At 33.5% G+C, this 72,089-nt stretch overlaps 1 protein-coding gene and 1 long non-coding RNA gene across 2 annotated transcripts; one reads left to right on the plus strand and one right to left on the minus strand.

Moving 5' to 3' along the window:
• Window positions 1-29,550: 29,550 nt before the first annotated feature.
• On the minus strand, window positions 29,551-35,913 carry LOC126881447 (uncharacterized). Its single transcript, XR_007696852.1, has 2 exons — window positions 35,318-35,913; window positions 29,551-29,783 (listed from the first exon to the last, which is right to left on the minus strand). It is a non-coding gene; the product is annotated as an uncharacterized LOC126881447 (long non-coding RNA).
• A 19,579-nt stretch (window positions 35,914-55,492) lies between these two features.
• LOC126882651 (protein PIF-like) lies at window positions 55,493-56,104 on the plus strand. Its single transcript, XM_050647625.1, has one exon. It carries the CDS (start codon window positions 55,493-55,495, stop codon window positions 56,102-56,104), a length of 612 nt encoding a protein of 203 aa, XP_050503582.1.
• Window positions 56,105-72,089: the final 15,985 nt, after the last annotated feature.

Raw genomic sequence — 72,089 nt, forward strand, 5'->3', positions numbered from 1 at the left:
AGCTGACGTTTAGTGCGTGGTAGAAAATAACCGGATTGTGACGTCACATTTTAGATTTTGAGGTCGATTATCTCGAAGACGGTTAGAGATATCGAAATGCCGTTTTCAGATTTGGATTCAGAAAACAAAACTACATAAGAATCCATCAATACATCTGCTCTAAGTATTGCAGGAGCGGCAACACACAGACTTTTGAAAATTTATAAACGAAAAGTTTTCGTTGAAAATAGTCTAGTGTATTTCTTTTGCCATTAGTATGGCAGCAAGTTCATCCATTTGTTTTTTCTTCAAGTGAAAACTATTCTTGAGTTACCAACACTCATTTTTTTTTGTAATTCAGTTTATAAAAATGATTTTGTAAGAACCTCCACCATTTTTTAATATCATGCACGTGTTCAGAATTATTTTCTTGAAAAAATAAAGTTTATTTTATTTGAAAACACAGGAGAATAGGCAACGGTATGACATACCGCATGTCAGAGTTTACGTCCTGAAACATCCACGTCAATACTTAAGGGATAATAAACAAAAAACACGTAATTTTTTGCTCGGATAGCTTTGATAAAAATAATTGTGGATCGCTCGTTATTATGAACTTCTTCTTCTTAACGTGCCCTATCAAGTCCCCTTAACGTTGGCGATTAAAATGCAAAACTGTCTCTGTCTCGAGCTATTCTAAATAGTTGTTCTCCTTTCTTTATTCCTGTCCACTCTCGGATATTCTTCAACCAAGAGGCCTGCTTTCTACCAATTCCTCTGCATCGTTCAATTTTACCCATCGTAATAAGTTGAAGAATATTATACCAGTCTCCCCTTACTACGTGTCCAAAATAGACCATCGTTCTATATTTGATGTTATCAAGCAGCTCGCGAACAGCATTTGCTCTCTTAAGGACTGCCACACTTGTCAGAGTAGCCGTCCATGGTATTTTCAGTGTACGTCTGTGCAGCCACATTTCAAAGGCCTCCAAACGATTAATGGTAAATATTTTTAATGTCCATGCTTCGACACCATACAGGAGGACTGACTAAATGTAACATTTAATCATGCGCTTTCGAAGTTGAAGTTGCAAGTTATCGTTACAGAAGATTTACCTCATTTTTAAAAATGTCGTGCGGGCTATCTCGATCTCGATTATACATTTTATCTCTTTATCTGGATCTAGTTGTTCAATAATATGGCAACCAAGATATTTAAAACTGGGTACTCTTTTAATTATATGACCATCAACATATAACCGTGAATCTTGATGGGCTAAACGGCCAAATACCATGTATTTTGTTTTTGAACAGGTTATGTTTAGGCCAAACTTTCTTCCCACTGTGTCAATGGCATTTAAACGGTGTTGTAATCCATTCATATCGTCACTTAGAATAACTGTATCGTCTGCATATCTGATTGTATTTATCAGAATTCCATTAACTTTCACACCCCATTCCAAATTATGCAGCGCTTCCTTAAATATTCTATCTGAATATAAATTGAATAACAGTGGGGACAGTATACAACACTGTCTGACACTTCTTTGTATTTTGCATATTTCTGTTGATTTTAAACTCCTTTATCCTTTAATATTTTAATTAATTTGTGATGTTGTACTCGATCAAAGGCCTTCTCATAGTCAATAAATACAGCAAAGTCGTCTTTCCTTTGATCTCGGCATTTCTGCAATAATACATTTAGTACAAAGAGTGCGTCCCGGGTTCGCAGTCCATTTCTGAAGCCAAATTGTGTTTCATCCTGGTCTTCTTCACATTTATCTCTGATTCTACTGTGGATGATACCTAGAAAGATTTTCAAAGTGTGGCTCATAAGGCTTATCATTCTATAATCGCTACAGTTTTTCGGATGTTGTTTTTTTGGTAGAGTTATGAATTCGGACTTTAACCAATCTTCAGGGATAACACCAGTCGAATAAACATCGTTGAAAAGTTTGACTAGTATTCCAATGTTTTCCTCATTTATGAGCTTTAGCATTTCTGTAGGTATGTTGTCAGGGCCAACACATGATATGTTATTATGAACACCTTTATTATTTCTGATAAAGTCAATAGGTATGTACCTATACTCCTATAAACAATCTATGGGAATCCAAACACCCTGTATTACACTATTTTAGCTATTTTAAAAATATATGTTTATAATAGATATATCCTTCGGTCCTGTTATTTATTTATATCGTTCTGATATTGTAATTGCAGCGTACTTGTAAGTAAGGTGCATCCTATTTGTACTCATTTGCATACGATACAATTACAACAAATTCATATCATTCTAACGATAAACAAATGTATAATCACAGTCTAAGTGGTCTCAGCTTTAGAGAATAATCATATAATAACACTTTACTGTAAATATATTGAACGCCATTCACCATGAATGAAAATAAAACAACGAAGTGAAAGGACGGAGATAACACTTGGATACACAGATTACTAAATGTTTAAAATTAATGGTAATACTTACCTGGTGAAGAGTGGGATTGGTGGGAACCACAGGTCTCTTAATTAGTTGCCTATACCATTGTAATTTAAAATATCTTCAACAATTCTGTATGGTCGCGCTTCGGCAAGCTGTCGGGACCGTGCAAGTTCGGAAAAGCGACACCAGGTTTCTTCGCTCTGCACTTATATTCGCACTTTTAATTATATTGGCCAATCATATGGTCCTGGTTGCTGGATAATTGCCAAGGCCATAGTCCAAAAAAATAATAAGAAGAAAAAATAAGATTCAGGTTATGTTATCAAAACGTCAACAATTGTATGTAGTAAATAAAATTAGTTATTAAAATGCAGTAATGCAAGCAAAATACAATTAATTACATTTACCTTTATATAATAATTGCATATCATATCAATATTGTGGAGCAATATATAATTTTTCTTCTTCATTGACAGTAGATATGAAATATACGTTAATTTGACAATTTCAATTGACAATTAATTATTTAAGAAAGTTACAATATTTCTCCGTTATTCTCGCACGATCGTTTCTCGTATCGCCTCCAAATACTTGCACACCGCGAATTGAAAATTTTGTAGCGGAAGTTCTTGTCAAGATAATATATTTCTATATGTATATTTTATTCATAAAATTATACTTTTGGAAACTACTTTTGATCTTAAAATTCAAAACCTTTAAATTATAAAGTTTCTGGAGACTAAGAGACTAAGTTTTCAATTTAATAGGACATAAAACAACACTAAAAAACTTTACTCTACATCCAACCAGATTGAAAATATGATGGTCCAGGATTACTAGGGCTATCTTCTCCCGGTAAGGGTGGTTAACCCTTATCCGAGGGGTGGAATGATTACTAGTCGTGTCACTGTTCAAGTTGTATTATTATACTCGCATGAGTACCAGCTGGTAGCAACTTACGTAACGTCGTCCCCGCGGAGTGTAGATGACACTCTCTTTTAATGTGAATAATCTTACATCTAATAATAGAATGACGAATGTGGAATGTGTAATGAGGAATCCCTTATATGTTTTGGTTGTATAAATATTGAAAAGTGCAAAGTCAGCGTCGACCCTGAAAAGTGTTTATAGTGGCTGTATGTATACTTACACCTCACGATCTAGGTCAATAATGTTTATGTAACGAAAGAAGGTTGGAATTGTTTATGATGACATTTAAATAACCGAAAGAAATTAGCGTAGATAATTAAAGGGTGTTTTTAAAAGATATCTAATGAGTACAGATGAATTCTTGTACACCTTTCCCTCCTAAGAATTTTCTGACTACGGGCAGAAAATTTTGCAAGTGTTGCTACCAGCCCATACTGTGTTGTAATCAATACAAAATTTTTTATTTTATATACAAACTTCCTAAAACTACGTAAATACATAAGTAAAAATAAAAATGTTCGTTTAACAACATTGTTTCATCACACTTGTCACTCACTGTGTTTTCGGATTGTAAGCATATAATCTATTATGTATTTCCTTGATTTTATTGTTTTCTATTCTGATTTTACAATTAACGTTATTTACTTCTGTTATTGTGAAAGGACCTACATAAAGACTATCAAACTTACCATTCTCTTCCCTTTTTACCAGGACTAGGTCTCCTATTTTAAAGTGTTGTGATGTTGCTTTGGGCTTATTTTCTTCTTGCCGCTCTTTTTTGTCTTCCTTGCTTTCATTGCTTCTAGTGAATTGACCTATCGTATCTATGTATTCTGTGTCCTCTGGTTTCGAAGAAGTGTCCGATATCACGTCTTCTTTGACATGTGTTCTTTTCGGTTTGTTAATTTGACATTTGTGGCATTGTTTAACGTATTTTCTTACGTCTTTTTCCAAATTTTTCCATCGGAATCTTGCCTTTAGCTTCTTTATTAGTCTATTATTCCCTACGTGTCCTCCGAACATCGGGTGATTATGGTATTCTTCTATTAATCTGTGTTTTTCTTTGTCATCTTTTATTGTTTCTGGTACTTCACATATGTATATTTCTATATTCTTCAATTTTTTATTTCCTTCTTTAATAAATTCATCAATTGTGCACAATTTAAAAATAATATCATTTACGTATATCTTTACTTTACGTACTGCATTCTCTACCGCCAGCTTATCAAGCTGTGCCAACGCTTGGTTTAAATCGAAACGATCAAATCCTGTGGCTATGCTTTTGCTGCATTTTATTTTGTTTTTGGCCCTAATGCTCAGTCTTGGTGAGATTAGTTCTGCTCCAAAGGACAAAATTGGTAGTCTATGCGCCTCTAAATTATTTAGTACCTTCCTTACTGTCTGTTTGGTGGCTTCTGGCTGTAGTGCGAGTTCACTTTCAGCCGTTGTTTGTCTTGCTTCCTTCTCCTTTTCTCTTGCTTGAGCTCTTGTTATAGCTAGTATATGGGTGTTGTCTATGTATAGGTTCTTTAGTTGATGCAATGTTATTCTTGAAAGGCTGTCTGCGTAGTTATTTTTCCCTGTTATATACTCTATTTCGAAGTCATATTCTTCTAGGTCTAATCTGATCCTCGTGAGTTTTGAGGTTGGTTCTTTCATTGCAAATAGGTGTGTCAAAGGTTTATGGTCTGTTTTTACTTTGAATGTTGGTGCTCTATATAGATAACATTTAAAATAATTAATTCCCCAATGAATCGCTAGTAATTCCTTAACGATTATAGGTTTATTACATTCTCCTTTACTAAAACTTCTTGATGCATATGCTATAGGTAGATCTATTCCGTTGTAATCTTGACTTAGGATTGCTGAACAACTCTCATTGGATGCGTCTGTTGTTAGGATAAACTGTTTGTTGAAATCAGGATATTTTAAAATTGGTGGTTTCGTCAGAGATGCTTTAAGCTTTTTGAATGCTTTTTCACACTCCTCAGACCAAAAAAATTCTACTCCTTTCCTCGATAATCTGTTGAGTGGTCTGCATATTTCCGCAAAATTTTTAATAAAACGTCTGTAATAGTTGCAAAATGCTACAAATCTCTTTGTTTCTTCCGCTGTCTTAGGTGTCGGATATTGTTCAATTGCTGCATACTTCGCTTTGTCGGGCGATACTCCCTCTCGAGAAAGATCATGTCCTAAATATGTTACTTCCCTTCTAAAAAATTGACATTTTCCTGGGTTAAGTTTCAAATTGAATTTTCGACATGTCTCAAATGTCTTTTTCAGGTTGTCTAGGTGATGTTTTTCGGATATTCCTATCACTACTATATATCGTCCATGTAAAGAAATGCTTTATCTGGTGTTAATCCCGAAAATGCTATTGACATCATTCTTGAAAAGCTATTCGGGCTTACATTTAATCCAAAAGGTAATCTGGTAAATTGAAATGCTCCGTTTTCCGTGCTAAACGATGTGTATTTTCTCGATGACTTTTCTAATGGTATTTGATGAAAACCTGACATTAAGTCTATAACTGAAAACCATTTTGCTCTTCCTAGTTGATCTAATATCGAATCTATTCTTGGTAATGGAAATTTGTCTGTAACTATCTTCTTGTTCAATTGTCTAAAATCTATGCATAATCTCCATGCTTTATTTCCATCCATAGCTTTTTTCGGTACCAGTACAACTGGGCTGTTGTACTCGGATGTAGATGGTTCTATGATTCCTTGGTCTCTTAGTTTTTGTACTTGTCGATTTAATTCCTCTGTTTGCGCATGAGGTGTCCTATAATTCTTGATATATACCGGAGTTTGGTCTTTAACTCTTAGTTTCTGTTCGTAGAAATTGTTACAGGTTAACATATCATGCCTTAGGGCGAATATGTCTGCATATTCTTCGCATAACGATACTAAGTTATCTCGTATATATTCTGGTATGTCTAATTTCAGTGATTCTCGTAATTCTTTTTTCCTATCCTTGCTGTCGTTGACTAGTCTATATATATTGAATAGTTTAATGTCCAACGTCCTGATTGTGCTTGCCTCTACGTTTATTGTTTCGTATGTTGTGTTCAAAATTTTGATGTATGGATTATTACTTGAAATAATTGCTCTTGCTATGAATATTCCTGGTTGTATTTCATGTTGCTCCACTATCCTGTCGTTCCTTAGCGTTTGAAAAATTTTGACTATTCTGTAAATTTCACATCGGGGTGGTATTATTATGGTGTCATTATCTATATTATCCAGAATTTTCGTACTAATGTAACAATCGTTGTCCTCTTTAATGTGCATTTTAAGGTTTGCGTAGTCCAGTATACATTGAAAGTTAGAAATAAAGTCTCTCCCAATGATTCCGTCTGTTGGAATTGGAAAGTTAGGTTCTACCAATTGAAAGCTGTGTTCGAATCGAGTTCCTTTTACTTCTAGTGTTGTCTCAACTTCTCCCATTGTTTGCAACTCTCCTTTAGTGACTCCTTTTATTTTCGCCTTTGTGTTTGGTTTCACCTGTTCCTTCATAAAATCTTGTGAACATTTTAGTATTGAAATATCAGCTCGTGTGTCTATGATAAAGGTGCTTGTGTTTTCAAGGATTCCTGTTTTCATTCGTACAAAGTTCGTTAGGTTCAGGTCGAAGTTGTAAATGTTATATTTTATTTCTGCCTGTGTGCTTCCAACTTCTTGTTCATTCAAAACCCCAACTGCTGGTTTTCTTGTTCTTCTTGACTGTCCTCTATCTCTAGTAACCTTACGCTCCTGTTACGTCCTCCTCTCTGGTTTCCTCTGTATGTTTGATTGTTAAATTGTCTGTATCTTCTGTTCGAATAATTTCGTTGATTGTCCGTTGCTTCTCCTTCGTTCCGTTGTCCGAAGTTATTTCTTCTTCCTCTGTCATACTTGTTATGGTATCCTCTTCTGTATTGCTGCTGTCCTCTCCTATTCTCGTAGTTTGTCCTATAATTTAAGACTCTTCCTTGTGCATTTTCTTCAGTCGTATCGATCGATAAAAATTTAGATACTACTTCCTGCGGTGATGTAAAGTTACCTGCTTCCAGTATTAGCTTAGCTTTCTCTGCATTAACGTTTCGTTTCATTGTTGTTACTACTGTTTCCGTCGTATATTTCTTCGCTAACTCCAGTGGCATTCCTTCCGCTATGTATGCTACTTTTAATTGTTCTGCTAACTCTTCCACTTCAGATGCGTACACTGCTGCATCTCTATGCCCTTGCCTTTTCTTGGCTAATTTGGCTATTAAATTCTTCGGATTATCACCTCTTAGTTCTTTCTTCAGTGCTTCAGCTATCCGTGGAATCGTATCTTCCGAGGTTATTAAGTTCCTAGCCTTATTGGTAAGTCGTGTTTTTATTAGCGTTACAGCTGTGTCTTCATGACCTTCTGCCAATTTTGCAAGTAGTTCTAATGCGTCCAAAAATGGTTGTAATTTCCCTGCGCTTCCATCGAACTCGTTGGGCAATATCTTGCTTGCGATATTCAAAAATTCATTGATTGTCAGAGCCATGTTTAATATTGTTATATCTTGTTTTATGTGACCTTTTTCCTCTTTTATTTCGTCGTTAATTATTTCTTCTTCTACTTCCTCGTCGCTTTTTCCTTCTTCTGCTTCCTCGTCGCTTTGTTCCTCTTCAACTTCCTCGTCGATTGGTTGATGTATTGAATTTGGAACCACTGTTCTTACATTTACTGCTTGAAATGAGCGTATAACTTTGTCTCTGATTTTTCCAAAATATTTGTTGCACGCTTCCCTCTGTTTGTCCGAAAGTGCTTCCCAGTTTTTCTTAGTTAAGTGCGTGAACTTGTTATAGGATTTAATTAGCTGTGTCGTTACTTCTTCCTGTATGTCCTTAGATTTCGGTACTTTTTTCTTTAAGACCCTTCTGCTCTGTCTTCCTACTTCTTGTGCAAGTTCCTCAACTATTTTGACAAAATCTTCCCAAGTAACTTTGTTGCTACTCATTTATACATAATATTCTATCCTCAGTTCCTGCACTTCTTAGCGAAAATATAAATTCGATAGTCTTACGGTGTATATAGATATTTGGTATATAGATATATAGTAAAAAAATAACGAGATAAAATAATACGTCGATATATGGTAAAAATATGTAAAAAAAAAATTGCAATAATAATAAATAATAGTTCAAAAATAAATAACGTTATATTACCCTTGTAAATAAGTAGTTAGAATAATAATGTAAACGTATTATGCATATAGCGTATATTTGTTATATATTTATATTGATAGTGTATATTTACGATAGCAAATATTAAAATCATAAAAAAAAATTGCAAAAATGTACCCTCGTAATAAATAATATAAATAATATATACCTCAAATAATAATGGTAATATGCCATGTGAATAACTTTAATATGTGTTAAAAAAAATTCCAATAATACCCATAAAGATAATTAAAAATAAATAGATAAAAATACTAATTACATTACTGCTATTTCATTCATTTGTTAAGAAATATCGTGGAAATACTATAAGAACAAAATATAGACTCACTACTTTAAACGTTTGTCTTCGTATCACCAAAAGTTCTCGATCCACGTTCCCTGGCATTGTCCATTGTCCCACGATGTTCCATCTCCATACCATTGTCCACTTAGTTCCATGTCAGGCCTGCTGTCTCCATCCTTTCTACATACCACACTGTATTCTAGGGTGGTCGAGGTACCAGATCCTCAGCCATAGACGTTTTTCTTTCCATTTCTCGTTCCAGTTTACTTCAGTTTCTTCCCTGGTCTTGGGTCGCCATATGATGGTCCAGGATTATTAGGGCTATCTTCTCCCGGTAAGGGTGGTTAACCCTTATCCGAGGGGTGGAATGATTACTAGTCGTGTCACTGTTCAAGTTGTTTTATTATACTCGCATGAGTACCAGCTGGTAGCAACTTACGTAACGTCGTCCCCGCGGAGTGTAGATGACACTCTCTTTTAATGTGAATAATCTTACATCTAATAATAGAATGACGAATGTGGAATGTGTAATGAGGAATCCCTTATATGTTTTGGTTGTATAAATATTGAAAAGTGCGAAGTCAGCGTCGACCCTGAAAAGTGTTTATAGTGGCTGTATGTATACTTACACCTCACGATCTAGGTCAATAATGTTTATGTAACGAAAGAAGGTTGGAATTGTTTATGATGACATTTAAATAACCGAAAGAAATTAGCGTAGATAATTAAAGGGTGTTTTTAAAAGATATCTAATGAGTACAGATGAATTCTTGTACAAAAACAATGGGAACCTTCTCCGGTAACACCTCCGAGGCTTCTACAATTTGCAAGTCATAACGGATGCTGAGACTAAGGAAGATGAGTAGGGGTCGACAAGACAAGAATTCTTGTCTTGATAAAAACTTCTTGTCTTGTCTTGAAAAAAAAAATCAAGAAAATTTAAAAAATCTTGTCTTGACGTTTTCTTGATATCTTATATCTTGTCTTGACTCAAGAAATTTCAAGATCTTGAAATTTCTTGATTACCCGGTCTGGTGATTCCCCAGCGACCTTTTTTTTGCTTTGCTTGCCAATACGACCTCCACTGCCACTGACAAACGCAAAATTTATGTGCAGTTGCTTTGTTTTAATTCATGACTTATCAGTTCCGATTTAAAAATGTGCTAACTTTGTTATTTAAAATAAAATATAGTCTACAATTTTATTTTGAACAGGATTAGGTAAAGCGTCGATGATACGGGGCTAGTTTAGAAGCTACTAGTCGGTGAGTTTAAAAGCTAGAAAATGAGAGAGTCAACGAGTGTCGATGACCAACAAAACTTTACACTAGGGTGGTGCGAAAAAAGTCAAGTTGATAATTCCGTGTCGCTATAGTGCGGAAAAGTTGCGATTGGTAATTACAAGAAAAACAAAATAATAATTATTCAAATCGGACTTTATCTTCTGATCCCGCAACAGGCCTAAAGGTTATGAAAAAAATTAAATTTTACCTTTTTTCTAAAAAAAATTTATTTATCCTACGTGTACGTTTTATTTATCGCTATAGTAAAATTTATTTACAGATTGCATGGTAGAGTAATAAAAAAAAATAGATTTCCGCATTTAACGAATATCTTCCGATCCAGCAAGGTCAATAAAAATCTATAAAAATTTGAAATTTTTGATGATTTTGATAAATTAAAAAACATTTAGTTATCTCATTTTTCTGTTACATTGTGAAGCTCTTCGCTTGTTTAGATATTGTATGACAATATTTAAACAACCCAGAACTCAAAACGAGGGGGTGGTTACAGTTCTAGCTCCACACGCACACCTATCTCGAACGAACCAATGAGTGTGTGTTTTTTACATTATTTACATATGTACATTTCTTTTCCATCTGTTTGTCCAGCTCTTAAACATCAACTTTGTATCGTGATTTCTTGGTAAAATCTGGCAGCATGGACCTTGATTTAAATGTTTTCCTGATGAATCCATCTGTTGATTGGGGCCCACATACATTAGTATTAGACAGTGCTACCGTGGGCAACTTTAGACACCGCTCGTCAGCTTGCATGTGGCAGGGATAGTTTTGTACATTCCAGTCTGGCATGTCTCCCGATGTAATGCAAGAAGTTATATCTTCATTTGAAACTCTTCCGAGAACTGGTGGATAAGATAGTTTTGTAACATTCCAGTCTATTATTTCAGTGTAGTCCTGTGATTGAAAATTTAAAGTAGGAGGGATGAAATTTCTAATACTTTTGCCCTTAGCTTTAGTATGTCCGGCTTTTAACACTCTCCTTGGCCCTAGCTCTCTAATATGTTTCCTTTCTCCCTACTACTTGAAATTTTGAAGCACATGACTAAACTAAAATAATAGATTGGAATGTTGCAAAACTATCTTCTCCACCACTTCCTCGAAGAGTTTGAAATGAAGATATAACTCCATGTATTACATCGGACGACAAGTCATACTGGAATATACAAAACTATTCTTGCCACAAGCCAGCTGATGAACAGTGTGCCTAAAGTTGGCCACGGAAGCATCGTCTAATGCTAATATATGTGGGCGTCAATCAAGAGATGGATGTATCAGGACAACACTCAAATCAAGGTCCATGCTGCCAGATTTTACCAACAAATCAAAATGCAAAGTTGGTATTTGAGAGTTGGACACAAACAGATGAAAAAGAAATGTACATATTATGTAAATAATGTAAAAAACACACACTCATTGATTGGTTGGAGAGAAGGGTGGGTGTGGAGCTAGAAGTGCAACCACCCCCTCGTTTTGAGTTCTGGGTTGTTTAAATATTGTCATACAATATCTAAACAAGCGAAGAACTTTACAATGTAACAAAAAAAAAATGAAATAACTAAATGTTTTTAAATTTTTCAAAATCATCAAACATTTTAAATTTTTATAGATTTTGATTGGCCTTGCGGGTTTGGAAAATATCCCTTAAATGCGTAAAACAATTTTTTTTTAGTACGAAACCATGCAAAGTGTAAATAAATTTTACTATAGCGATAAATAAAACGTACTCGAACGATTAATAAAATTTTTTGAAAAAAGGTAAAATTTTATTTTTTTTCATAATCTTTAGGTCCGTTGCAGGATCGGAAGATAAAGTCCGATTTGAATAATTCTTTTTTGTTTTTCTTGTAATTACCAATCGCAACTTTTCCGCACTATAGCGATACGGAACTATCAACTTGACTTTTTTCGCACCACCCTACTTTACACCCGCTCAGTAGTCAAACACTAGCTAGTTGCAATCAAATCATGAAATGTTGAACTATTCGTTCTCAACATTATTTCTATAAGCAAAGGGATCTTCGACCTTCAGTTCTCTCAATAAACCTTAGGAAGCACCATAATCGCTTTTTCTTATCCATGATTTTACCCATTTTCTTTTCTGCTTTAAGCTTTTCTTTAGTTTTCGTTCTAAAACATTCTTGACTGCATGAGCCAAATAACTACGCCCGCGCGAACTAATTCCGTTGACATTTTTGATAAAGCTACAAACACGCAGACACTCTATTTGCAACCAGTAATAGCAGCAATGATGACACAGGGCTAGTTAACTAGCTTACAGCTTGCAAACTCGCCCTGTGTCATCGACGCTCTAGTATCTTTTATTATTTTTTTTTATATTTTTTTAAATTGTTTTGGCAAAAAAGTGTCCAATACATTAAAATATGAATATACAGGGTGAGGCAGATAAAGGGCCTATTAGAAATATCTCGAGAACTCAAGATAAGAAAATTATAAAAATCGGGATACAGGGGTTTTGAGGTGTGAACTATTTAATGAAGATATTTTGGTCTCTTTGCTACTTCCGGTTATACCGGAAGTTGGTTGTAACTTCGTTTTTTTAAATGAGACACCCTGTATATTTTTACATTTTTGGATTCTCCTTGATTTCTTCTTTCTTAAAATATAAGTTTTTGTAATATTATACAGGGTAGGTTAAAAGATAATTACGTTTTTTTATTAATTTCGTAGCAAAATTCACACCCTGTAGAATTGTAGTAGTTTGACATAATAAACTCTGTTTATGTTCAAATTATTTTTAATATAGTCTACTATGTTAAGAATTATTGGTCTAGTTAAATTTTTCCTTTTTTGTATACAGGGTTGGTCGAAACTCAGAATGAGTATTTTCTGAGTTTTCTCAAATGGAACACCCTGTATTTTAGTATTGTAATGAAATGTTAGTTTAGGATACTTTTTAATTTCTTAAGCAATCCCTATACCTAACTGCTTCAATTTGTGAGTTATTGGTGATTCAAGCCAAACATTAATTGCAACACCAAATACCTGAAATTTTATTAGGTTGGCCGTAAAAATATTCAATCACAAATAATTTTTCTGAAATAAATACATACTAATCGAGACTGATACTTAAAATTGCCAATAATGGTTGAGCTATCAAAATATCTACGTAGTTAAGATTGTTGGTGCGATTAACAATTAAGCACAAATTAAAGCAGTTGGGTATAGGGAATGCTTAAGAAATTAAAAAGTACCACAAAAAACCATTTCATTACAATACTAAAATATAGTGTGTCCCATTTAAGAAAAGTCAGATAATACACATTCCGAGTTTCGACCCACCCTGTATACTAAAATTCAAAATTTAGCTATACTAATAATTGGTAACAATAGTAGACCATATTAAAAATCATTTGAACATATAAAGGTATTTTGATGTAAAACTACTACAATTCTACAGGGTGTGAATTTTGCTACGAAATTAATAAAAAAACGTAATTATCTTTTAATCTACCCTGTACAATATTACAAAACCTGATATTTTAAGAAATAAGAAATCGAGGAGAATCCAAAAACGTAAAAATATATAGGGTGTCCCATTAAAAAAAACGAAGTTAAAATCAACTTCCGGTATAACCGGAAGTAGCAAAGAGACCAAAATATTTTCATTAAATAGTTCACACCTCAAAACCCCTATATTCCAATTTTCATCATTTTCTTTACTTTAGTTCTCGAGATATTTCTAATAGGCCCTTTATCTGCCTCACCCTATATATGTCATGTTATGTTAAAATATGTTACCTTTTTCACAAATAAACACGTTTTAGAGTTTTCAATATTAGTCCAGATATTTCAAGATTTCTTGTTTTCTTGACAAGAAATCTTGGTATTGACATACAATTTCTTGTCTTGTCTTGAATTCTAAAATTACTTCTTGTCTTGATCTTGTCTTGAAATCAAGACAACATCTTGAAATTTTCAAGAACTTGGCGACCCCTAAAGATGAGGGAATTTTACAATTTATAATTCACGTCCCATCTGCTCAGCGCGGTAAAGTTCCAACGAGAACGAGTTCCCTTCGTACTACAATCAGAATAAACATGTAAATCAAAATACTAGTTGGAACTTTACCGCGCTGAGCAGATGGGACGTGAATTATAAATTGTAAAATTCCCTCAGCTTCCTTAGTCTCAGCATCCGTTAGGGCTTACAAATTGTAGAAGCCTCGGAGGTGTTACCAGAGAAGGTTCCCGTTATTTTCAATCTGGTAGGATGTAGAGTAACATTTTTTAGTGTTGTTTTATGTACTATTAGATTGAAAATTTAGTCTTTTGCTAGCAGTTGCCGCTAGGGCATCCCTGCCATTTCGTTCGTTGCAATCCGTGACTGCACGGCGGTGTTTGTCCTAGTTCGGTCAGAGAGAGCAGCATAATATGTGCCTCCTGATATGAGACTATAAAGTTTCGAAACCGGTAGAGGTGCTTGCTGCACTTGATAGCTTTTATTAAATTATCGTTTTTGGTTTCGACATCCATATCTATATTTTTATTATCACCAGGCATCTCAGAATATCCTCTCTATAATACATGATCGATATTTGGCGTGTTTTTTATTATTTAGTAGGTATCTTTGTTTTTCGAGATTTAGTATGAATTTCGAAGTAACCATTCTATGGTCATTTTCTACTGAACAAATATTAAGTACTGAACTGTTAGGTACATCATGGACTATGTTTTTGATGTTGGTAAGGACAAACTCGAATTTCATTTTTGGTAAGTCGATCTATACTGGCTATATTCATTTTATTTTGGAGACCTTAAAATATTTGAAAAAAAAAACTGTTCATCGCAGAGACCATTTTGAATTAAGAAATCCAAAAACATTTCAACCCATTCATTTCGTTGGCCAAATCAGTAGTGACACTGCTATGTCGGTTTCATCCGGTGTATTACCTAACCTATCATAATACGAGGCGCTCAGAGCAAGAGTGGCCTAAGCCACAAATTGAGCATTTTTTGATTAATATATCAATAAAAGCAGCAACATTAAATCTTCAGATTAACAAGGGTCTACAGTGTCTACACAACCTACCTCTATATTTGGCTAAATGGCACTACATAATTTGTAGCGCCATCCCATAAGCATAATGGAAATACGAATGCAAATATTTCATTTATCTCAAAACTTCGTTTTTGGGGTTAGGCCACTGTTGCTCTGAGAGCCTCATATAGAGTCGCCCATTATTAGGTTGTGTGTAGTAGGTGCTAGTCTTATTGAATATTCTAGGTCTTCATAAAATATTTCATTTCCTCATCCGAATTTGTGGATGAAGGAATCATAGGCTTGAATTATTTTAACACTGGTTTTACGCTTAAGTGTACTAATCAGACAATCAATTATTCATTATCAATTATTCTTGGTTTAACCCTTTTAAGTTTTTAGATATTCGTAGTGTCTGTTATGTAACATAAATCCAACACCTATTTTTTCTTTATTTTCCATATTGAAAATTAATGATGTCATGATTTCAGAGTTATTTATTATTTCTCTTTAGAATGAACTATTTTAAATGGGAAATAAGCCACAATTTTACCAAAAAAAAATGAATTTATTAACGTTTCGACGCCCATTATAAATTAGTTTCAGATCAACTTTCTCTTTAGGTCTGACTTTTTACAAACCCACACTGTTTCATTTAATGTGTTTTAACTCTTCCAGTTCCAGTAACTTTTCTCTGATGACAGCCAACATCGACCAGTAATAATAGAAGTAGGGACGCAAATCGCTTTAATTAGTTCTATCCCACGTCCAAGATGGAATTTTAAAAAGGCCAACTGGATTGACTTCTCTGCGGATCTGGATAAATGCCTAGGATGGATTACACCTAATATCAAAAACTACCACAGATTTGTTGGTGCCGTGCTAAGTGCAGCCAAAAAACACATACCAAGAGGATATCGCAAAGAATATATCCTATATATATATATATATATATATATATATATATATATATATATATATATATATATATATATATATATATATATAGCATTGCAAGGTATGCGACCGTTAATTTAAATTTAAAGGTATTCAGCTAGTGAATTCAGAGGTTGAATCGGTCAATTTAGTTGGCAATTAAATAAAGAAGTCAACTACTTCATTGATATATTGAAAACGTTTCGCTTTACAATTTCGAAAGCTTCATCAGTTCACTACAAATAAAGGATGAAGTCTATGAGTATAAATAACCTTAACAAAAGTGATATAATACTTACAAAGCAATTTGTAGTATGTTTAAGATGTTAAAACAAAAATTCTACAGATACTACTCATTCTATAACAACAACTTAACGATACCTACACTGCGGAAAAATACACCATGTATTAATGTTCATTGGCTGGTTATTTAATTCGGTGATTTGAATCTCACTGAAGCCTTCATTTGTAGTTGATCACCGTTAGACGAATTAGCGGCAAATGAGATGTTATTTTTCCCTATGCCAAATCCACCCACTAGCCGACGACACGCATGTTTGTAAGATTTATGGCTCAAGCCCTTGAGTAAGAGGTAGAATATTGACTTAACTTATACAGGGGTGTTAGAGAAATTTTTTGTTCGAAGGGTAGAATAATGTGGCAGAATTATTTGAAGCTTTAAATCTCGGAATATGGGTTGTGTTGATTTGTTTGTTATGTAAGATGGGATTTATTATGGCAGAATTATTTGAAGCTAAGTAGTCCGTTTTTTCCTTTTTTTTCCGTTTTTTCCGTTTATAACTTAGCTAAGTAGTCCGTTTTTTCATATCTATTTCCAGGCCCGCCGGTATTTTTTTTATAACCCACATAACCCATATTCTGAGATGCAAAGATTCAAATAATTCTGCCATAATAAATCCCATCTTACATAACAAACAAATCAACACAACCCATATTCCGAGATTTAAAGCTTCAAATAATTCTGCCACATTATTCTACCCTTCGAACAAAAAATTTCTCTAACACCCCTGTATAAGTTAAGTCAATATTCTACCTCTTACTCAAGGGCTTGAGCCATAAATCTTACAAACATGCGTGTCGTCGGCTAGTGGGTGGATTTGGCATAGGGAAAAATAACATCTCATTTGCCGCTAATTCGTCTAACGGTGATCAACTACAAATGAAGGCTTCAGTGAGATTCAAATCACCGAATTAAATAACCAGCCAATGAACATTAATACATGGTGTATTTTTCCGCAGTGTAGGTATCGTTAAGTTGTTGTTATAGAATGAGTAGTATCTGTAGAATTTTTGTTTTAACATCTTAAACATACTACAAATTGCTTTGTAAGTATTATATCACTTTTGTTAAGGTTATTTATACTCATAGACTTCATCCTTTATTTGTAGTGAACTGATGAAGCTTTCGAAATTGTAAAGCGAAACGTTTTCAATATATCAATGAAGTAGTTGACTTCTTTATTTAATTGCCAACTAAATTGACCGATTCAACCTCTGAATTCACTAGCTGAATACCTTTATATATATATACAGGGTGTCCCAGACTAAATTACCCATGCTATATCTCTTAAATGAATAAATATTTTCGAATGGGACAAAAAGTAATATATTCTACTGGTAATACACTTTAATATGGCGTACAAAAAATCATCCCCTAAATATTCATCCCTTAGTTACAACCCCTAACTTTAATTTTTTTAATAGCACCCTGTATATTTTTTTATAATTTTGGATGTGGTCTTTTATCGTCTATTCAACATATTTTTTGAAAATAAAATCGGTTCGTAAATAACGAAGAAACTATCAGTTTATTTTTGTTAATTGTGTGTCCCAGACTAATTTATCCAGGCTATAATTCTTAAACGAATAGAGATTTTCGAATGAGACAAAAACTGATCTATTCCATTTGTAATACACTTTCATATGGCGTAGAAAAAATTCATCCCCTAAATATTCATCCCTAACTTACAGGGTGTTATTAAAAAAAAATAAAGTTAGGGGTTGTAAGTAAGGGATGAATATTTGGGGGATAATTTTTTTTTTCTACGCCATATTAAAGTGTATTACAAATGTAATAGATCAGTTTTCGTCCCATTCGAAAATCTCTATTCGTTTAAGAAATATAGCCTGGATAAATTAGTCTGGGACACATAATTAACAAAACTAAACTGATATTTTCTTGGTTATTTACGAACCGATTTTATTTTCAAAAAATGTGTTGAATGACGATAGAAGACCACATCCAAAACTATAAAAAAATATACAGAGTGCTATTAAAAAAATTAAAGTTAGGGGTTGTAACTAAGGGATGAATATTTAGGGGATGATTTTTTTCTACGCCATATTAAAGTGTATTACAAGTAGAATAGATCACTTTTTGTCCCATTCGAAAATCTCTATTCGTTTAAGAGATATAGCGTGGGTAAATTAGTCTGGGACGCCCTGTATATATATATATATATATATATATATATATATATATATATATATATATATATATATAGTGAAAAATTTTCCCAACCCAAAATGGTGGATGTGTAAATTATTCGTAAGGGGATTTCTCCACATTCTCTATTTCATTTGATTGATATATATATATATATATATATATATATATATATATATATATATATATATATATATATATATATATATATATATATATATATATATATATATATATATATATATATATCTGGTCAGAAGATAGCGAGGAGTTATATCAGAGCTTTCTTGAAACTGGCGACCAAGAAATAGCGGACCGAAACAGTAGAAAGTATAAACTTCCAGAAATCAAGCAGACAGACATGGTTATTATTAAGAAAATTAGGGAGTGGTGTCAGGACGAAACGCCGAGAGGCAGCCGTAAAGCCAGAGGCCGTAGCATTACATGTAGTAAAAACATCCAGGGCACCAAAGGATAAAGCACACACCATCTACGTAAAGAGAGAACTTAAATCTTTAAAACATGTAGCCACAGAAACGGAGCATTCCCTCCCCTTCACCAGCGAAGACATATCAGAGGCTCTTAAAGACGTTAAGCCAGCAAAAGCACCAGGATTTGATAATATTCACCCTGATTTCCTAATAAATTGTGGCAAGTATACAAAAGTTTGGCTGGCTCGATTTTTCACAGACATCATGGAAACTGGAAATATTCCACAATAACTAAAGCGCTCTAAGATAATAGTTATACTAAAGCCAGGCAAACCCGCCGAGAACCTAAAAACTACAGACCAATTGCGCTTCTCTCTGCCATCTACAAACTATTAGAGAGGCTTATATATAATAGAATCAGCACAGAACTGTTCCAGGTGATCCCAGTCGAACAAGCAGGTTTACGACCAGAACAAAGCTACGCGGACCAGGTAATGTCACTCACCACCTACATCGAAGCGGGTATCAAAAGAAGACTTAAAACTTCAGCGGCATTTATTGATCTCTCGTTAGCTTACGATACAGTATGGAGAGAGGGCCTCATATACAAAATTCTCCGTGCAATCCCCTGTAAACCAATAGCACGCCTAATAGATAGCATGCTCAACGACCGAATGTTTCAAGTAGTGATGGCACAGATATCAGCCCACCAAAGAAACTCAAGAATGGCCTACCACAGGGGTCAGGGCTCTCTCCACTACTATTTAGCTTATACTGAGCAGACACGCCGGAAATACAATCAAGAAAGTTCGGATACGCCGATGACTGGGCCCTCACTACACGATGCAGAACACTATAAACGTCTGAAGAAGTTCTGACGGCAGACTTATATATATTAGGCAAATATTTTCGCAAGTGGCGACTTCAACCAAATGCATCCAAAACAGAAGTTCGTTGCTTTCACCTGAACAATAAACTTGCTGGAAAGGAACTCAACATACGGTTTGAAAATACCACACTTACCCACAACAAAACACCTAAGTACCTGGGCGTAACACTAGACAGAACGCTATAATTTAAAGAGCATCTAACAAAAACTGCCGAAAAGTTGAGTACAAGAAATAACATCATACAGAAGCTCTGCGGTACCACCTGGGGAGCATCGGCTGCCACTCTACGCTCTACTGCCTTAGCCCTTGTTTTCTCGACCGCTGAATATTGTGCTCCAGTTTGACTACACAGCCCATACGTAAAAAAGGTCGACACTCAGCTGCACAGCACTATGAGGATGATAGCTGGTACAATTAAATCAACTCCCACCCAATGGCTTTCAGTATTAAGTCACATCCCACCTCCACATTTACGACGAGTTGACGCACTTACACGTGAATACAAAAAGATCATGAACAATATAAATCTGCCGATCCACAAAGATACCGAGGATGCACGAAATACCCGTCTCCGCTCTAGAAAACCACCAATAAAAATGGCAAGAATGATACATGAGGAGTTCAACATCACGAATGCATGGTCCCAAGAATGGAACGCATGGAAAAATAACATGCCCGCATTACCCACACGCCACTAGGTTTTGATCTTCCACGTAAAACATGGTCCACTCTAAATAGGATCCGAACCAGACATGGCAGATGTGCATACATGATACAAAAATGGGGAAAGAACCCATCTCCTCAATGTGACTGTGGGGAGAACCAAACCATTGACCACATTATTGAAGAGTGTCCCTCAAGATCCTACAATGGTAGCCCTGAAGACTTCCTGTTTGCAACTTCAGAGTCAATTGGTTATATTAATACACTTGATGTTTGTTTGTAACTATTTAAAGTTTGTCATATACCTATATTACTAGTGTTTGTAATTTTGTTCTAAATGTGTTGTAATTGCCATACGATAAATAAAATAAAATCTCTGATGACAGTGTTCTTACATTGTGCATGGCAATACGCAGAGGCACAGCCAAAAGAACAATATCGGACTCGGTGGAACGGATGGAATGTAACCACTATTACAAACAAACGGGTCCCAAACACTCGAAAACTTTTATACACGAATTTTGGAAGAACAGATCCAAATATCTACGAGATATAAATAGGAATGATCTGCGAAATGCAGATTCTGTCAGGCTTATAACAAAACGGCGGCCTACACCTTTTTTTAAATTTCTTGATAAAACCACAAAATATGTTTACAGTAGTGGTAGGGGAGCCCAAGCGGGGATTTTTGCAGTTACTCGAGCGCGTCAGATTAGCATATGGTGAGAAACGTGGTACCCTGCAGATGTACCTCTACTAAATATTAGCTCTTAACACAGGGGGGTTCGTTAAGGGGGGCCCGAAAAAAATATATATCCTTAGAAAAACTCGAAATCGTCAGATTAAGATAAGTTAAGTTAAGTACATGCAAAAGAGTGTATATTTCAAAAATCTGACGATTTGAGCCGGGCGTAAGGATATGGGTGAGTCCCAAAGTTTCACAAGAAAAAAGCGAATATTTCGCGAAATGAATGACAGCGTAAAACTAAAAAATATATGCTCAATATTTGTTAAAAATCGATCGAATAATACCAAACACGACTTCCCACGGAGAGGGGTGGGGGGTAAATTTAATATTTTAAATACGAATCCCGCGATATTTCGCGAAATGAACATCAGATCGAAAAACTGTAAAATACACTTATTCAATATTTTTGGAAAATCTATTGAATGACACCAAACACGACCCCCCACGGAGGTGGGGTGGGGGTTACTTTAAAATCTTAAGTAGGAGCCCCCATTTTTTATTGCAGATTTGGATTCCTTACGTAAAAATAAGTAACTTTTATTTGAAACGTTTTTTCGAATTATGAATAGATGGCGTTATAATCGGAAAGAAAGATTGCTGGAAATGGAAAATTAAATTAAAAGATGGCAAGCGCCCACTAAAATGGAAAACTTTACTTAACTTTTTTTGGTTTTAGGACCTACTCTTCACAACCCAATAGCTCCCCATAACGCTCGAGTGTCTGCACATTTAGCATACTTTGCTCCCCTACTATAGAGTTAGTAAATAATTAAGAAGATAATAAATACGGCATGAAGACATAAGAGCACAATGTGGGGTATAAGACGTTATTAGATGACAACGTTCAGATGACGTTAACGGTACCTATAGTTAAATGAGATGAATGGAGGACACGTTATTAGTTGTAGTATAACAAGTAGAAAAAGTAGTTCAAATGAACTCCCAAAATACGGAGTACAAAATCTGACCAAACAACTATTAAAACTAATCCAAAGAATAATAGAACAAAAGAGAATACCACAAGAATGGAGATCAAGCATCCTAATACCTCTCTTCAAAAAGGGAGAAAAATCGGATTCGAAGAATTACAGACAAATTAATTTATTAAACACAACACTAAAATTAACGACCAAAGTGATAACAAACAAACTGAATAAAATTATAATATAATTACACTTTTATAAAAAACTAGCTGACCCGGCAGACTTCGTACTGCCTCAATAGATAGGAACAAACTTTTGTAAACAATAAACTTAAAATAAACAAAAGGAATTCGTAATTAATAAACAAAAAATGCTCGATGTGAATGAGTTTTTATTATTATTTTTAATGAATTACAGATAATGTTTGAAGTAATAAAGTTTAGTTAGAAAAAGTTTGCAGTGCAATAGTTGCAATCTTAAATTTGTTTTTCTTATAATGAATATAACAGCTTTATTTTATTTACATTCAAAACAACCCTGTATTTATAATTGGGTTCGGGGTTGTCCAACTATATAGGTGTTGAAAAATAAAATAAAATTAAAATTAAATATCATTAAATAAAATGAAACAAAATTTCATAAAATTGAATAAAAGTTAATAAAAATAAATAAAACTGAATAAACTTAAATAAAAATAATAAATGAATTTAAAAAAATAATAAAATTAAAAAAAATTAATAGAATCTAATAAAAATAATTAAAATTTAATAAAATGAAACAAAATTAATTAAAATTAAATAAAATTTTATAATTTACTGCTTGTTCTTTTCGTGTGCTCAGAACTTTTCTTCTGCTTGCCGTTCGTCAGAAAAGTTATATAGAGATATTTTTTGAAAGTTTCGAAAAATTAAGAAATTCATATTTTGCCCAAATTAAGTTCAAAAGTTAAACAGTTGCACTTTTCTTCGATGAAATTTGTTGCTCGTTCTTCTTCTGTCCTCAGAATATTTCTAAGGCTTAAGATATTGTATTTTGGACACCGATTGAGCTAGAAAAAAAATTTAGTAAGGTTCTGTTCGGAATTAGGAGTACACCGAATTAATTTCGTATTTTTCACGTCATTATTGCGAGAGTTATGACGTCACACGCAACCTTCTTATGACGTAGAGGTATAAAATATAGACATAAACCTACTCCCGGTCCGGTCGAGTACACTTGCAAACTTTCATAAAAATCGGTCAAGTCGTTTCGGAGGAGTATGGCAACAAACACTGTAAAAAGAGCATTTTATACATATAGCTGTAAAAATTTTGGTGGCTACTAAAATGACAATATAAAACCGTATAAACCTTCCCTGAACTTCCACAAATAATTCAACATCAAAATTAGCCAAATCGGTCTACACATTCTCGAGTTTTAGCGAGACAAACGCACAGCAATAGATTTTTATATATAAGATGCAAAATTTTAGATGGCTATTAAAAAATAACGGTCGAAGATAGAAAAGTGAAAATTTAGGGTTGTATTTACCTTTGCCTTCCACATCACATAAAATTAATAAAAAACAGTTTGACCAAAAAAATAAAAAAATATTTTAGGGGGGCAGCCCCCGTTACGACGTACGGATATGAAAAATACATAACAACCTATTCTCGGTCCGGTCAAGTACACGTGGAAAATTTCATAAAAATCTATTCAGTCGTTCTCGAGTTATGTGTTGGTAACTGTCACGACTTTCTTTTGTTTATATAGATGTAAAATATTTAAATGGCCATTAAAAAATAACGGTTAGTGCTGGAAAGGTGAAAATTTAGGGTTGTATGTATCTTTACGTTCCACATCATATGAAATTAAAAAAAAAGAGTTTCTCTGAAAAAATAGAAATAAATATAAGGGTGGCAAGCCCCCTTAAGACGCACGGGTATGAAATATAGATAACAACCTACTACCGGTCCGGTCGAGTACACTTGCAAACTTTCATAAAGATCGGTCAAGTCGTTTCGGAGGAGTATGGCAACAAACACTGTAAAAAGAGCATTTTATACATATAGCTGTAAAAATTTTGGTGGCTACTAAAATGACAATATAAAACCGTATAAACCTTCCCTGAACTTCCACAAATAATTCAACATCAAAATTAGCCAAATCGGTCCACACATTCTCGAGTTTTAGCGAGACTAACGCACAGCAATAGATTTTTATATATAAGATGCAAAACTTTAGATGGCTATTAAAAAATAACGGTCGAAGATAGAAAAGTGAAAATTTAGGGTTGTATTTACCTTTGCCTTCCACATCACATAAAATTAAGAAAAAACAGTTTGACCAAAAAAATAAAAAAATATTTTAGGGGGGCAGCCCCCGTTACGACGTACGGATATGAAAAATACATAACAACCTATTCTCGGTCCGGTCAAGTACACGTGGAAAATTTCATAAAAATCTATTCAGTCGTTCTCGAGTTATGTGTTGGTAACTGTCACGACTTTCTTTTGTTTATATAGATGTAAAATATTTAAATGGCCATTAAAAAATAACGGTTAGTGCTGGAAAGGTGAAAATTTAGGGTTGTATGTATCTTTACGTTCCACATCATATGAAATTAAAAAAAAGAGTTTCTCTGAAAAAATAGAAATAAATATAAGGGTGGCAAGCCCCCTTAAGACGCACGGGTATGAAATATAGATAACAACCTACTACCAGTTCGGTCGAGTACACTTGCAAACTTTCATAAAGATCGGTCAAGTCGTTTCGGAGGAGTATGGCAACAAACACTGTAAAAAGAGCATTTTATACATATAGCTGTAAAAATTTTGGTGGCTACTAAAATGACAACATAAAACCGTATAAACCTTCCCTGAACTTCCACAAATAATTCAACATCAAAATTAGCAAAATCGGTCCACACACTCTCGAGTTTTAGCGAGACTAACGCACAGCAATAGATTTTTATATATAAGATGCAAAACTTTAGATGGCTATTAAAAAATAACGGTCGAAGATAGAAAAGTGAAAATTTAGGGTTGTATTTACCTTTGCCTTCCACATCACATAAAATTAAGAAAAAACAGTTTGACCAAAAAAATAAAAAAATATTTTAGGGGGGCAGCCCCCGTTACGACGTACGGATATGAAAAATACATAACAACCTATTCTCGGTCCGGTCAAGTACACGTGGAAAATTTCATAAAAATCTATTCAGTCGTTCTCGAGTTATGTGTTGGTAACTGTCACGACTTTCTTTTGTTTATATAGATGTAAAATATTTAAATGGCCATTAAAAAATAACGGTTAGTGCTGGAAAGGTGAAAATTTAGGGTTGTATGTATCTTTACGTTCCACATCATATGAAATTAAAAAAAAAGAGTTTCTCTGAAAAAATAGAAATAAATATAAGGGTGGCAAGCCCCCTTAAGACGCACGGGTATGAAATATAGATAACAACCTACTACCGGTCCGGTCGAGTACACTTGCAAACTTTCATAAAGATCGGTCAAGTCGTTTCGGAGGAGTATGGCAACAAACACTGTAAAAAGAGCATTTTATACATATAGCTGTAAAAATTTTGGTGGCTACTAAAATGACAATATAAAACCGTATAAACCTTCCCTGAACTTCCACAAATAATTCAACATCAAAATTAGCCAAATCGGTCCACACATTCTCGAGTTTTAGCGAGACTAACGCACAGCAATAGATTTTTATATATAAGATGCAAAACTTTAGATGGCTATTAAAAAATAACGGTCGAAGATAGAAAAGTGAAAATTTAGGGTTGTATTTACCTTTGCCTTCCACATCACATAAAATTAAGAAAAAACAGTTTGACCAAAAAAATAAAAAAATATTTTAGGGGGGCAGCCCCCGTTACGACGTACGGATATGAAAAATACATAACAACCTATTCTCGGTCCGGTCAAGTACACGTGGAAAATTTCATAAAAATCTATTCAGTCGTTCTCGAGTTATGTGTTGGTAACTGTCACGACTTTCTTTTGTTTATATAGATGTAAAATATTTAAATGGCCATTAAAAAATAACGGTTAGTGCTGGAAAGGTGAAAATTTAGGGTTGTATGTATCTTTACGTTCCACATCATATGAAATTAAAAAAAAAGAGTTTCTCTGAAAAAATAGAAATAAATATAAGGGTGGCAAGCCCCCTTAAGACGCACGGGTATGAAATATAGATAACAACCTACTACCAGTTCGGTCGAGTACACTTGCAAACTTTCATAAAGATCGGTCAAGTCGTTTCGGAGGAGTATGGCAACAAACACTGTAAAAAGAGCATTTTATACATATAGCTGTAAAAATTTTGGTGGCTACTAAAATGACAATATAAAACCGTATAAACCTTCCCTGAACTTCCACAAATAATTCAACATCAAAATTAGCCAAATCGGTCCACACATTCTCGAGTTTTAGCGAGACTAACGCACAGCAATAGATTTTTATATATAAGATGCAAAACTTTAGATGGCTATTAAAAAATAACGGTCGAAGATAGAAAAGTGAAAATTTAGGGTTGTATTTACCTTTGCCTTCCACATCACATAAAATTAAGAAAAAACAGTTTGACCAAAAAAATAAAAAAATATTTTAGGGGGGCAGCCCCCGTTACGACGTACGGATATGAAAAATACATAACAACCTATTCTCGGTCCGGTCAAGTAGACGTGGAAAATTTCATAAAAATCTATTCAGTCGTTCTCGAGTTATGTGTTGGTAACTGTCACGACTTTCTTTTGTTTATATAGATGTAAAATATTTAAATGGCCATTAAAAAATAACGGTTAGTGCTGGAAAGGTGAAAATTTAGGGTTGTATGTATCTTTACGTTCCACATCATATGAAATTAAAAAAAAGAGTTTCTCTGAAAAAATAGAAATAAATATAAGGGTGGCAAGCCCCCTTAAGACGCACGGGTATGAAATATAGATAACAACCTACTACCGGTCCGGTCGAGTACACTTGCAAACTTTCATAAAGATCGGTCAAGTCGTTTCGGAGGAGTATGGCAACAAACACTGTAAAAAGAGCATTTTATACATATAGCTGTAAAAATTTTGGTGGCTACTAAAATGACAATATAAAACCGTATAAACCTTCCCTGAACTTCCACAAATAATTCAACATCAAAGTTAGCCAAATCGGTCCACACATTCTCGAGTTTTAGCGAGACTAACGCACAGCAATAGATTTTTATATATAAGAAGATGCAAAACTTTAGATGGCTATTAAAAAATAACGGTCGAAGATAGAAAAGTGAAAATTTAGGGTTGTATTTACCTTTGCCTTCCACATCACATAAAATTAAGAAAAAACAGTTTGACCAAAAAAATAAAAAAATATTTTAGGGGGCCAGCCCCCGTTACGACGTACGGATATGAAAAATACATAACAACCTATTCTCGGTCCGGTCAAGTACACGTGGAAAATTTCATAAAAATCTATTCAGTCGTTCTCGAGTTATGTGTTGGTAACTGTCACGACTTTCTTTTGTTTATATATATGTAAAATATTTAAATGGCCATTAAAAAATAACGGTTAGTGCTGGAAAGGTGAAAATTTAGGGTTGTATGTATCTTTACGTTCCACATCATATGAAATTAAAAAAAAAAGAGTTTCTCTGAAAAAATAGAAATAAATATAAGGGTGGCAAGCCCCCTTAAGACGCACGGGTATGAAATATAGATAACAACCTACTACCGGTTCGGTCGAGTACACTTGCAAACTTTCATAAAGATCGGTCAAGTCGTTTCGGAGGAGTATGGCAACAAACACTGTAAAAAGAGCATTTTATACATATAGCTGTAAAAATTTTGGTGGCTACTAAAATGACAATATAAAACCGTATAAACCTTCCCTGAACTTCCACAAATAATTCAACATCAAAATTAGCCAAATCGGTCCACACATTCTCGAGTTTTAGCGAGACTAACGCACAGCAATAGATTTTTATATATAAGAAGATGCAAAACTTTAGATGGCTATTAAAAAATAACGGTCGAAGATAGAAAAGTGAAAATTTAGGATTGTATTTACCTTTGCCTTCCACATCACATAAAATTAAGAAAAAACAGTTTGACCAAAAAAATAAAAAAATATTTTAGGGGGGCAGCCCCCGTTACGACGTACGGATATGAAAAATACATAACAACCTATTCTCGGTCCGGTCAAGTACACGTGGAAAATTTCATAAAAATCTATTCAGTCGTTCTCGAGTTATGTGTTGGTAACTGTCACGACTTTCTTTTGTTTATATATATGTAAAATATTTAAATGGCCATTAAAAAATAACGGTTAGTGCTGGAAAGGTGAAAATTTAGGGTTGTATGTATCTTTACGTTCCACATCATATGAAATTAAAAAAAAAAAGAGTTTCTCTGAAAAAATAGAAATAAATATAAGGGTGGCAAGCCCCCTTAAGACGCACGGGTATGAAATATAGATAACAACCTACTACCGGTTCGGTCGAGTACACTTGCAAACTTTCATAAAGATCGGTCAAGTCGTTTCGGAGGAGTATGGCAACAAACACTGTAAAAAGAGCATTTTATACATATAGCTGTAAAAATTTTGGTGGCTACTAAAATGACAATATAAAACCGTATAAACCTTCCCTGAACTTCCACAAATAATTCAACATCAAAATTAGCCAAATCGGTCCACACATTCTCGAGTTTTAGCGAGACTAACGCACAGCAATAGATTTTTATATATAAGATAACTTTTTTTATAATAAAACCTTTTTATTATTTATAGGAAAGAATATATTATAATTTAACGATAAACGATTTAACGATAAAATACTTAAAAATCCAAAAATTACACTCTAATAAAAAGTACTTTTTATAATACCACGGTTTTGTTATTGTACATGTACATAATATGTACATGTACATATTATGTAGGACACAACATGTTTGGAAAGAATAATTAACTTATAGAATATGAATTTTTAGTAGGTGTATTAACTGTTATTTATAATTATCATTCCAAAAATTACACTAGTATAAAATAGTATTTTTTATAATACCACGGTTGTTTAAAATGGTATATATAATTTTAAGTATATAACCTTTTAATTATTTATTAAAACAATTAAAAAAGATAAGCAGCAGCCGGGTTCCAACTGGGGACCTCTCGAACTGCAGTCTAATGCCACTGAGGCACCATCAATTTGTAGATATCGATTTATTAACATACTTTAAAATATCATTGCATTAGTCATATTTTTAAAATAGTTTGAAATTAATAAAAAGCGATTTATCCATACAGTGTGATTGGTGAGTGGGGTAAAGCTTTGTAGATCCGTTACATAAGTAATAGTGTTAAATATTTAAAGGCAAATTCAGAATTTAATACATTTATTCTAATATCTAGGTACACATGTCTTTCTATCACAAAATACTATAATCGACTGACTCATTAAATACTTCATTATCCATATTCGGGCATCTATGCTGTTTGTCAGAACATCCATTTCTTTTAGTCGTCCGTCAGGGCCGGCGTAGAAAATATTCTTTACAGTCGGCCACGCTTCCCTTATCCACGTCCTCGTGGATCCGATGCCACTGATTTACCTAGATCATAAAAAACATGTTAATTTTAAAAAACAAGACTATGAAATAAATAAGACACATGCCATATTAATAATGGGACTACTATCTAATAATTTTACATTAAATCTAACAGGAGTCATCCATCCAGTTCATCTTAAGTTGGACCTGAAATATTAGCTTAAGATCTACAGCTAGTAAATTTCTTTAAAAAAACATGCTACACCCATAGTAAGAAAACAACTCTTATAAGTTCGCTTCTAAATTATGCAATAAGAAAGCAACTCTCATAAGTTCGATTCTTTAGTAAATTACATTAAAAAGAACATGCAATAGGTAAACATGCTATACTAATAGCAAGACAACAACTCTAAGAATTGTAAGATAAGAGTATAAGACCATAAGAGTACAAGACTTATAAGTTCGCCTCTAAAATATAAGAAAACAACTCTTATAAGTTCGCCTCATTAGTAAATTCCATTAAGCAAAACATGCAATAGGTACCTATAGTAAGAAAAGAGCTCTTATAAGTTCGTTTCTTTAGAACTTGCCCTCTCCAAACCCCTTACCATGGGTTGGAAGAGCCGTGGTCTAAGAGCTAGTTTCTTATACTTTTGTGGTCAACCATCTTAAGAGATCCGTTTCGTTAGGACCCTTATAAGTTCGTTTCTTTAGAACTCGCCTAGGACTCTTTAAGAACTCGTTTCGTAAGAGTTCCGTTGCTAGCTATCTTCGAGATCAGTTTCGTTAGGACTCTTATAAGTTCGTTTCGTTAGAACTCTTGTAGCTAGCTAACGCGTGATCCAAAATTATTGCCATCACAGGTGGCTCTGAATTACAGAGATAGCTATACAGCGCATGTCTATTCTTAATTTAGATATATTTTCCAGTTTACGTCAACTTTGCAGTGTACGTCAACTTAGCAAGAAAAGCTAGGTTATGTAGAGATGTTGGTGATGGACATATACAGCATCTTGTTTGATTTTATTTATTACTGTTACTTATAATTTCTTTAATTCTTTTTATTTTTGATTAAAGTTCTGTGTTAAAGGTTTTGACTGATTTTTTATGTTTTATAATGTTAATCAAAATTAATTGATAAACCAATGATATAAATTCAGATTAAAACAAGACATACGTAATTTTTTTTTGCACTGCTAGCTTTGATCACAATAATTGTGGATCGCTCGTTATCTTGGAGATCCGTTTCGTTAGGATCCAAATCCCCTTTGGATTCAGAACTGACGTCAGTATTGAAAGGTTTCATCTTATCGTTAGATGACACACCTTCATTTTTCTTTTGAGATCTCACGGAACCTTGAGGATCCTCGATTACGTAACGATCATGATCTAAAACCCTTTTTAATGATATAAGGATCAGGTAATTAGGGAGTCATTCGTTTGACGTCCTCTTGAATTCTTCGTTGAATTCAATCACTTTGTCAAATGTTTGCTTTTATTTGACCTGGTTTGCATCAGTCATTCGTTTGACGTCCGCTTGAATTCTTCGTTGAATTCATTCACTTTGTCAAATGTTTGCTTTTATTTGACCTGGTTTGCATCAGTCATTCGTTTGACGTCCGCTTGAATTCTTCGTTGAATTCAATCACTTTGTCAAATATTTGCTTTTATTTGACCTGGTTTGCATCAGTCATTCGTTTGACGTCCGCTTGAATTCTTCGTTGAATTCAATCACTTTGTCAAATGTTTGCTTTTATTTGACCAGGTTTGCATCAGTCATTCGTTTGACGTCCGTACATATTTTCGATAGATCGCCCCGGTCTGCCTCCTGTAATGACACTTCGTTGGCCAGAACAGCATCGGCTATACCTCTTGGTTGGTTACCCAACATTACTTCGTAGGGCGTTTTTTTTGTGGTTGAATTCTTCGTTGAATTCAATCCCCAATTTGGAACGAATTCATCTCAAGTAATCTCGTCTTCACTGCAGGATGATAAAGAAGCTACTATTGTACAATTATACCTTTCCACTTGTCCGTTTACTTTAGGAGCAGCAGTGGAATTCAGAACATGTTTTATATTAAGTGATGTACAATAATCCTTGAATCGTTGGGAAGTATAGCAAAAACCTCCATCGCTAATTATTCTTCTTACTACACCAAAGTTTTCAATTGCACTTTTCAAAAAAGTAATCACCGGGGTAACTTTGGTGGACTGCACAGCCTTCATAAAAAAAGAACTTAGTGAAAGCATCGACGATGACAATGAGATAAGAGTTCCTTCGTTTTGACTTTACAAATGGACCTAGATGATCTATATGCAGTGTATCAAAAGGTACTGCAACCTTCTCAATAGAATTCACAAGTCCAGGTTTTTGCTTTTCACCAGGTTCCCCTTATTATATAAGCCTTCTAGATAACCTCCAATGTATTTCTTAACATATTTTATCATACCTGAGAACCAGTATAATTGAGATATTGCCGAAATAGTCTTTTCTACTGACATGTGACCAGTTCCATCATGATAATGCAAAACAACCTGCCTGCGGGCTTGCCTTGGAACAACCCACCTTTTGCCTTCTGTAGTTTTTCGGTATAGTCGATTGTTTACAATGCAGTAGTTTTGATGGATATCTTTTTCTTCCTTATCTGATGGAGATTTCGACAGCAGATCTATGATAGTGTTGCATCTTTCATCTTTTAATTGGGCATGTAAGATCCAATCTTCTTGATCGATGTTCACAAGGTTTATCTTAACCGTGAGTGCCTCCTCTGGAATTTTTGCGACAGTATCTCTGCTTAGAGCATGTGGCATTTTCGTACCTGGACGGTATTCAATGTCCAAAGTAAATTTTTGAATGGTTAACCACCATCTTTCAATTCTGGGAATTATATCTCTTTTGGTCAATGTGATCCGCACTGCATTACAATCTGTAACCACCTTAAAATGGATTTCGATGAGATAAATTCGAAAATGTTGTAATGAATTTACTACTGCCATGGTTTCTAACTCCAGATTGTAAACAGCAAGGACAGGCCTCGAAGTCAATTTATTCTTGAGGGTTTCGAAAGCACACGTTGTTCGTCACCCCATACAAATTTGACATCTTTTTTCGTGAGAAGTGTCAAAAGTCTTGCAATTGTGGCATATTTTCTGAAGTAACTTGACAAACCCAAAAATTGGCGTGTAGTGTGGACATCAACAGGTTCTGGAAATCGTTCAATTGCTTCTGTTTTCAGCTCTAGCCGTGAAATACATACAATCTTTAAATTTTTCTAAGAACTCGTCTGCACGTGGAAGTGGAAATCGATCCTTAACAGTCTTCGAATTCAATGCACGATAATCTACACACATTCGATTTTCTCCATTTTTCTTTTGGACTAATAGAATCGGACTTGAATATGGTGAACTAGATTCTTGAATTACTCCATTAGCCTGTAAATCATCTAGGATAGTCTGTACAACTTTTCGTTCATTGTAAGACAAACCATAAAGACGATACACGACAGAACGATCATCAGTAAGATGGATTTGCATTTTTAAGAATATCTGTTTTACCCAATTCACTAATGTTTTGTGAAAAACAGCAACTAAAATGATTCAGTAAGTCAAGGAGCTTTACTGCTTACTCCTCAGATAAATTTGAATTACATAACACATAATTTTTGGAAAACAAACAAGAATTGTGTAAAGAACGGGTCATTATACTAACATCAGAAGAAACACTTTTATCTTCAACACAATCAATACCTCTAGCTACAATTTGAGTTTCACTTACGTCAACTAAGGTGACATGTATTCAAATTATTGTACCCTGTTCTAGCCAATCCTCTCAACCTGATTTACATGTGGAATATCATAGCAGTTCGTTCCAGTCACTAATAGATCCCAACATCCCAAAAAAAAATTCAGGAATGCACTCCGACTCCACAAATGTTCCATTAACCGCATCGTTTGGTTGTGCTTGGTGCTGGATGAGCCTTTTTTTGACTAGTAACTCTAATCTATCGAGTCTATCACTAACATACATTTCGAGTAGTGGAGGAGTGTTGAGACTCTTTTACTTGCTGAAGCTACCCGAACGATGTTCGTTTCTCTAGATTTGGGAATCTTGGAACTTGTCTGATGATGTAAATGATATTGTCGGTTTTATCTTGTTATCATAGTCGTTACTACTACTGCTAGATTCGGATGTTGAACTTGAACTTAGTCTGGATCCTTTCGTTCAACCCATTGCTTTTGTTTCCTTTTTATATACTATACTCATATAATAATATATACCTACTTATATTCATGCTTTTCAAATAAAACTGCGAAGTTAAATTGAGAGAAGGTTGTTGCTACACGTTGAACAATGAACATCCTCTCGAACTTAAATAATGCAATATAAGCTCAATACTACACGTTGAATAGCTTATACAGAGCGTTCACCAATCAACCAGACATACCACTTCGAAGGAAGCGCCAAAATTGGCAACACTGTTTATTATTCCACTATAGTATCGATGCGTAATCGTCCATCGACGGATTTAAACAAATAATACTTTAGGTTCTGAAATTACTAATCTATAATGAGTAGGTGACGTATTATGGTTGTTAAATTACCGGCAAGTGGGTAAATAAATCGGCTGTTCAAATTCCTCAAACATTTATTACTAAACATTTAAAATTAATTTTTAACTGTTAAAGATGTTCAAAACTCATCTACTCGATAGTAACAGTATGTTATTAAAATCGCTTTATCAATTTTTCTCTTTTCTCGATTATTAGTTTTTATTGCATAGTATATAAATTATTGTAATGACTGAATAAATAATTAATTTAAAATAATGCTATTAATGTAAATTAATAAATAATTCACGCAATTAACAAGTAGGTAAGGATTTAAAAGAATATTCAAAAACTAAAGCCATAGTCACCGCTATTTTAAAAATGACATTGACACTCTACGACTATACCGTCTACACTCTAAATATTTATAAATGCATGTGTATAAATTATAACAATAATGCATACCTTATTAAATGTGGAAAAACCGGCAGTGCTCACACCTTAAGCGCGCATATCTAATTGAAACCCAAACGTAGTGTATATTCTTATAAATATTTTAATCTATTTTAAATTTAAATCGCGAAATATAAATATTACTAAACGTTGAATAGTTTATATCTCCCTATAGATATTTTAATCTATTTCAAATTCAAATACCAAAATATAAGTCTATTATTTACACTTTGAATAGCTTATAAAAATATAATAGATTATTAATATAATAAAATTGTGAAGTTAATAAAAGAGAAGTCTGTTGCTACACGTTGAACAGTTTCTCAAACTTAAATAAGGTAATATAAGCTTAATACTATATGTTGATTAGCTTATATACTATCCTTATAAATATTTTAACTTATTTTGAAATCAAATCGCGAAATATAAGTCTATTCTCTACACTTTGAATAGCTTATAAATATATTCCGATAAATATTTTAACCTTTTTCAAAATCAAATCGCGAAATATGTCTATTAACTACACTTTGAATAGCTTATACATCACGATAAATATTTTAATATCTATTAAATAAACTATCTGATAAATACATACAGTTCAATCCTCTTAACCCCATCAGACACAAGTTCGAAGTTCCAACAGACATCCTGTCATAAAAAATATGTGGTACAATGTACATCATTGGCAAAGAAACATCACAAATTGATCCAAAAACAACTCATAAAAACACCCAGGTGATTCACCGTACTTTAAAAATATTATTTACACGTCGCATTTAGTGCAAATTCCGGATAAAATTCCACGTAAAACACTTTAACGTAACAACACTTCACAAGTTCACTTCTTGCAGGAAAATTCCGTTGCTATTTTTGTCACTTTCGAAACATTCACATACGATATACAATTATTGTGTTTTTAAACAAATATCACTATTAAATAAGTATTAATATAACTTAACACTTGTTATAGCACATGGATAATATCCTACCGCTGCTTTGTTAAATATTTAAAGGCAAATTCAGAATTTAATACATTTATTCTAATATCTAGGTACACATGTCTTTCTATCACAAAATACTATAATCGACTGACTCATTAAATACTTCATTATCCATATTCGGGCATCTATGCTGTTTGTCAGAACATCCATTTCTTTTAGTCGTCCGTCAGGGCCGGCGTAGAAAATATTCTTTACAATAGATAGTAATAAAGGTTAATAACAAAAATTGTAGTCAACTTTGATTACAGATTGATAATCAGTAATCGTAAATTGTAAAGAAAATTATTCAGCCATGGCTTACTTAAAATTTGGAAAGGTTTCGACCCGTAATTATTAATAATTTTGCTCTGAAAAATGAAAATATCTCGAAAACTAATAAATTTACACATAGGGAATGTTATACAAAAATTATAGTATGGTAATTATACTTTTCGATAATGATATAAAATACAGGGTGTTCTATTTAAAATTACTGAGAAAATATTGTACTTGCGTTTTGACTCACCCTGTATTCAATATAAAGAAAATTAGCAAAACAAACATTTACGAAAATTTTGACAATAAATAAAAAATTATGACGTCAATAAACTATTGACCTTGTGCTTGCTTTTATTTTAGTCCAGAAAGCCACTGCGCATCCGCTAGGGAAAATATTCTAATTCGGAATGTTTGCACAATCTTACTCAAAAAGGACCCCTTTTAACAAATTTGCATGTTGCCAGGACCAAAAGGTGGTCAAAAATTTTTTAAACGTTTTTTTTTGTTTTTTTCCTAAAATTATTTTTTTTTGCATGGAAAAAAGTTTTTTTAGGTTTTTTGGATCAATCCAAACAGAAAAGGCCTTTAGTGACTTTTCTCTAAAAATGATAGTTTTTGACATATAAGCGATTAAAAATTGAAAAATTGCGAAATCGGCCATTTTTAACCCTCAAGAACTATGTGAAAAACGGAAAATTTGAATGTTGCCAAGGTAAGTAGATATTCTTTAAACATCGATTGATGAAATCCCGAAGAGTTTTTTCAATACCATATTCAAAACTAGTTTGTTTTTTAATTGGTAATCAAGCGTGCGCGACACTATTTTCCACCGACAGTATGGTGCAAATGAAAGGAATAAATTCGTTATTTCGTAAACCGACGACTTTAAGGAAAAATCCCGAAATAGGTCGATTTTTATTTTTAAGTTATGATATTGTGGCGTATATCGTATACTAGTGACGTCATCCGTCTGGGCGTGATGACGTAATCTATGATTTTTTTAAATGAAAATAGGGGTCGTGTGGTAGCTCATTTGAAAGGTTCTTCAATTTTCTATTCAGTAATGTAAACATTTACATAATTATTTATACAGGGTGTCCTTCTACTTATTTTTTTGTCAAATAATTTATTTTAATAAAAATTTTTTGGACACCCTGTATAAATAATTATGTAAATGTTTATATTACTGAATAGAGAGTTGAAGAACCTTTCAAATGAGCTAGCACACGACCCCTATTCTCATTTAAAAAAATCATCGATTACGTCATCACGTCCAGATTGATGACGTCACTAGTATACCATATATGCCACAATATCATAACTTAAAAATAAAAATCGACCTGTTTCGGGATTTTTCCTTAAGGCCGCCGGTTGACGAAATAATGAATTTATTCCTTTCATTTGCACCATACTGTCGGTGGAAAATAGTGTCGCGCACGCTTGATTGGCAATTAAAAAACAAAGGAGTTTTGAATACTGTATTGCAAAAAACTCTTCGGGATTTCATCAATCGATGTTTAAAAAATATCTACCTTCCTTGGCAACATTCAAGTGTTGAGTTTTTCACATAGTTTTTGAGGGTTAAAAATGGCCGATTTCGCAATTTTTCAATTTTTAATCGCTTATATGTCAAAAACTATCATTTTTAGAGAAAAGTCACTAAAGGCCTTTTCTGTTTGGAATGATCCAAAAAACCTAAAAAAACTTTTTTCCATGCAAAAAAAATAATTTTAGGAAAAAAACAAAAAAAAACTTTTAAAAAATTTTTGACCACCTTTTGGTCCTGGCAACATGCAAATTTGTTAAAAGGAGTCCTTTTTGAGTAAGATTGTGCAAAAAATCTGAATTAGAATATTTTCCCTAGCGGATGCGCAGTGGCTTTCTGGACTATTTATACAGGTAGTTAAACTTGTTACGATTTTCATATAAAATTGGTTATAACTTTGTAAATACCCCGTATATTATACCAAACCTTAATATTTTTGTAATCGAAAATTTACGAAGATTTCGAATATAAAATAAAATTCAGGGTGTTCTATTTAAAAAAACATAAGTTTGGTCTGCCACTATGCTATCGAACACCCTGTAACATTATTACTAATTTTGTAATATGAAGCTCAAAGTTCGCTATAATTTTTGTAATTAAGTTTTATCGCTATACATTACTATAACGGATCTACGGAGCTTCACCCCACTATATAATTAATCACCCTGTATAATAGCAGTTAAATATTGCATTGTTACCTAGTGCAAAGCTATCCTGAAAATTTCAGGTGTCTAGGTAGCTTAGAACTATTTTTAAAATGGATTACAAAATTTGCGGAGTCCGTGACACCAACCAAGCCAAGTATATAAAAAGGTTTTAATTAGCAGAAGAACAACAAGGTTCTAGGTCGGGAAGATCATGCACCGACGCTATATTTATAATGAATGATGAAGCAGGTTCAAGACAAATCATTAGAATACAACAAACCGGCATACTTATGTTTCGTGGATCTTAAGAAGGCATGTGACAGGGTAAAATTAAAGGACGTTATCCATTTATTGTGCGCAAGAATAATTAAAACAATCGAAAATATTTACCAGAATGACAATAAAAGTAAAAGTAGATGAAGAACTAACTGACCCAATTGAAGCTGGAAATGGGATAAGACATGGAGACTCCCTGAGTCCTCTACTATTCAACCTGATCATGGTTAAAATAATAAAAAAAGCATGAACTAAAAAAGTATGCCAAATGGGAGAAAAACAACTTAAAATAATCTGATATGCAGACGACGCAATACTAATCTCAAAGTGAAGAAAACAGAACTTCAGGTTGCCTTAATGAAACAATATGAAGAAATAAAACTATCGAAAAAGAAGTGAAAGGCAGAATTTACAAAACAGTCATCAGACCAATAATGACGTACATACGGTAGAAACACCACCTGACACAGAACGGACAAAAAGTATGCTAGAAACAGGAGAGATGAAAACCCTTCGATAAATCGATGGTAAGACACTATGGGATAGAGTTAGAAGTGCATATACAGAGAGAGTCTGTAAAGTGGAATAAATTCAATATCTCAAATACTAATTGTTTTTTTGGAAAATGCTCAGACCCGTCGATTAGTATTTCAAAATGTCCTTTTTGACATTCAATAATAATGTATACAGGGTGTCCCAATTTAGAGATATGACGTCATCGTCGATTTTCTTAAATGGCAACACTGCCATTTTGATAGCTAATTTGATAGGGTTTGTAAAGTTATACATAACTGCAAAATATCAAATTTTTATTCTCTACCATTTACAAGATAATAGAAAATAAAAAAGTTATATCTGTAATTTGGAATATATTCAATAATTAAAATACAAACTGTTTTTTTGAAAAATGCTCAGACCCGTCGATTAGTATATCAAATTGTCCTTTTTGACATATAATAATAATGTATACAGGGTGTCCCAATTTAGAGATATGACGTCATCGTTGATTTTCTTAAATGGCAACACTGTCATTTTGATAGCTATTTTGATAGGGTGTGTAAAGTTATACACAACTGCAAAATTTCAAATTTGTATTCTCTACCATTTAGATGATAATAAAAAATAACAAAGTTATGAAAAAGAAGTAATCAACTAATAATTGAATTTAATTATTTCAATAAATTAAGCAAAAACTCATAATGTTGCCCTCAATTATTGTCAAATTGTCAATGGGCAACGTTATGAGCATTTGCTTAATTGAAATAAATAAATTCAATTATTATTTGATTACTTCTTGTTCTTCATAACTTTGTTATTTTTTATTATCTTGTAAATGGTAGGGAATAAAATTTTGAAATTTTTCAGATGTGTATAACTTTACACACGCTATCAAAATAGCTATCAAAATGATAGTGTTGCCATTTAAGAAAATCAACGATGACGTCATATCTCTAAATTGGGACACCCTGTATACATTATTATTATATGTCAAAAATGACAATTTGATATACTAATCGACGGGTCTGAGCATTTTTCAAAAAAACAGTTAGTATTTTAATTATTGAATATATTCCAAATTACAGATATAACTTTGTTATTTTCTATTATCTTGTAAATGGTAGAGAATAAAAATTTGATATTTTGCAGTTATGTATAACTTTACAAACCCTATCAAATTAGCTATCAAAATGACAGTGTTGCCATTTAAGAAAATCGATGATGACGTCATATCTCTAAATTGGGACACCCTGTATACATTTTTATTGAATGTCAAAAAGGACAATTTGAAATACTAATCGACGGGTCTGAGCATTTTCCAAAAAAACAATTAGTATTTGAGATATTGAATTTATTCCACTTTACAGACTCTCTCTGTATACAACGGAGATGCAAGGTGCATAACATTAATAACTGGAGGACAAGCTGTATTTCATGAGGATGACAATTTACTGGAATGAGAACTTTCTGGAGGCACATTGAAAAACAGACAGAGCCATGTCTACAGAAAAAGAAGCAGAAGAAAAATACATAATAAGTAGCTGGAAATGGTGCCTAAAGAAGGCTGCCGAAGAGATGAAGGGTTAGTTCTAGAAATCTTCCAGCGTTGAAAATATTATATTAACAGACCTACAATATACAGGGTGAGGCAGATAAAGGGCATATTAGAAATATCTCGAGAACTAAAGGTAAGAGAATCATGAAAATTGGAATACAGGGGTTTTGAGGTATGAACTATTTAATGAAAATATTTTGGTCTCTTTACTACTTCCGGTTATACCGGAAGTTTATTGTAACTTCGTTTTTTTAAATGAGACACCCTGTATATTTTTACACTTTTGTATTCTGCTCGATGTCTCCTTTCTTAAAATATGAGGTTTTGTAATATTATACAGGGTAGTTTAAAAGATAATTACGGTTTTTTATAAATTGTGTAGCAAACTTCACACCCTGTAGAATTGTACTGATTTGATATTAAAAACTCCATTTATGTTCAAGTGATTTTTAATACAGTGTATTATTATCTTCTTCTTCTCGTTGTCCTTATGCCCTATAAGAGCGTCGGACTTTGTTATCCCCCATCCATCTTTTACCCATTTCTTCCACGCCTTCCGGTCTCTTGCCATTTCCTTCATCTGTTGCACTGTTTTCCCTCTATTTGTCCCGATTTCCTCGATTTGTTCCATCCACCCCTTTCTAGGTCTGCCCCTTCTTCTTTTCCCCTGTCTTTTGGCATCTGTCACCTTCTTTACTAGTCTGTTCTCGTTCATCCTAGTTATATGTCCAAACCAACTCAGTTTTCTTTTTTCAATTTTTTTCTCTATTGGTTCCTGACTTAGCACGTTTCTGATGTTTTCGTTCCTTTCTCTGTCCATCTTCGTCTTTCCAGCTATTTTTCTCAGCTGCTTCATTTCTGCTGCATTTATGGCACTTTCACGTCTTTTATTTGTGACCCATGTCTCGCTTGCATATAGAAGAGTTGGTACTGTGATTGTATTATATACATGCATTTTTGTTTCCTGGCTGATTTCCCTTTTTCCCAGTATCGTATTATTAATCGCATAGTATATTTTCGTAGCTTTCTTTGTCCTATTTGCAATTTCTAGGTCTAGCTTTCCGTCATTCGATATTATTGTGCCCAGGTATTCGTAGGCCGTCACCCTCTCCAATTCTTTTTACAGAGCACTCGTGTTTCGCCTTCAATTTCCTGCTCCTGCTGACCTATTTTCATCGTCTTGCATTTGCTGATGTTTATTTCTAATTTCATTTTCTCTATTTCCTCAGTCCATACATCAATTAATCGCTGCATCTTTCTCGGGTTGTCTGCTAGGAGAACGACGTCGTCAGCATACAATAATCCTTCTATCATAACTGGTGTATATTAAGCAGAACACCCTGTATTTTTGTATTGTAATGAAATAATATTTTATAGTACTTTTTTATTTCTTAAGCATTCCCTATACCTAACTGCTTTGATTTGTAAGTTATTCGTAGTTCTTTAAGAAAAACATTAATTGCAACAAAAAGTACCTACGTGAAATTTTATTAGGTTTGCCGTGAAAATATTCAATCATAAATAATTTTTCGAAAATAAACACATATTGATCTCAACTGACCCTTAATTTATTCATACTGGTTGATATATCAAAATACCTACGTATTTAAGATTGTTGGTGTGTTTAATGTTAATAAAAACATACAATATACTATCTAGTTGGCTATGACTTTGACACTAAATATGCTTAGACATTTGCTTTGCTTAAAAATTCTAATAGCATTTCTTAAACATTCATCTTCACCTTCGGCAAAGAATTAAGGATTTGCATGAAATTTTAGTATGTTATAGTTTACTTCAAAAAACTAAGACTTGATTTTTTAAAAATTGTTTTACCGTGCCGTTTAATTACTATTAAGGGTCAAAGTTAAGTTTTAACATGGGCTCTTATGGGAATTCTTAAAAAGTTAATAACTTTTGACCCAAATTTACGATTTTTAACTATTTGTGCTTAAATTAAAGGATTTTTTGTAAGGGATAACATATTAAAAAATGAGGATTGTTTACCGTACCATTTATTTTTAATTTATTTATTATAATTAATTCCGTAATTTATTCCGCAATTTCCGTAATTTATTATAATTTATTTTTAAAAGTATTCAATACTGAAACATAGGATTTGAGTATTCTGCTATAAATGCATTGTTACCAACTTTCTCTAGCATATAAGTTTCCCCCCCTTTCCTCTGAGAGGCATACCCCGCACCGAAGTTGTAGAACGTCGTTAGCAATTCCATGATAGATGATAACCAAAAAGAGAAACTTCTCAAAATTTGCTAGAGCTGTTTCGACGAACTGGACATATAGATTACGAAAAATTTGATCGAACAAAAACTGCTGTAAACGATTAAAATGAATTAAATCTTAGTGGCACTGAGAATCTGCATATTAGTATGAACGTTCTCGTAATCTGTGTCTAGTACGTCGAAACTATTCTAGTAAACTTTAAAAAGTTTCTCTTCTTGGTTGTCGTCGATCAGGGAGTTGCAGATGATAAATTCTTATTGGTAGTAGTACATTTTTTTATACTCTCCTAGAACAAAAACTTTACTAATCAGTTCCCCATTACAAAATTTATATTAGTAATGGTAACAGAGGAACTGGAACTATAAAAATAATGTAATGTCTAATGTTTAATCAAGTTTAGTGTCAAAGCCATAGCCAACTAGGTAGAATATTGTTTGTTTTTATTAATATTTTATGCACCAACAATCTTAACAACGTAGGCATTTTGGTATCTCATCCAATATTAATAAATTAAGGGTCATTCTAGATTAACATGTATTTATTTAAAAAAATATATGATTTAATATTTTCACGGTAAACCTAATAAAATTTCAAATGTTTGTCTTAAAGAACTACGAATGACTCACAAATTAAAGAAGTTAGCTTAAGAAATAAAAAAGTACTATAAAATATTATTTCATTACAGTACAAAAATACAGGGTGTTCCATTTAAGAAAACTCAGAAAATACTCATTCCGAGTTTCGACCAACCCTATATACTAAAATTCAATATTTCGCTATATTATTAATTTTTGATAATAGTAAACTATATTAAAAATCACTTAAATATAAAGGAAGTTTTTGATAACAAATCAGTACAATTCTACAGGGTGTGAAGTTTGCTACAAAATTTATAAAAAACCGTAATTATCTTTTAAATTATCCTGTATAATATTACAAAACCTCATATTTTAAGAAATAAGACATCGAGCAGAATCCAAAAATGTAAAAATCTACAGGGTGTCCCATTTAAAAAAACGAAGTTACAATCAACTTCCGGTATAACCGGGAGTAGGAAAGAGACCGAAATATTTTCATTAAATAGTTCATACCTCAAAACCCCTGTATTCCATTTTTCATGATTCTCTTACCTTTAGTTCTCGAGATATTTCTAATAGGCCCTTTATCTGACTCACCCTATATAGACTTGGACTTGAATATACTTTTTCTTCAGAAGATCTGAAAGAAAAGTATAGAACTTTGTTGATCTATTGTTTCGTCTTGAATATTAGTATACACCACATTCATATAAATAAAATACTATGAATTATGATCTGGATTCTAATAAAGAATTCTGAATTATAGTCAACACTGTATCCTAGCAAGCTTCTTCATATGATGATATTTTGTAGTTAAATTTTATTGAACATTCATATAACTACAACTGATTACATAAGTTTATCATGACTGATAATAAAAATCAAAAACATTAATATGAAAATGAGAATAATATTACGGCGCGCCCACGAATTAAATCATCTATCTCTCAGAGGTAAATTTATTCGTCACATTAGACTCGCTGAATATAAATTATGCAACAACGTTGAAGAATGAGACAAATGATAAATTTTGAGGTGATTTCATCAACCCCGGAATTCAAACATTACGAAAATCAGTTAATTCTTTTATACGTGAAATAATGTCAAAAAGGAGTTTACAATAATTGGTAAATGTGTTTTGGGAACATTATTTCTTTATACAATAAACATACCCCAGGCAACCAAGTGACGTCAAGAACGTCGATGAAACGTCAGTTCTTGGTGGAATATAGGTATACACGTGGTTGAACATTCCGTCATATCGACGTCTTTTGTATGTGATTTTAAATACGTAAGATTAATGACGTTAAAATACGTTTAAAAGGCGTTTTCATTTCAGACAGCCTAAGTCTGACGTCAAGAAATTGGGAGGAGCTTAAAAATTACAAAACGAAGTTTAGGTTATGTTTCTATCGTCGTTGTCGTTTCATTTGTTTGTCTTGTCGTATTTTGCCTTTTTGGATTCATTTAGATTTTGTTGGCTGTTTTTTGTGTATTTTTTAAAACTTTTGTTTGTCATTTGTGAATTTTATAAATTTACCACAATGCAAAGTGATTATTTAAGGAAATTATTATTGGAAACTCCGCAGATGTTGGAGAAAGGTGGGCGAAACAATTTTTATTTACTATTCATTTTTCCCTGATATTTATCAATATTGATGAATTTTGCAAGCAATAACATTATTTATTTTATTGTTTTAGATATTCATTGAAGCTGAAAATAATTAGAGATTTAGATCCATATACAATTCAGTCATCAGAATTGAATTTCACAGTAAAGTTATCCCACCATCACTATTATAGATGTTTATACATATCTGGTGGAGTCTCACAGTTACTACTCTAAGTAGCAGATGAAAGCATATAGAAGCCTTCAGGCAGATAAAAGCCTTCACAGCTGGATTTGTTTTAAAAGTTTGAGTAAAAATTGTTAATGATTTCTATATTATTGTTGGAAAGGTAAGCCTTTATTTTATTTATTCACCATTAAGAAATATATGGATAACAGTATTAGTGTCTTTTGGATAAATTGGTTTTAAATATTAGATTTATTTACTTTTATAGGTATATCTATATGAAACCAGACATATTGTCCTAATTTGTAAACTATGTAACTCCATATTTCTCTGAAAATGAGTCATTACTGCCATTTATTTGAAAAAATCCCTACTCGTTTAAAAAAGGATGCACATGCATATTTTTACCAGAAGAGTAAATAGTGACATCTTCGTATACACTGTATCTCCCTTGCGGCAAATTTAGTACGAAAAATTTGTAACTCCCCAGTTTGTCATACCACACGACTGACCTCACTGTTTAGAAAGTGATATTTTCAAGGAAAAGTTGGTGGTAAATAATATTAAATACACTTATTAAACAATGTAGGTACAAATGTTAGTGATATGTGTACCTATATATAAATTATTTCATTTTAGCATCCTATCTCTTAAAATGGGAGATACGTAGTATTCAGATTAGTCATATTTAGAGAAATAATTTTTTGTGACTCTGTAAAATTTTGATAAATGGAGTTACGCAGTTTACAGATTAGGTAGACGACATGTAATAATTGCTATGATGGAAAAGAGAATAATAAACAGTCATGATTGTTTGTTCTAAAATTATATTATATGAATGTCTGATTTTAAAATATTCTCAATCATTGTAAAGAATGCAAATACTCTAATAAAAATAAATTTTTGTAGTTGAAGCATTCCCACAAAGATAAAATATTTTTTTTAGGTGAAGCATTCCCAAAAAGCTAATGTTAAACCACTAGATGCTTGTGGGTGATACCCAGTTCCAATGGCATAGCAAATGCACATTGTATATGTATGGCCGGTAATAGTGAAGTTTGCAGCCATATTGCAGCTGAGTATGCCCACAGCAAGACAGAAAAAGAAGAACCCAATGCATGTACGGATGTTACAGCTATGTACATTCTCTGATGAACAACTAATGAGTTTTGAAACTGTTCGGTCAGAGTGCTTGTTGCGCTCTCTAAACGAACTGAAATATAAGACGGTTTTGGCTTCATGTTGCTGCGATATGAAAATGGTTAGTCATTTTTAACTATAATGTACTTCTTCATCATGAGTATTTATGTATAGGACTTTTCATTCACAGTCATTTGTTTCGAGCTTCTGTCATGTGTCACGTAATATTAATATATCTACGTCATACGTTATTGATATATACGAATGGTACAAACCAAAGACGTATGGCGTAGATATATTAATATTATGTGACACATGACAGAAACTCAAAACAAATGACAGTCGATGAAAAGCCCTATTAGTCTTTTAAGTGTGTATTATCAGATATCACGTGTAAATTGTTTTTATTATTTTAAGTTGGTCATTACAGTTCCTTAAATCAAAAAACATATTTTTCAGGTGTCTGTAGATCTTTTTGTATGCAAAAATTTGTAATAATTATTTGAAATCAATTTGAGGATTATAAGAGTATGGAAATATATGTAAGAACACAGACTATTATAGTTTTGTCCTATTTTTTATCATTCAATCGTCTTCCTTAAAATGTATAAATATAAAGCAGATAGTTTTCATTGAAATTCAATATATTGGGTCTTATTTGTATGTATTCATTTCTAACTAAAGGTACGATTCCGACAACGACTGCAGACGGCAACTGCAAACATCAGTTGCACTAGTTGCAGTTCTCTGCGTTATGGACGTTACTACTTTGCACTATGTATCTGTATGAGACTGATTCCGACATCTGAGTGCAACTGCTGTCCGACAGAATGTCAGTTGCTAATAATTATGCAAATTAATAGTGCAAAATAATGACATCTGTCATGGTGACAACTGTAACTGCCGTCTGCAGTCGTTGTCGGAATCGTACCTTTAAAGTGTGTGGTATAATTATAATAATTATATATATATATATATATATATATATATATATATATATATATATATATATTATATTACTTAAATGGTTTAAACTTAAGTTTGTTATTAAATTTGGACTTAAATGTTTAATTTGTTAATAAATTATTTATTAGTTTATATGTTGTTTCACTTTTGACACAGTAAATACTTATATTATCAAAAGTGAAAATTCTATGTATGTTATATGTGTTGCGTTGAGGATATTGTAATTCTATGCATTTTAACGAGCCTTCCATTTGGTTTTACTTAAATGGAAAAATTGCAATACTAACAATGCCCATACGAATAACTGAATGGGTCTGCCAAATAACGTTGTAAGCGCCACATGGTTGGTTTTTGAGAAGTCAAAGAAAAATTTTAATATTGTGATAATGGTGAGTTTATACATTTTAAGGGTTAGTAATACAGTTTTTAAATACGAAATACAAACTGTATTACTCACCTTTAAAATGTATAAACTCACCATTATCACAATGTAAAACTTTTTCTTTGACTTCTCAAAAACAAACCATGTGGCGGACCCATTCAGTTATTGTGTATTTCTAAAACCATAAAATGAAAAATAAATCTAAAAACGACGCAAAATCGACGTAAAAACTACGTTTTTCATATCACGTATTTAAAACGTGAATTATGGTGGGACAAATCGACGTGAAAACTACGTTTTTCATATAACGTATTTAAAACGTGATAAAAATGACGTGAATTATGGTAGGACATATTCACGTGATTTTCGACGTCGAAAAAACGTGATAAACTGACGTCGTTTGGTGATAATTATGACGTTTTTTCAACGGTTTTTTCAACTGGGACATAGGTTGTTTTATTAATAATTGAAAATATTTTAACTGTAAATTCTTGGGCTCAAATTGTTAACATTTAATCCAAATCACCTAGTCCGAAAATGCCTAAGGCAGCTGGAGCTCTTTGAAAATATCGTCTTATAATTAGTTTTTTTTTAAATACCTCCAGAACGCTTCTATTTAGAAAAAACGAAATCTGGTACTGCTATTTATCTTGCACAGATAAATTGATTCCATTAATTACGAATTTGTAGTACCGGTCATAGGTGTCCATTTTGGGTAGGGCAACGGTTATTTTTTCGCTTAACTTTAACGGTATCGCTTAATATTTTTGACTAGAACTTTTAAGCATTTTTGACACTGCATTGTTTGCTTTAAGTCTGTAGAATAAACCGTTTTCTAAAAAAATAAATTTGAAAATTTTGCATTGTTTTGAACTTGAAAAAATTAAAAAAAAAAAACTATTTAAAAAACGAAAACTGTTACGTTTATTTACCTTCCAGATATGAATCGATTTCATCAATTGCGAATTTCTAGTACCGGTCAGATGCGTCTGTTTTGGGTAGTTTAACGGTTATTTTATGGCATTCTTTTTGTGCCTTTAATTTTTAATCAGTTTTGACACTAGATTATTATGTTATGAAGTATTCTAGTACTTGAAAATAAGCAATATTGCTAAACTGCATTCATCGGTGTGAGTCAAGCTTTTGACAAGGTGTGGCACCAGGGAATGCTATATAAACTAAAAAATGACCTACACGAGATCATTTATGACATACTATACTCATACTTGAAAGAAATATATTTCATATGAAGACGAAATAACCGCTCTACATCTCATAAAGGCGGACGTTCCTCAAGATAGCGTTCTTGGGCCGATCCTTTATCTACTATTTACCTCGGATTTGCCTACTGACAATAAAGTACATACAGCCACATTTGAATTGCGATACCGCAATAATGGCGTTACATTCAGATCCCGTTGTTGCAGCAGAACAACTCCAAGGAAAATTAAATAAAGTCCAGGAATGGACTAAAAACTGGAAGATAAAACTTAATGAATCTAAATCAAGCCAGCTAGTATTCACTAAATTCCATCGCGATTCTCCTTAAATATTACTCAGAAATGCTCCCCTTCCAACGGTAGATACCTACAGTAAAGTACTTAGGCTTACATATGGACAAGAGACTCACTTGGAAAACTCATATGTGGAAAAAAAAAAGAAAAAATCTTGATACCACATATAAAAAATACTATTGGTTACACAGCTACAAGCTACAAGCCAATTTGGACTTATGGAATTCAGTTGTGGGGCACTGCTTCAAAATACAACCTAGCAATCATGGACCGATTTCAAAACAAGGTGTTACGAGCAATAACTGATGCGCCATGGATTGTAAGCAGCAAAGACATTGTACAAGACCTTCAAGTGCCAACTATGAGTGAAGTGATAGTGTCACACAGTGATAAATATTTACATGACTAGAGAACCACCCAAATGTGTTAGCGTTAAATTTATTGGACAATAGTCAACAAATTAGACGCCTTAAGCAAAAATTAGTATTAAGTTTACCCTTCTTAAGTTAAGAAACACTGATTGTAATCGTAATTGTCATATTTATTGAAATATTTCTCTTCGCGCCAATATTGTAAATTTCAACAAATATGTTTATGGTTTCTTTTTGACTGATTACACAGTAGACGAACAAAAAAATTCTAGTACTAAAAGTTACTATTTATTGCTTTAAGTCGGTAAAATACACCGTTATTTTTGAAAATTTCTTTCAAATTCAAAAAACGAAAAATTTTCCTATCGTTTTTTTCTAGAAAACAGTATTTACTTAAAGCAAGAGGACCTTGTAGTACTTGAATAACTCACAATTTAATATTCCAATGTGAAAAATATTTAAAAGTTAGTGACAAAAATGTTATGCGATAAAACTACCGTTTCCCTACCCAAAAGGGATAGGCCAGGGTAATAAGACAAAAATATACCCTGTTCGTGACACTTTAACAGCCAGGGTACTGTCGCGTTTTTTCGACGGGTAATACCTATAAGAAAAAATTGTAACTATTTCCTGCGTAGGATCTGACGTCCATTTTTATTTATAAACAATTTAGTGTCAAAAACGTCCTTTTTTCCTTTTTTTTTTCAAATAAATTGAAAACAGTGAAACATATGGTTTTTTAGTACACAAATCTTCGAGAGCATGGAAAAAGCTTTAAAATGGCGTATCATAAAGTTTGATATACTCATTTATTGAAATTAATATAACTGCGAAAAAAGGTCGGAATTTAAAAAAAAATAATTGCGCAATAACTATTGTAAAAATAAGTATAGAGCTTTGAAATTTTTGTCAAATGAGGGTTCTTTGGTGCTTAATATTTGACAAAAACTTCAAAGCGATTCATTCAATTGTTTAAATTTTATTCAAATTGTTTTTCCCAGAGAGCCTTTTTTGCAATAACATAAGTCAGAAAAAAAAATATGTTAGAACCATTCTACAGGTGTCAAATCAAAGAGCATGAACTAAAATTTCAAATTGGTTTAAAAAAAAGTGAATAAAAAATGCATTTATTAGTAATAAATAATTACGCAAAAGGTTCGTCAATTTTTAGGATAGAAGAATTATGAGGGTTTCCTGGGTCGATAGAGTTACGAACAACGAAGTACTGAGAAGAATGGGTAAAGAGAAGGAAGTTGAACTTACAATTAAAGAAAGAAAACTACAGCATCTCGGACATGTGATGCGGGGCGAGAAGTATGGCATCCTTCGACTCATAATGCAAGGAAAGATAGATGGCAGAAGAAGCATCGGAAGAAGACGAATTTCATGTCTGAAGAACTTGAGAGAATGGTTTGGATGCAGCTCAAAACAACTATTTAGAGCTACTGCCTCAAAAATTAAAATAGCTATGATGATTGCCAATCTCCGTAGCGGATATGGCACCTGAAGAAGAGGAATCGTCAATTTTTCTTTCTTTGAATCATTTAAACTTTTTGAATCACTTTTAAAAAAAAAATCTATTTTTTACCTATTTTTTAGGTGCATAACTACCAAGTAATGTTATTTATATGATAATTGATGAAAAATTGTGGTAAATATATACAAGAATAAAAAACCGCTAAACGCCGTAAAAATGAGTGGCGCATAAAATATTCCAGCTACAAAAGATCTGATATGAATATTACGTGGCGCGAAAATGGATTTTCATTTGATGCAAAACAAAATTCTAGTTTTATTTTAAAAGATTTTTCCATAATATTTGCTAAATTTGAAGTAAACGCGCCACAAAAGAGTAACTTTGATACAGTTTGAATTATGAAACTCTTTTGTGGCGCGTTTACTTCAAATTTAGCAAATATTATGGAAAAATCTTTTAAAATAAAACTAGAATTTTGTTTTGCATCAAATTAAAATCCATTTTCGCGCCACGTAATATTCATATCAGATCTTTTGTAGCTGGAATATTTTATGCGCCACTCATTTTTACGGCGTTTAGCGGTTTTTTATTCTTGTATCAAGAGTTTTTCAAAGTTATTTATAAATTAAATGTATGAAGTTGAATGCAATGTTCCTCTATTACCCGTCAAGCTTTATAAATGGTCACCTTTGTTGCATTATCTCCCAAATGATCTAGTGTCCATCGAATGTACAGTAGATTTTTTTTTATTCGAAATAGATTGAAAAAAAATTGAGATGGCCGGTAAATGAAGTCGGATTGCCCGTTGCCAGATCAAATTTAGCGTCGTAACCACTACAACTACATAAACCATTTCGGGAATAATCGTTAATTGGATTATACTTTTGTAGCTTAAAAACTTCTAAACGGCTTAACCGATTTTGATCAGTAAACATGAGTTTGAAACGTATTGACCAGTAGTATCTGATGGATCTAAGGTCAAGTATGAAAATTGAAGCTATTACAGGAATTATTGAGCTTGAGAAACCGTTTTTCCCACAGGAAATAGATTTTATCATACTTATGAAGCCTATAACCTAAAAAATTCAAATTTTCCGGGATATGAGGTATACACCGTTAAATTCGTCTGGAGTACTTCTATAAACGCTAAGTTACTGGCGCAATTTGTAGGTTGAAATGTTGAGTAATTGTCGAAAAACCAAAATTTTCAAAGTTTAGTTTTTCAGTTTTTCGGCTATACTGAGCCGTGTGTATGTCTGATTCTGACGGCTTAGACACCATTTGAAAGCTTAAGTCAACACTATTAATTTGATGTATTTGCGGTTCTCCTGGCTCTTCTTGATCCGAATATATATACCCCCAAAACATATGCCGTTTTGTACCTACCAAGTCCTATAGCTGGCTTATGGGTGGTCAAAAGTCACAAACTACACCGGTTCTAAATCGGCCCTGACCCCCTCTTCAAACACCACAGAGGAAAAATATCAAATCGGTTTAACTTTCAAACACACATACATATATATCCACAAACATTTTCCCTTTTTTAAATAAAAATTAAGTCACATTTCTAAGCTCTATACTCTATAACTTTTGAATGGTATAACCGATTTTCAGCCGTAAAATCGACACCCTTGGACCAAAATGGATGGTTGACATATGAATGGGTGAGTCTTTTTCTGAACTTGAAGATGGGAGTTGGCACAATTTTCAATTCAGTCAGATTTAGAAAATTGAAAATTTCGTGTATATAATAGTGTCGCGTGTAGGGGGTGTATTTCTGCGCCACTGGCGAGAACTGCCGTTCTCTGGTAATTTTTTCGATATAAAACTAACAGCTTCGATAACCAATAAATCGAAAACTATTAATTTTATCAAAAAAATGTATAATGAACATTTTTTGCTTATAATTAATATTTTTACCAGCATTTGCGGTCAAAATATAATAAAAAATTTCCACCCTCGAGATGAGGTGGCAACCACCCCATGGTAAAAGCGTCTTTCGGCATCATATAGATTTTGATCCTTGGACTATCCACTAATTTCAGTTTCAGTTTCAGTTTCAGAAAAATTTCAGTTCCTGGACTAATGATACTTTTGGAGCTCTATAACTTCTGAACGGTTTACCTGATGTTGGTTGATCACTAAACATGAATTTGAAACGTATTGACAAGTAGTATCTGACCAGCATCCAAGATCGAGTATGATAACTGACCGTATTACAGGAATTATTGAGCTTGAAAAACCGTTTTTCCCATAAGAAATAGATTTGATTATACTTATGAAGCTTATAACTTAAAAATTCGAATTTTCCCAGATATGAGGTATACACCATTAGACGCATCCTGAGTCCTTCTACAAACGCTCAGTTATTGGCGCAATTCGTAGGTTGAAATTTTGAGTAATTGTCGAAAAACCAAAATTTTCAAAGTTTAATTTTTCAGTTTTTTGGCTATGGCGAGCAGTGTGTATGTCTCAGCTTGATCTCTTTGGCGCCACTTGAAAGCTTAACTCAACCCTATTGATTTGGTGGATTTGCGGTTTTCCTGTCTTTCCTTGAACCTAAGATATATACGCCCAAAAAATATGCTATTTTGTATCTACCTAGTCCTCTAGCTGGCTTACGGGTAGTCAGAAGTCAAAAATTAGACCGGTTCTGAATCGGCCCTCACAACTTCTTGAAACACAGAAAAAAAAAAATTCTGATCGGTGTAACTTTTCCACACACATACATACATACATACATACATACATATCCACAAACATTTTCCATTTTTTAAATAAAAATTGAGTCATATTTCTGAGCTCGATAACTTTTGAATGGTATAACCGATTTTCAAAATTAAACATGCGTTGGAAAGGTAATGATCTGTGCTATCAGAAGCCGTAAAGGTCGGGCTTAAATTTTTGAAATTTTTGGGAGTTTTGGGGACGAGAACGAAAAACAGGCTTTAAATGGGAAGGGCCGTAAAATCCACACCCTTGGACCAAAATGGAGAGGTAACATATGGATGGACGAGTCTTTTCCTAAACTTTAAGATGGGATTTGGCCCAATTTTAAATTCAGTCAGGTTTAGAAAATCGAAAATTTCGTGTATATATAGTGTCGCTTGTAGGGGTGTTGTGCGCCACTGGTGAGAACTGTCGTTCTCTGTGGATAATTTATGTAGAATTGTAAATATTTTACCTTAATTTTTAAGACTCCTGTGTATAATTTTTCTTAATTATTATTACGAAAACGAAATAAGAGTCTTACGCATAAGAACGCATGTGAGGATTAGCTTGGGGATCGAGAATCGGAGTTAGCTGAGACGCAAGATAAACATAAGTAGCCGCCTTGACTAATTTTATTGGTTTTCGTTTATTGGAAAAAGTCGGTACATACTTTGATCCAATTGTAATAGGTTAAAACAGAAAAGGGAGATTATATATAAGAGAATTTGTTTTAGCGTAGGGATGCGAGAGGCAGTCGATTTTAAAATTCGAATGAGGAAAGAGGTTGTATTTGGCAATAATCGAAAGGACGCGAAGTTTAATACGTACTTATATATTGACAAGCTGATCATATAATAAGTAGATAAACGCGATTATTTCAAAGACATTTTCTTTTGTGAGAAATTGTAAAATTTTAGTCGCAATTTAATTTAATTTAATTTAATTTAATTTAACACAAACACTTTTACATTTCGTCAATTTAATAGTATCTACAATTTAGTTATCTATTTTATTAATTAAAACTGTTAAACATCACACGGACTTTTATTACAATTGTCTTTAAGGAATCCCATATTTTGGGGGCTTAATCGCAGATCTAAGAAAGACAATTTCGTTATAAAGTTCGCGAAATACCGTAAAGTGATGTGTTATTTAAAAAATCGGCTCAAGTGACGTGACGTAATTTTTGGAAACTGTTTATGACTGTTCGTGAAACGTGGAAACTGCTGGTGACTTTCGGACTTTTTAAACTTTAAACTATTGGTGACTTTCGTACTTTGGGAAACTGTTGGTGAATTGTTGTGCTGGTGGAGTAGCAGGCTAGTACAGTGTAGACGACGCTGTTTAGGCAAATACGACGGCTGTTTGGGCAGTGGCGACGACGACGCCGAGACGCAATCATAAAAAGCAGTATTACCAAGGAGAAATCAGGTGTGTTTGTTCCAATATTTTAAAAGTAGATACGACACTTTATTCTGTTGTCTGCAAAGTAGAAACCTGACCAAAGATTATTTTTTTCGAGGATCTGTGAACTGGAACTTTGACGATAAACAGTGAATGTTGAGAAAGAACTATCATAAAGTTATTAAACGATTAACTTTTTGTTTTGTTTTTTTTTTGTTCTTTTATTTTAATAAATCGTAACTTTGTTACTATTTGTAGTAAATATTGATAATTTTGAAGCAAAAGCGGCTACAATTCTACAGTTCACATTAATACAATTTGTATACGGGGAAAAATAATCTAACTTTTTACTTAAGAGATAATCTATATTTTTTTTTTTTTTTATTATATATCTTTTTTAAAATGCAGTCTAAGCAAACTCTTAACGATTTTCCAAAAATTAGTTTAAACCTTAAAAATTCGGCATTAAATGCGGTTAAGGCCTTGCATGTTGTTGCATATGGTGATAAAGGCTTGCCGCGACAAACAAGGAAGAACTTGCGGAATTTTACAAATTTTTCGTGGGATAAAGAATCCGAGGAATATTCTACAAAAATAGACGACGTAAAAAATAAACTAAGTATGCCCGACTTAGTAGCAGTTGGCAATGTTTTGGATCTGAACTACGCTGGTTCAGAGGACGACGTGATTGAACGTATTTGTTCATTTTTGAACGACTTCAATTTTGACGACGAGAATGACGATGAAGACGAAGACGCTAGCGACGATGATGGTGATAAAGACGTTTATCACAAGGAAAACGGTAAAGACGTTACCAAAGACGATGGCTATAATGAGGATAATGACGGAAATAGTGATAAAAACGCTTATCACGAGCAAGAAGGTAAAGACGTTACCGACTACGATAATAATGATGACGATATGGTAGATGAAAGAACGATGGATTTATATACGGGGAATAGATCAAAATCAAACAAAATGACGAGAGGTAGACTGAATGATTCATTTGCTTAAGTTTTAGAGACATAGAGGACAGTATAAGAACTTTCGAAGGAAAAGACGATTATCCCATAGGAAAATGGATCGCTGATTTTGAAGAAATTTCCAATCTGATGTGATGGAATGATTTGTAAATTCTAATTTTTGCTAAACGATCTCTAAAAGGAAATTACAAACAAAAGAGATCCCATTCATAATTCTCCTATAAATAACCGTTCCAAAGTTACGGAGGTAGCATAGTATAGTTAGTCCAAAAAAGGCCTAACCCCGTCATCCAAAATAACAGTTTTCCTCCAACACCAAATTGTTCTATATGGTCCACGTATTGTTCAGTAAAAAGTTACACCATTTTGAAAGTCAGGTTTGGGGGAGGGGGAGGAGCGAAGTCGGTAAATTAGTAGTTTTTAGGTTTTTCGTCAATATTTCTATACCTAAGCGGTTTAGCGTGAACAATATTCTATACAAAAATTTTCTACATTAAATTTGAAACGAAAATTTTAGTGTTGGAAAGATATTCATACGACATTGTCCATAGAAAGCTCAGAGTGGGTTTCTTCGTACCAGAGATTTATATGGCCTAGGCCTGTAGCAGCCTCTTGAAGGTGGTGAGGTGGACGTTCCTTCACGGGCTCAACAGTAACATACCACCGGCCATTGAAATAGCAAATTATATTATTATTTAGAAAACACAATCCTGTTAAAAAAAATTAGTTTCCTCAGTAATAATATTATAATTTGCCCAAAAAATGTAAAAAATATAAAAAACCTCCACTTTACACCTTCCGGAACTCCGGAACCGTTGATTTTAGAACAATTATGCATAGGACCTTTTTGGTTTTAAATGTAATATAGAACATTTTTGTAAAGAATATTGTTCACGCTAAACCGCTTACGTTTAGAAATGTAGACGAAAAACGTAAAAAACTACTAATTTATCGACTTTCCCCTCTCCCTTCGCCCCAAACCTGACGCTCAAAATGGTGTAACTTTTTACTGAACAATATGTGGACCCTATAGAACAATTTGGTGTTGGAGGAAAACTTTTACTTTGGACGACGAGGTTAGGTCTTTTTTACCAATTATACTATACTACCTCCGTAACATTGGAACCGTTCGTTTTAGAAGGATTATGATACAACCTTCTTTGTTTAAAACTTAATGTAGAACATTATTGTATAGAACATTGTTCACGCTAAACCGCATAGTTTTAGAAATATCGACGAAAAACGTAAAAAACTACTAATTTACCGACTTCTCCCCTCCCCCTCCCCCAAACCTGACGCTTAAAATGGTGTAACTTTTTCCTGAACATTATGTGGACCATATAGAACAATTTGGTGTTAACCTATTAAATCATACAATTCTCAGAACTCATTATTCACGAATGACCAAATCTTGGCGAAATTTATTATTTTGAGTACTATTGTAGAGTTCTAGAGGTTTTCTGAGATATCTTTCTGTTACACTCTCCTCCTTACAGTGAATTGTATTGCTTAATAACGATGGAAAAATATCGAAAGTCTGTTCAGATTCTGATATTGTTGGAAAATGGAGCAAGTAAAAGGATGCGGCAAGACAATTAAATGTTTTTATCCAACTCTACAGATAATTTACCAACGACTCCTTGAGGCCGGATCACATCAACAGCGACCCGGTACTGGTGCAAAAAGGAAGATAACAGTCAGAGAAGCATCACTATTGGTGCATTGCGAAGCCGAACTCAAAATGCTAAAATGCTTCAACACTATGTTCAGCAAGCTCAAGGAGCAGTAATCAGCAACTTTCGTCTTTTTGTCTAATAGTAGGACAGGCGAATTTCCATTTTAGTTTAGCTGTTTGACGAGTAGCATTCTTAACTTTTGTGATATTTCTTACCCAGGAATTCCTTTTTCTATCTGATAGTCTTATGTTGATCATTTGTCTTTCCATTGTTCTTTGTGTTTTCGCAATTCTGTCCATATTCGCTTTTGTGAACGTCCATGTTTGACATTCATATGTAAGGACCGGAAGAATACATTGGTAGTAGATTTTCGTCTTTAGATATTGAGGGTATTTTTTATTCTTCAATATGAAGCTGAGCTTACCAAACGAGGACCAAGCTAATTTCGTTCGTCAATTTTATTATTTGTCCCAAGTATATAAATTCATTCACTTCTTCTATTTGGTTTTGTTTAACTACGATTCTTAACTCATCTTCTTGATTTGTTATCCGTTTTGTTTTACTGTAATTCATAGTTAATCCAACTTTACTGGCTTCTTGGTCTAGTTGTTTTATCATTATTTGTAGTTGTTCCTTGTCTGAAGCGATAAGGACGATATCGTCAGCGTATCTTAGGTGATTTAAGTATTGGCCGTTAATGATGATTCCATATTCTTCCCATTGTAATCTCTTGAAAATATCTTCTAGTGCTTGGTTGAAGAGTTTTGGCGAAATCGTATCTCTCCGTCTAACGCCCCTATTGATAGGTATGGGGTATGTATTTTGTTCAAGTTGGATCGTAGTTGTGGCCTCACTGTATATTAGAGATTAGTTCTGTATACCTGTAATTTACTCTGCTATTGTGTAGTGATTGTTTCACTGCCCAGCGTTCTATGGAGTCGATTGCCTTTTCAAAATCTATAATTGCCATATAACCCTAGGATTCCTTAAAGAGAATCGTAATAAAGGTATATGTGATGTTTAACAGGTTTAGTTATTAAAATAGACAACTAAAATTATAGATACTATTAAATTGACGAAATGTAAAAGTGTTTGTGTAATTGCGACCAAAATTTACGTGTTTTTGTTCTTACAAAAAGAAATGAATTTGGAGATAATTGCGTCTAATCAATATTATAACCGGTTTGTCATAATACCCGTCTTAAAGCGTCTTTTTACGTTTTATCCGCAATAGCACGTCTGTCGTGGTTCTGATGTTAAAATCGACTAACTGCCTTGATTTAAGCAAGCATGCAATTTGATTCAACCCGACCCGTGAGACTTGTTCACCCCTAAGGAAGTACGTTCGGGTGTAACAATTCATTATTCCCACACTAACCAAAACCGTCTCCTTTCTTCCCCTCTTCATGCTTAAATCCGAAACTATATTCTACTGCAATAAATTTCACTCCCTATTAGTAATAAAAATTAGTGTGGCGATTGTTATTCTTACTTATGTCTTAAAGATTCAAAGTTAAAAGTAGTTCGCAACGGCTGCGGCTACCGTAGTAATCCCAATCAGTTCCACCCATCTCGGCCGACGTAGGTCCTTATGTGTGAGACTCTTATTTCGTGCTCTTAATTATAATTAAGACAAATTATATATAGGAGAATTAAAATTTAAGATAAAATATTTACAATTCTACATATATGTATATGGGTATTTGGTATTCATTTATTTTCTCAATAAGTAACTTCATTGTCAGTAGGTGATCACATGTACTGTAGCCTTTTCTGAATCCTGCCTGTTTTTTGGTCTGATAATTATTGTTGAATTTAGGAGTTAGTATTAAAGAATTAGGAAAGGAAATATGGTTATACGCTAATATTATTCTATAAAACCTTTTAAAGGTTTTATTTTTCTGGCGAAACTTAACTATAAATACTAAATAACTATAACTATCAAACCACTGAATTACGATGCAAATAAAGATAAAAGCATGTAAACGATTAAGCGTACAACTAAAAACGGTAAGAACCTGCACCTACACTTTATTCCCACTGATACATATTAGCCATTTGTGTTTATATATTCATAATTTTGTAATAAAACGGATACTAACATATAATATACCTATATAAAACGGTCAGCTTAGCATTTTATATTCCCAGGATTCAATGATCACGACCGTCTACATACTTACACAATCATTGACATGCAAACCAAAGCAAAGTCAAGCAATAGCAAAGTGTAAATGCAAATCTCAAATAGAAATTTTCAAAAAGAGGTGAGCTTTGCCAGTGACGGAGATAATAATATAAATTAATAATTATGTATACAGTATGTTGTAAATGTTTGGAATAATAATAATAAGGAAGTACAAAACTCAAAGAGGTACCACAAAAAATGTATATTAATAAAAGGTCATAAAAGGACGCGTTTCGGCTCTTCACGAGCCATCATCAGCTTTAAAATACAGGAGCAAAGACGAAAACTGTCCAGACCAGGAAGGAGGAAGAATCTAATAGATTGCATTATTTAAGGTTCTATAGGCTTCATTATTTAAAGTTTTAAGTACTGTATTAGACATTAAGTTATATATGAATATAAAAATTCATTAGAAAGATTTTTATGACTTCCACGTTGGGAGGAACCATCTTGCGAACAGCTGTTCGCAAGTGCAGCAAGCACCTCTACCAGTTTCTAAACTTATTAGTCTCTAATCAGGAGGCACATATGCTGCTCTCTCTGACCAAACTAGGACAAACCCCGGCGTGCAATCACGGATTGCAACGAACGAAATGGCAGGGTTGCCCTAGCGGCAACTGCTATCAAAAAACTAAGTTTTCAATCTAATAGCACATAAAACCACATCCAAAAATGCTATTCTACATCCAACCAGACTGAAAACAATGGGAACCTTCTCTGGTAACATCTCCGAGGCTTCTACAATTTGCAAGCCATAACGGATGCTGAGATTAAGGAAGATGAGGGAATTCTACAATTTATAATTCACGTCCCATCTGCTCAGCGCGGTAAAGTTCTAACGAGAATGGTTCCCTTCTTACTCCAATCGGAGTAAACATGTAAATCAAAAATGAATAACCATTTTTAATTTCAATTTTCAATTTTACTAAGTGAGATTACTTACTTTTAGGTTCACTGATGATGGACTGATAAGTCCGAAAACGTTTTGAACGTAATCCGTTTGGATTTTTAAAAAATTTTTAGAATTTTTATTAAATATACCAACTACACTAGGGAGTTTTACTTCATGATAATTTTATTTTTAATTTCGTTGCAACACGAAACTACAGCCGCATCATCATTCCAGTTCAATCAGATTGTGTAGCAAGCACCTTTACCGGTTTGTGAAAACCACTTACCATGAACGAAACATGGAAATATCCCGCGCAAACTGGATTAAAAGTGACCTTAGAGCTATTTATTTTATCTACAGCACTTACCTAAAATACCATGGGACCCAAATTACCTAACACCAAATACCAGCATTTAAATACCTGGGAGCATTGTTTGACAAGACCAGATTAGAGTGAGCAGAAATAAAGCAGAGAATCCGGAAAAGCAGGCAAATTGTGGGAAGCTTGAATTCATTTTGGTTAGATAAGAATATTTCTAATAAAAAGAAGAAAAGGGTGGGCAGAGCAATAGTGGAGTCGGTATTGTGTTATGACACGGAAGTATGAAAAGGGTGGACAGAGAAATAGTGGAGTCGGTATTGTGTTATGACTCTGAAGTATGGACTCTCAACGCAGATCTGAAAAAAAGCTACTAGCTGTAGAAGAACTGCAAGAATTTCAAGATTGGAAAGGAAAACTAACGAAGAAGTAAGAACAAGAATGAACGCTGAGGAAACGGTAGTAGATAGAATAGATAGAAGGTAATTGCAATGATTTGGACACCTATTAAAAATGCCTGAAGAAAAATGGCCTTAACAAATATTTCCGTGGTGACTACTAGGAAGAAGAAAGTGGGGTAGGCCGCGAAGGTCGTGGAATGAGAGGGTCAGGATATCAATGTATGACCGCAATTTACAAGTAGACGATGCCTTGGACAGAGAGTTTTGGCAAAGGATGACGGGAATACGGCGAGATTCTGTTAACAATTGAATATTTATTGTAACATAATTGTACCGGTAAATAGATAGACAGACTTACCTAAAAGCGGTGAGCGGGTAGAGAAGAAGACCTAGTTCCCAAGCGGAGAAAATGAGAAACATAAAAGAAGGTTGTTACCGTAAAAGGTAAACTGGTATATTTTTGTACAAAGAAATAAGAAGAAAGAAAGAAAAATGTTTATTTTTTTTATTTTTATAGTTGACCCCTATGAAGAAGGTAGGCTCCCTCAAAAACTTGTTCGGCTCTTTTCATTATACTCTAAATTCTCTTTATATTAGTGGTCATTGCAATCTGCATGATGTTATTAAGCGTGATCGCGCCAAACCTATTCTGCAGCCTTTGTTGTTGGAAGGTGAAAACATTTCACCGGAAGATGCAATGTTCGCCATCGTCCCTCTCATGACACGTGGTGCATAATGCCATCGTTGGTTTTAATGATGCCATATGTGTAAGACCTGAAGTATCCATGACCGGTCAGGAACTGAGTGAAGTAATATACTCAGTGACATTAGAAGTGTTACATCCAGAATGAATCATTTCTTGAACTTAATTTTTTGGCAGCACAATGACTACATTTAAAGCATACTATGATAACAATATCAGTGTTTTTTTTTTATAGTTTTTGTAAAAATAAAGTTTTATCTTTAAATTTTTTTATGAAAAGAACAATTTATGAAGACCGGTTGGTACAGAAATTTTTAGTTATTTTTTCTCAGTCTAATTGTAATCCGTGCAAGAATATGCCTCGACTTCGAAGACACCAAAATTACCACCATTTTAACGATTTTGACAGGGGTAGAATTATTGCCTATAGAGATATGGGTTTGTCGTATCGCGAAATTGGCCGTCGTGTTAATTGTACGGCAATGACAGTTATGCGAGTGTATCATGTGTGGACAAACGAAGGTAGAGGAACACGAAGAAGACCCACTGGTCAACCGAGGCGTACCACAGGGCGTCAAGATAGGCCCTTTAGACTCCTGGCTCGGCGACACCGTTTTGCTATTACGCTTCAAATCGCTGACCAATGGTTTGGAGTAGAAGGTAGACTTGTTACTATACGTTACTATACAGTGTCATTCAAGCCTTTGGACTGATTTCATTCCGCCCACGACGAGTGCTTCCTTTGACTGCGGACCACTGTCATCAACGTTTGAATTGATGCAGAAAACGGCAGCACTGGGTGGCAGAATGGCATAATGCAGCATTCAGCGATGAATCGTGATTTTGTTTAGGTATGCATGATAGTCGTAACAGAGATATAAGCATCCCTCTACGATTAAGAATGCTAAGTGGCTACGTATTTAACACGCTATTATACGGTGTAGAGGCCTGGACTCTCAAACAGAACAACATAAAAAATATTGAAAGTTTCGAGATGTGGTGCTACCGTCGAATGCTGAAGATAAGTTGGGTTGAAAGAATCACAAATCTTGAAGTAATACGAAGGATAGGAAGAGACCCAGAAATTTTATTAACGATAAAACGAAGAAAACTCGAGTATTTGGGTCACCTGATGAGAGGTCATAAATACGCATTAGTTCAAAATATAATGCAAGGAAAAATAGAAGGAAAACGGAATCCAGGCCGTAGAAGAATGTCGTGGATGCGGAATTTGAGAGAGTGGTTTGGCTGCACCACTAATGAACTTTTTAGGTCAGCTGTAAACAAAGTCAGGGTAGCCTTGATGATTTCCAATCTCCGATAGGAGTGGCACAAGAAGAAGAAGAAGATAGTCGTAAGACGATAAGACGCTGCCGTGGAGAAAGACGAGATATCGGGTTGGAGTATCTACACAGGACTGTGTTGGAGTAATGGTTTGGGGGGTTATTGCTTATGGTAGCCGATTACTACTTTTGTTTATTCAAGGCAGTATAACAGATGCGCGCTATGTTGATGACATCTTACAAACCACTTTACTGCCTTATCTAGACGGCCGTCGAAACGCCCTTTTTTTCAGGAAGACAATGCGCATATTGCTCATCGAACTATGGACTTCCTCCAAGAAGCTAACGGTAATTTTTTGCTATGGCTACCCCGTTCACTGCGTTTAAATTCTATCGAACATGTGTGGGATATTATGATGGGAAGTGGATTAAGATATTATGTGGATATTATGATGGGAAGGACACTGTCTACTTTACACCATCCTCCACAGACTCTAACACAGTTAATCCATGAAATTCAAGTTGCTTAGAACGATTTGCCACAAGCAGACATCGATCATCTCATTTTGTCAATGCCTAGACATGTACACGAGTGTATTCAGCTAGGGGGTCGCCGAACACATTATTATTATTTTTTTGATTACATGTCAACAAAAAATCTTGCAAATGTTATCGTTTCATTCTTGATGAAAATCTACCATGTTACCAAAAAATTAAGTTCCAGAAATGATTCCTTTTGGGTTTAACACTTCTAATGTCACTGGTATAATTTATTCTCTTAAATTTACAGTTGGACCACGCTAAAACATAGGGGATCAGCGTTTTGGTCTAACGAGTTTTCGTGGTCGTACCTTCCATTTCCTTTTTAATTCTTTCAGCATATTTATTCGTATGGTCCTGTCCTTCTAGCCTGTGGTTAGTGGCCATCGTAGACTTCATATAGCATTTGTCTCTCTTTGGCTAACAGGTAAATAGGGATCGTGCCTGCAATCACCTGTAAGGCTAGCGTAGAAGTTGTTCGGTACGCGCTCACTACTTTTAAGGAGGCTTCTTTGGGCTCTTTTTATGATATCTTTGTACTTCTGGTATACTAGTATGTTGATTAAGACCGGGGTTCCATATGTTTCATATAGAAGGGTCGATTGCACTATTTGGAGGTTCTCCTGTTGCTGCTGAGCCCTCCTATGTTAGGCAGTATTCTCTGGATAGCTGCCGTCATCCTCCATTCCTCCTCCTTCTTAACCACTTTTAACACGTATTTCGTGTATCTTAGGCCTCTATTCATACCTAAATACCTCTCACATTTCGACGGTTCTAGTTGACTATTACCTATTTGGAAGGCCAGGTCCGGCCCATTTCTTGGAGTTTTAAATCTTCTGTCTTCTGATCAAGTGTCACAAAACACTTCTGTCTTGTGACCTGTAAGTTCAAAATCATTATTTTTCATCCCCTTGTTCACTTTTTCGCAATTTCCACAAGGTCACTGTAGGTATATGTTGTTGGTGACCAATATGGCAAGGTCATCTGCAAAGGCAATTGACATGCTGTCTCTACCGTAGTCGATATTTAAAATCCCGTTATACAAGACATTCCACAACGTTGAACTTAGTACGGAACTTTGCTGTACGCCGGCTGTTAGTTTCATCTCGACATTTCTATCCACTGAAACATATCTCTAGCTTAAATATGTTTTTGTAATTTTCATCAGATATCCCGACACTTTCGGTGGTTTCTAATTTAATCATAATATGAGCTCAGTTGGCAGAGTTAAAGGCGTTCTTTACGTCAAAATTTTTCTAGGACGGCCCATCCTTTTCTGGTGTTCTTCACAGTGTCTGAAATATGCTTGACTGCGTCTATAGCAGATTTCGCTTTCCTGGACCCATATTGTCTGATTGAGATGATATTTTTTTCTCTAGGCTCTTCTTCAAGGCGGTTTTTAACAATATTCTCATGTAGTTTTCCTAGGCAGTCGAGAAAGCATGTCGTTCTATAGGCGATGGCTTCTTCCTGGTCTTTACTGGGTTTGAGTGTATTAGAGTTAGTCTCGCTTGAGCTGGTTAGGAAACCCTTGTCTTGTCAGCAGCTGGTTCAGTATTGCTCTGATAGCTTCTAGTTGTGGTTCAAAGGATTTACCTACTTTAATGGACTCTGTCGCTTTGATAAGTTCCGCATTACTTATCTCCTCTGGATAGATATGTGTATTGTACGTATGTTTAATGACGGGCTTGTTGGAAACGAGTGTGTTCATTATTTTTCTTTTTTTATCATCGCACAGGTTGTATGGGGTTTCGAACCTCGGCGTTTTGGCGGCTATTTTATAGGCTTCGCTCCATAGGTCATTTTCCAGCGCCTCGCACAAGTCCTGCCAACATGTGCACTTTGTCCTCTTTATAAGTTTGTTTAGTTCGTTCTTGGCACGTTAACATTCCTCTTTTGTCTACTGGGTTCTGCTTCTCCGTGAGATTCGCCTAACAAAAAAAAATTTGTAGCTTCTAAAAAACAAAGAGTTTTGTTTTCTTATAATTCTTCTAGTTATAAAACAAAAAAAGGTGGAAAACTTTTTTTTGGGCATGCTCAAATCGGTGTATACAACTTGAAATAACAGAAAAATGGTCGATTTTAGGAGTATAATGCTAAGAATACTTTTTGTAGTGCTTGAAATGACCTTTTTGAATAAGCTGTTATATTCAAACTAAGCAAGATACGACGTAGAACTGTTGACTAATGTATTTTAAGAATACATGAGAAGTTAATTTAACTCTTAACTACTGACATGCGGTATGCCATGCCTCGCCGAAAATATATTTTGTTGTAAAATTTGTTTTATAAAAGATTCCTTCGAACACCATCTATGCACCTTCAAGTGGTGTGTAATTAATTGTACCTCCTCTCAACTGCTGCAGTTTTAGTACCTATAGTTTAGTCTTTCGTATTTTTTGGCGGTATCACTTACCGCAGTTCAGTGTTTAGGTGTCTATAGTTAAAAGCAGCCCATTCAGTATTCTTTCAATATTAGAATGGCAGCATGTTCATCTAGTTGTTCTATTTTCAAGTAATTTCAACATTATTTTACTATTTTTAGTTAACAATACTCGTTTTTTTTTGTAATTCAGTTTATAAAGATTTTTTAAAGACCTCCGCCATTTTTTTAATATTATGCATGTGTCTGCGTTCATAATTTTCTTGAAAAATTAAAGTTCGTTTTATATGGAGCAGTATTTTATTTTACAACAGTATGAAGAATCATTGCATAGTTGATGTAAAAAACAAATACAGTGGTATAAGACAAATTCATATTAAAGACAAAGGAGAATAGGCAACGGTATGACATACGGCATGTTAGTGTTTACGTCCAGAAACATCCACCTTGGTAGTTAAGGGTTAACCCCTTATCCACCATCATTAAGATATATCGTTTTGCTTCTACAACACCTTTTATTATCAGTAGAAGATTTTCTTAATAAATACTTCTTAATCTTAACTTTTAAACTTAATTACTAGGTAGACTATGCAATTTTCAATTTATTTAAATTTTTAAATTTTGCAATTGATCAACTGTTTAACTTTATTATTATTTTTTTAATTTATACTGACGATTTATGTAATTTTAGTAAATTGAATTGTTATTGTTTTGTTTTCTTGACTTTTTGTAAGCTTTGTCGATAAAATTGTACAATTTTTCATGACAATAAAGCGTATATTTCTATTCTATTCTATTCTATTATTATGGTGTTATTTATGTATTTAAAAAGTTGGACGGATTTAAAATGCAGCGTTTTTGAAAAAAATAAGCTCAAATTAGAGAGCGCATTTTTAAATTTTCTTAAATATCTGCATTTTCTAGATATAACTCGAAAATGATAAAAGAACCGAAAAAAAATAATACAATGAAGAAATCTACGTTTTTTTTAAACAAAAAATTTGTTCATTTTCATTGGGTACTGTAGCATAGCTGTAGGATCACCTAACTTTAAGTTAGGTTGATAGCGCGAGTATCACCTTTTTTGAGCCGCTTAATCATTTATCTCCACAAAACTAAAGATTTTAAATAGATGTGATCAATGCGGTTTTATAGTATAGTCTAGTCGCAACATAGGGGGTCCCGTGGGCACTTTTAGCTCGCCGCGATTTGATGGTGGTATTATAGGATTTTTGGGACGATGAATCCAATGGAAGTGGTCTGGAAGCCCAAATGTGGTGCGTTTAATTGTTATTAACAAATTATGGTAAAATTAGAAGATCCGTAAAGGAATTGATAGTGTTTAGGTCTTCTCTGGTGTATTTTTGATCGCTGAATCGAATGTGACTAGTCGCGATTACTCAAAATATGTTCTATTTTGTTAATAACAAAATAATTGTTTAGTCGCCGAAAAGCTCGAAATGCGCTATCTATAGCAAGTTTGTAGTCTTTTTCATAGTATTTTTATACGCTAAATCGATTTCCACTATTCGTTATAGCTTAAACCACGATCCGACTTTGTTATTAATAAATTATTGCAAAAATAACGGTTTATAGTACGTTTACTCACGGTTTTTGCTCTAAATTTTAAAATACCACTTGGATTGACATGCAATTTGGCATGCACGTAGCTAACATGTCAAACAAAACATGTGATATTTCACCATCTTTTCGGGGGTGAAAAAAAAAACTTTCAAATAAGTCCGGGGGTGGATAAACTGATTAATTCTAAGCAACTTTTGTTCCATTCAGTTTTTTCATTAAGTCAATACTTTTCGAGTTATTTGTTTTTTTTTGTAGAAAAGTGAACATATTCACTTGCAAATAACGAAAAATATTGACTTAGTGAAAAATCTCTATTAGTCCAGAAAGCCACTGCGCATCCGCTAGGAAAAATATTCTAATTCGGATTCTTTGCACAATCTTACTCAAAAAGGACTCCTTTTAACAAATTTGCATGTTTCCAGGACCAAAAAGTGGTCAAAAATTTTTTAAACGTTTTTTTTTTGTTTTTTTCCTAAAATTATTTTTTTTGCGCGGAAAAAAGTTTTTTTAGATTTTTTGGATCATTCCAAAGAGAAAAGGTCTTTAGTGACTTTTCTCTAAAAATGATAGTTTTTGACATATAAGCGATTAAAAATTGAAAAATTGCGAAATCGGCCATTTTTAACCCTAAAAAACTATTGAAAAACATATGTGAAAAGCTGAAAATTTGAATGTTGCCAAGGTAGGTAGATATTCTTTAAACATCGATTGATGAAATCCCGAAGAGTTTTTTGCAATACAATATTCAAAACTCCTTTGTTTTTTAATTGCGAATCAAGCGTGCGCGACACTATTTTCCATCGACAGTATGGTGCAAATGAAAGGAATAAATTCGTTATTTCGTAAACCGGCGACTTTAAGGAAAAATCCCGAAACAGGTCGATTTTTATTTTTAAGTTATGATATTGTGGCATATATGGTATACTAGTGACGTCATCCATCTGGACGTGATGACGTAATCGATGATTTTTTTAATGAGAATAGGGGTCGTGCGCTAGCTCATTTGAAAGATTCTTCAATTCTCTATTCAGTAATATAAACATTTACATAATTATTTATACAGGGTGTCCAAAAAATTTTTATTAAATTAAATTATTTGACAAAAAAGAAGTAGAAGGACACCCTGTATAAAAAATTATGTAAATGTTTACACTACTTGATGGAGAATTGAAGAACCTTTCAAACGAGCTACCACACGACCCTTATTCTCATTTAAAAAAATCATCGATTACGTCATGACGCCCAGACGGATGACGTCACTAGTATACCATATATGCCACAATATCATAACTTAAAAATAAAAATCGACCTGTTTCGGGATTTTTCCTTAAAGTCGCCGATTTTCGAAATAACGAATTTATTCCTTTCATTTGCACCATACTGTCGGTGGAAAATAGTGTCGCGCACGCTTGATTCGCAATTAAAAAACAAAGGAGTTTTGAATATTGTATTGCAAAAAACTCTTCGGGATTTCATCAATCGATGTTTAAAGAATATCTACCTACCTTGGCAACATTCAAATTTTCAGTTTTTCACATAGTCTTTGAGGGTTAAAAATGGCCGATTTCGCAATTTTTCAATTTTTAATCGCTTATATGTCAAAAACTATCATTTTTAGAAAAAAGTCACTAAAGACCTTTTCTGTTTGGAATGATCCAAAAAACCTAAAAAAACTTTTTTCCATGCAATAAAAATAATTTTAGGAAAAAAACAAAAAAAAACGTTTAAAAAATTTTTGACCACCTTTTGGTGCTGGCAACATGGAAATTTGTTAAAAGGAGTCCTTTTTGAGTAAGATTGTGCAAAAAATCCGAACTAGAATATTTTTCCTAGCGGATGCGCAGTGGCTTTCTGGACTATATAGAACAAAAGTTGCTTAGAATTAATCAGTTTATTTAATTCCTGACTTATTTTAAAGGTTTCTTTTTTCACCTTCGAAACGGAGTGAAACTCACCCCCAGGGTAAAAGCCCACGTCGGCACAATATCACTTGTTTTGTTTGACGTGCATGCCAAATGTCATGTAATTCGAAGTGGTTTTTTAAAATTTAGAGCAAAAACCGTGAGTAAACGTACTATAAACCGTTATTTTTGCAATAATTTATTAATAACAAAGTCGTAACGTGTTTTAAGCTATCACGACTAGTGACAATCGATTTGGCGTATAAAATTACTATGAAAAAGACTACAAACTTGCTGTAGATAACGCATTTCGAGCTTTTCGGCGAATAAACAATTATTTTGTTATTAACAAAATAAGAACGGTACCTTCCATGTCAAATCACTCAGGCAAAAAATTTTGGATCTCTGATTTGTCTGAAAATTAGTATATAGCTTCTGCGGGACGTAAAAATAAGATATTTAAGGTCAAAAAATCTTCTTTTCTTTTTTTTTTCTCAAAATGTTATTTTATGTGATTTTACAGTGATTTGGTGGTTTCTACAAATTTGCATTTTCTGTCGTAAAGTATCAATGAAAAATATAATACTTTAGTAGAAAGGACTCAAAAATGTCATTATATGGCATTATAACAAGTTATTTTGAATCAAAACAAGTTTTTGATCAAATTTTATAGTGTAAAAAACGTTAAAATACATTTTACATTTTCCTTCATTCCCAAAATACATCATCATCGATTTGGCTGAAAATTTGCCCACAGATAGCCAAAAGATAGGACTTTAAGTGGTTAGAAGGATTTGAATTATATTATAATACCAAAAAAGTTACATGCAGTAATATCAGACTCAAAAGTATATATTAGTCCAGTCGGGATAGCATTTGACCTTGAATGCCGAGCTGCCCAAAATTTTATTTTTCTGATCTTTAGGGGAGTCAATAGTAGCCTAAATTTAAAATCACGAATGAATTCCTCCGTTACGTTAGCAGCCATCTTGACTTTAAAGAAGAACCAGTTTTGCTCAATATCTCCGCCATTTTTAACTTTTCGACAAAAATGGTAGGAACTGAAATTGTTCCAAATAAATCGTATTTATAATTATTACAATTTCTTTTTAACAATTTTTGTCGTGAGGTCGATATTTTCGAGTTAATTATACTTACAGTAGACGCCTATATTTTTGACTATAATATTGCATGTAACTTTTTTGGTATTGTAACATAATTCAAATCATTCTCACCACTTAAATTTCTATGTTTTGTCTATCTGTGGTCAAATTTTCAGCCAAATCGATTGTGATGTATTTTGGGATTGGAGAAAAATGTAAAAAACGGCATTTTAACGTTTTCTACACTATAAAATTTGATCAAAATCTTGTTTTGTATCGAAGTAACTTGTTATAATGCCATATAATGACATTTTTGAGTTCCTTCTAATTAAATATTATGTTTTCCATTGATACTTTACGATAGAAAATGCAAATTTGTATAAATAAACACCAAATCACTGTAAAATCGCATAAAATAACATTTTCAGAAAAAAGAAGAAGAAGATTTTTTGACCTTAAATATCTTATTTTTACGTCCCGCAGAAGTTATATACCAATTTTCAGACAAATCGGAGGTCCAAAATTTTTTTTGTTCCAAAATTGAGTGATTTGAAATGGAATGACCCGAACACATTTTAAGTAATCTCAACTAGTCGCATTCGATTCAGCGACCAAAAATACACCAGAGAAGACCTTAACACCATCAATTTATTTACAGGGCTTCTAATAATTCCTGAAAAACACCTAATTTTACCATAATTTGTTAATAACAATTAAAAGCACCATATTTGGGCTTCCAGATGACTTCCATTTGATTCAGAGACCCAAAAACCTATAATACCACCATCAAATCGCGGCGAGCTCAAAGTGCCACCTGGACCCCCTATGTTGCGACTAGAGTAGTACACTTCCCGTCATAAAAAACTGGCACACTTTTGTTTTCCAATGTAAACCTGTGTTCAGACTGGATCCAATAGGTCGTGAATCACTTCGTTGTTGCCATAACAGATAACGGAATTACACTAAATCTAAATACAAAAGAATGACGTTTAAAAATGTATAAAGGTTTTAGATAGGTATTATTTTTATTACTAACAATTGAC

The sequence above is a fragment of the Diabrotica virgifera genome, chromosome 3 (genome assembly GCF_917563875.1).
Source record: "Diabrotica virgifera virgifera chromosome 3, PGI_DIABVI_V3a".
NCBI lineage: Eukaryota > Metazoa > Arthropoda > Insecta > Coleoptera > Chrysomelidae > Diabrotica > Diabrotica virgifera.

Coding starts and splice junctions, on each gene's coding strand:
- LOC126882651 (XM_050647625.1), top strand. CDS start 55,493: ATGCAGTCTAAGCAAACTCTTAACGATTTTCCAAAAATTAGTTTAAAC.